Genomic DNA, 72,089 nt, shown 5'->3' with positions numbered 1-72,089 from the left:
TTTTTCTTCTTCTTTTTCTTTTTCTTGGTCATTCAATTCTTTTTTATTGACCATTATTTGTTTCTCTTTTTCCTGATTATTTTCACCTCTCACATCATTTTTCTTACCATCAGTACCTTTCTTTTCAATAGCTTTCTTCTTGAGCCCAACACTTTTCTCTTCCTCATCCTCCACAAACCTTTTACTCCTTGTCATCACAGCTTTGCATTCCTCCTTGGGATTCTTCTCTGTATTTGCTACAAAACTGTTGGATGACTTGTCAGCTATCTGCTTGGCCAGTTGTCCCACCTGGAGCACAAGATTCTTCAGTGCTGACTCAGTGCTTTTATGATTTGGCATTGTTACCTGCATAAACTGAGTCAAAGTCTCCTCCAGCTTAGTAGTCCTCTGAAAGATGTTAGGCCCTTGTTGGATTGGCCTATTCGAGGGTCCACCTTGGTCTTTATTGAACTAATTGCTAGGGTGTGACCTCCACTGTCCTTGTTGATTATAAGGACCCTACCGGAAGCCTGAAAATCCTCCTTGAGTGTACCCTTGTCGCTGTTGATTTCCCATATAATGAATTTCTTGAGTGTTTTCTTCAATGGGATTACATTGGCCTGTTTCATGAGCCTCACCACAGATGGTACAACATGTAACCTACAAAACAGAAGAATGTGTAGGTTGACCAATAGATAATTTAGTTAGCTACTTACCGAGTGTTTCTGTTAAAATCTCAAGTTGCTTAGAAAGCAACTTATTCGGTGCCAATAAAGCATCATGTGATGATAGTTCTAACAAGCTTTTCTTTGTGGGTTGATGGGTTCTGTCGCACAAAATGGCATGATCACTGGCTGACATATTCTCAATTAGTTCAGTTGCTTCTTCTGGGGTCTTTAGCTTTCTTTTCCTCCCTACAGAAGCATCTAGCAGTTGCTTGGTTTGTGATCTCATCCCATCTATGAACATATTCAATTGAATTGGCTCGGAAAACCCATGGGTGGGAGTTCTTCTCAATAAACCTCTGAACCGTTCCAATGTTTCACTCAAAGATTCATCCGGGAACTGATGAAATTAAGAGATTGCAGCTTTCCCTTCCACAGTCTTGGACTCTAGGAAATATTTCTTTAGAAATTTTGCAACAAATTCTTCCCAGGATTTAAGATTGTTCCCTTTAAACGAGTGAAGCTACCTCTTGGCCTCTCCTGCCAATGAGAATGAGAATAGACTTAGTCTAATAGCTTTATCTGGCACACTAGCAATCTTAACTGTGTTGCATATTTCAATGAACATTGCCAAATGTGCGTAGGGGTCTTCATTAGGTAATCCTTGGAATAAATTCCCTTGTATTAAATGAATTAAAGAATGCGGGTAGTTGATGTTGTGAGCTTCCACTTCAGGACATGCAATGCTAGTAAAGAATTGCGGTACTGAGCTGCTTGAATAATCCTCAAGGGTGATCCTCTAGTGCTGCTCGTCTACCATGATAGCGGCTTCAGGCAATTGAGTAGCAGACTCCCTTGATGATGGTGAATTAGGTGATAATGAATCAAAGAAATGAGTTTCTTCCTCAAGAATGGATGCAACTGTTCTGTCTTGCAGAAGTTTTCTTCTCCTCTTGGCCCTATTCCTTCTTAATGTAGCTTCAATTTCTAAATCCAGAGGAACTAAATTGCCTATGGGAGACCTATGCATGTAAAATACTAACAGAACGGTGATTATCCAATTCAATAAGAAAAGACAAATAAGAATTGAGAAAAATATTCACAGATAATCAAAGAATAACGAATAAAGAATAGGCACCTAAAAACGAACTAACTTTCCAAATAAAAAGAAGTTCCCCGGAAATGGTGCCAAAAACTTGTTCGCTTCCGGCAAGTGCACCAAATCATGCAAGTAGTATAAAACGGTAAGAACCGAGTATCGAACTCTGAGGAACTTGTGTTACTTGGTAAACCTGTTCATAGTAAACACATCCCTTTTCACATCAGACACCTATTCACTGAAATAGCTTTACCAAGTAACACAAGTTCCATGAGAGTTCGATACTCGGTTCTTACCGTTTTATACTACTTGCGCGATCCAGTGCACTTTCCAAAAGCGAACATTGCTCGTGTCAACACAAAGGAGAGTTGTGTTGATCCCTCAAGGAACGATCCATACATGGGTGACTCAGACAAATACGGGTTGTACATTGAAGAAAATCCTCCCCGCCTGGTTGCCCTAGGAAGACTTTATGAGGGATCTACAACCGTTCACAACATTTCTTTTATGCATGATCAAGTCAAGGTTGGTGTTGAGGAGGTTAGAGATGCAAATACTCTCATTCATGTACCCACTGAAGAGGTTAAGCTAGTGGGGCAGGCACTTAACACCTTCCTTGCTTGGCCGACACATCTTGTGAAGCGTTTATCATAATAGGTATTTTAGTGTCATTAAATTCTTCTTTTTTCAATTAAAGTGTTCACTGTAATTAAATTATGTTAATTAACTATTTTGGATAAACAGGGAGCTGTGGAACCCATGAAACTTGCAGATAGGCCGGATCATGATCTCGATGATCCCCTATATCTGATGACATTGACCATCCCACAACTTTTTCTAAAGCTATTGCAGGTTATGTGGGATGCTACCATGTTTGGGGTGTTTAATGACAACTTCCCCTTGTACATAAAGCATGAAGATCTGTCTGAAATAGCATACGGTGGTCAATGTCTCAGCATCTCTATTATACAGTTGTGGATTCTGTAAGTCAGTTTACATTGTTGTTTATTACCTAACTTATTGTTTTAAATTCATACATAATTTACTTTATGATAACAACAATAGGCATACGACTGAGACAAGTATGCGAGTGGGGAATGCCATGTGTATGGATTCCTCGAGCCATAGTCTATCCAGAGATTTGAGCAATTGCAATTTGAATCATAAAGTTACATTAAGAACTAGATGAAGAATTCAAAGCGAGATGTGTACCTAGGAGCCTACCTAAATGGGTAAGTTAAACTGAACAAATGAATTTAAATAATGCATAATAGTATAATAACCTATATTGGTCTCCACTGCAGTGCACATTGGCAAATGGTTGTCATTTTGCCTAAGGAAAATGTTGTGATCTGGTTTTGTTCGTTGCATAATAGGTCAGACAACTATCTGAAAGGAATAATTAACAGGTCAGTGTTGTTTTTCTATACATTTGCATTAGAATTAGTCAGGAATATCAATATTCTAATTGTACAATATGCATCCATGTTTGTATTCAACAGTGTTTTGAAAGGATTTGACGATACTCCACAAAGTAAATCCAAGGTTGTTGCTAGGTGAATTGTTGTTAAAGTAAGTCATTTAAACAATGCTTCTAGTTATATTTTAGTATTGTGTAGACTAATTTGTACTTAACATTGAATATCAAAATTTCATAATGTATTTAGTGTAATAAACAAAAAGGAAGCACTGAGTGTGTGTTGGACAAGGGGCCTCAAATATCATAAGAAGGGGGGGTGGTTGAATTAAGATATTACAAACTATTTCCCCAATTAAAATTCTACTTTGATTTCAATACAAGTTCCAAGTTCACTTAAAGATGAATTTCTAAATAATGATTCAAATTAAACAATCTAAATATAAATGTAAATTGATTACATCCTCTGGTAATCGATTACTAGAGAGTAAATCTCTTGAAAAAGACTTTTTAACTTAAATTTCTTGGCCAAACCTTTTGCTATCTCAATTTGGAATTCCCTTCCTAAAATACTAGAGATCTTCTTGATGTTGTATCTTGTATTCTTGGATTGTTGTCTTCAATTAAACTTGAGAAGAGCATTTTCATAAGACATCAAATCATCACGATCATATGGCATCATCAAAACATCAAAGGCAAAGTCTTTGCTTCTACAATCTCCCCTTTTTGATGATGACAATTTAATTCCTGAAATCAAGATACAAGCAATGTATATGCATGATATATTACGTTCACTCATTTCCAACTCCCCCTATGTTTTGGAATTGATGATTACTTGATTTCTAAGCTTCTATACCACCCCATTTCTCTCCCCCTTTGGCAACATCAAAAAGCCAAAGTGTGTGGCAATCAACACAAGATAATATAATAGAGTGGACATAATCAATCATAAGTCACAACCAAACATAAGCTAAGCATAAATAAGTCATAACCAAACATAATCCAAGCACTCAGAAGTGAAATATAATCCAAACAGTCATAATCCAAAACCACATAGAATCTAAGCAAAAAAGACTAAAGTCCAAATACCGAAGAAAAACTAAAGTTCAAAAAATGATAGCGTAAGGAGCATAGCCAAATACATGGCTTATAAGAAAAGATAATAATAATCTAAACACTAAGAAGGTGGTGGTGGTGGTGGTGGAAGATCGAAGCTCTGACGAATATAACCCACATCCTCTTCAAGCTGCGTGAGACGGATATCCATTCCTGCAAAGCGACCATCCAAAGAATCAAATTGTTCACCAACATAAGTGCGAAGACATCAAATCATCACGATCATATGGCATCATCAAAACATCAAAGGCAAAGTCTTTGCTTCTACAATCTCAAAGTCTTTGCTTCTACAGTGTAGGTATAACGTCATGCACTGGATGTCAATTATAATCTTAGGAAGTTTAAAAAATAATTGGGAAACGGTAATTGTTTAATTCAAACAATTTTCATTTTTTTATGATTGGTATTATATTATTAACTTATGTTTGATTATATCATGTCATATTTCAATGATGCTAGAGCATTGGAACTAGAGAGATTGAAGGTGCTTCACATCCAATGGGCAAAGTTTTATTTGAAAGTTAAAAATGAAACCTAGGATGTTTAGGCAATTTTGTAACTGTAGTTTACTTTACATTTTTTACAACTCATGTCTCTTTAACATTAAATATTTTTTATTCATAATAATTAATAAATTTGTCATGGAATTTTTGGTAAAAACTATTTCAAAACAAAATGAAAGTTATATGTTGTGTGATCTGCTTTTAAAATTTGCAAGTTAATTTTGGGGTTACTGAAAAAATAGACAGTATATTAAAAAAAATCTAAAAACAACATCAATTTTTTCAAAAACCGATGTTAACGTACACTGACAACACTTCAACAAACAAAATCGGTTTTTTAAAAGACCGATGTTAACATACACTAACAACATAGGTTTTTTAAAAAAACCGATGTTGATATGAAGATATATAACTTTTTTTATAATTCTTATTATATAACATCGGTTATTTAAATAACCAATGTTGTAATTTTACATTAACATCGATTTTACGATAATAGTTTCAACGTTGGTACTTTCAACATTGATTAATAACTGATGTTGAAAGTCCTTAATAATCGATGTTAAAAGCTTATTTTCTAGTAATGATGGCTGGACGACGACAACGATGACACAAGGTAGCGTAGAAATGACCCATGGAGAACGCGAAAAATGTGGCGTGTGTGTTACCTCAACGCGTTGTGGACAAGAAAGAAAAAATCATTTGGGAGGTTCGTGAAGACAAGCCTTGACTTCATCGGAGGCGATAGAGGAGAGTAAAAAATTGAGTACCTCCGGCCAGTTTTGGTGCGCTTTGAAGATAACGGAAACAATTTGGGCGAGGTGAAGGCATATGGATTGTTAACTCCTTTGGGGTTAAAATTGAGGGACAAAATCTTCATGAGTCTTCTTACTAGGGACCTCAGACATAGGACATGGTTTTCCAAATGCAACAGTCCTCTCAACACTAGTTCCATGCATTAGCACTTGTTGTTGTGAATTATTAATGGGTAGAAGTAGAACCAGAATCTTCTGTCCATTTCAATAAGTACAGTGCTTGAGTTGAGCTTTTTCCCCAACTTCTTATGTGAATATCCTGTATTGTTGGTTAGTTTTTATGAACTTGAAGGAAGGTACATACATTTGTTTCTTCAACAAATAAGAACTTCTTGAAAGGAGTGGCAGACAACCAATTCCCCAACATTGGTTTTGGTTGGTTTTTCTAAGTTGTCAAAGAATAATGGATTTCAAGCCCCGTGTATAATTAATGAAATGTTTCAACTTAGAGGAAAAGAGGCACTTCAAATAGTATAGGTTAGTAAATTTTAACTTATCATAAGGAAAATAGATTTGCCTTAGAGGGAATATGAAACGAAATGTATAATGTGGTGATAAAAGATAAAGTAAAAATCAAATATGGTGTTGAGGTTAAGATTTAATGATTCAGGTAGTATTCGAGAAGGGTGAGGAAAAAAAGATAATGAGAAAATAAATATTTTTATCCATAATTTTTTCAAATGTAAACGAATATATTTTTTGCTCGTAAATTATACCAATAATCTTATCCAACAAAATCTAAATTAATTTTTGCAAATGTAAAATATAATCTAGCTCATTATGCTTAATCAATTTAGTGGTAAGGTTAGAATAAATGCATGATTTCGCGGTTGTTTAAACAAAAAAGATTAAATATAATGCATTCTCAAGTTGTTTACTAGATATTAAAAAAATCTTATTTATTTCATAAGTTTAACAGACTTCGACTATTACCCTAACTACCTTGAAAGACACAATTGATTATCAAACCCTAATCATATATTAACATTGGATAAGATCCCCACAAGATCAATAAATAAATCTAAATCTCCTAATCTCAAACAAATTAAGTGTAGCAGAGGTGCCTTTTATTTTGTTCTGTTTACAATTCTTATTATCCCACAACAAACCATAAATCCTAATTCATCAAACAACTCTTTTTCAGTTTAACCAACACAATCACACACCCTCAGCCTCTCTGTTTCTCTCTCTATGCCACTACTTATTTTATTTTATCTCTTTGTGTGAAAATTCACTCAAATCCATGAAACCATTCGTGTCCACTGTGAACAAAAACTACAGCAATCTCAAATATTCAGAAAACTTCCACCACTCTTCATGTACCATAACAAAACTAATGACATCCTTCTTCCTCTTAATCTGCATCTCCTACCTCTTCTACACCCTCAGATTCATCACACATTCATATGATTGCCCTCAAAAAAAGCCTTACCCTCTTCCCACCACCACCCACTTTTTCTGACAACACTGCTTCATCCCCATCTCAACACACCAATAAAACAACACCCTTTGAGGAAAAAAACCAACATTTCCCTCATAGTGTTCGGCATGGCAGCCTCATCAAGGCTATGGAACCATAGAAAAGAGTACATCAAACTATGATGAAGGCCAAATGTGACAAGGGGCAACTTTTGGCTAGATCAAGAAGTGACAAATGAACCTAGTGAGGAATACCTTTTACCAACATTGAGAATATCAAGTGATGTCTCAAAGTTCAAGGTCGAGAATCTACGTGGGAAGAGGTTGGGAGTTAGAATATCTCGCATAGTCTCGGAGACAATGAGGCTAGGGATGTAGAATAATAACAATGAAAGGTGGTTTGTGATGGGGGATGATGACACTTTCTTTGTGACCGAGAATTTGGTGAGGGTGTTACAAAAATATGATCATAATCAATTCTATTACATTTGGACCAATTCAGAGAGCCACATGCAAAATATTCATTTTTGTTATAATATGGCTTATGGGGGTGGAGGGTTTGCAATTGGTTACCCTTTAGCTGTGGCATTGGAGAGAATGCAAGACAACTGCCTTCAGAGGTACCTGCATTGTTTGGCTCAAATGATAGGATCTAGGCTTGTATGGCAGAGCTTGGTGTCCCTCTCACTAAGGAGATTGGTTTTCACCAGGTTAGTGTATAAAGCAACTACTAAAATTATGAGGTGAATAAGTGATGATTCCAATTTATATAGAAGTTATTCATTTTTCCTTTCTATTTGAATCAGAAAGTTACATTACGAACTGGATGCAAAATTTAAAACGAGATGTGTACCTAGGAGCTTACCTGAATGGGTAACTTAAACTAAACAAATGAATTTAAATAATGTATAATAGTATAATAACCTATATTGATCTCCACTGCATTGCACATTGGCAAATGGTCGTCATTTTACCTAATGAAAATGTTGTCATCTGGTTTTGTTCAATGCATAATAGGCCAGACAACTACCTCAAAGGCATAATTAACAAGTCAGTGTTTTTTTTCAATACATTTGCTTCAGCATTAGGTTGGAAAATCAAAATTTTAATTGTACAACAAGCATCAATGTTTGTATTCAACAGTGCTTTGAAAGGACTTGATGGTACTCAACAAAGTAAATCCAAGCCTGCTGCTAGGTGGATTGTTGTTAAAGTAAGTCCTTTAAACAATATGATTCTACTTATATTTTAGTATTGTGTAGAGTATTTTTTTCTTAACGTTGAATGTCTAAATTTCATAATGTATTTAGTGTAATAGACAAAAAGGAAGCACTGAGTGTGGATATTACGTCATGCACTAGATGTCAACTATACTCTTTGGAAATTTCAAGAATAATTGGGAAATGGTAATTTTTAATTCACCAAATTTCCTTTTTTTATGATTGCTATTATATTATTAACTAATGTTTTATTATATCATGCTGTATTTCACCGATGCTAAACCATTGGAACCATAGAGATTGAAGGCGCTTCGCATCCAATGGGCAAAGTTTTATTTGAAAGTTAAAAATGAAACCTAGGATGTTTAGGCAATTTTGTAATTGTAGTTTACTTTACATTTTTTACAACTCATGTCTCTTTAACATTAAATATTTTTTATTCATAATAATTAATAAATTTGTCATGGAATTTTTGGTAAAAACTGTTTCAAAACAAAATGAAAATTATATGTTGTGTGATCTGCTTTTTAAAATTTGCAAGTTAATTTTGGGGTTACTGAAAAAATAGACAGTATATTAAAAAAAATCTAAAAACAACATCAATTTTTTAAAAAACCGATGTTAACGTACACTGACAACACTTCAACAAACAAAATCGGTTTTTTAAAAAACCGATGTTAACATACACTAACAACATAGGTTTTTTAAAAAAACCGATGTTGATATGAAGATATATAACTTTTTTTATAATTCTTATTATATAACATCGGTTATTTAAATAACCGATGTTGTAATTTTACATTAACATCGATTTTTGGAAAATCGATGTTAACGATAATAGTTTCAACGTTGGTACTTTCAACATTGATTAATAACCGATGTTAAAAGTCCTTAATAATTGATGTTAAAAGCTTATTTTCTAGTAGTGATGGCTGGACGACGACAACGATGACACAAGGTAGCGTAGAAATGACCCATGGAGAACGCGAAAAATGTGGCGTGTGTGTTACCTCAACGTGTTATGGACAAGAAAGAAAAAATCATTTGGGAGGTTCGTGAAGACAAGCCTTGACTTCATCGGAGGCGATAGAGGAGAGTAAAAAATTGAGTACCTCCGGCCAGTTTTGGTGCGCTTTGAAGATAACGGAAACAATTTGGGCGAGGTGAAGGCATATGGATTGTTAACTCCTTTGGGGTTAAAATTGAGGGACAAAATCTTCATGAGTCTTCTTACTAGGGACCTCAGACATAGGACATGGTTTTCCAAATGCAACAGTCCTCTCAACACTAGTTCCATGCATTAGCACTTGTTGTTGTGAATTATTAATGGGTAGAAGTAGAACCAGAATCTTCTGTCCATTTCAATAAGTACAGTGCTTGAGTTGAGCTTTTTCCCCAACTTCTTATGTGAATATCCTGTATTGTTGGTTAGTTTTTATGAACTTAAAGGAAGGTACATACATTTGTTTCTTCAACAAATAAGAACTTCTTGAAAGGAGTGGCAGACAACCAATTCCCCAACATTGGTTTTGGTTGGTTTTTCTAAGTTGTCAAAGAATAATGGATTTCAAGCCTCGTGTATAATTAATGAAATGTTTCAACTTAGAGGAAAAGAGGCACTTCAAATAGTATAGGTTAGTAAATTTTAACTTATCATAAGGAAAATAGATTGGCCTTAGAGGGAATATGAAACTAAATGTATAATGTGGTGATAAAAGATAAAGTAAAAATCAAATATGGTGTTGATTGAATTCTAGATACATTTGTTCATGTATTCTTGTCATTCTTATCCTATCTTTTGAATTTTGAGTCTAATTCATGCATGTTATTTAGTTCATAACATGTTCTAAATCAATTCCTAGAAGTATTTTTGTGGTTGAACTCCTTTTTTTTGTTTTCTAAGTTTCCTACATGATGCCTATGATGAAGTTGAGTTGTGGTGCTGAGTTGTGGCTGGATTTGTGAATCAAAATAAGTCTTAAGCTCTCTTGAATTTTGTTATTCAAGATAATTGAGCATAAGCAAACACAAATTGTAACTATCCAAGCCTTAAGCAACATAAACACTACTCTTGATTTCTAGGTTGAAATCGCTGGTGCTGGCAACTTGAACATACAAACTTGTATAAATTACTGGGAATTGGTCACTACGTATTTTGAGCTGAACTTTTTACTTAATTTTCTAGACATATGGACAAAAATTACGAAAAAAGAAACAAGTTGGCAGAAAAATCAATGTCCAGGAAAAAGAAAAAGTGAAAGGGAAGTGTGCTTGTTGTTTTGGCTCAAAATTTCTTCTACAATTGGTGCCTATTTTATACCAATCCTAGTTCTGAAATTTCTATTGAAAATTAGTGAGAAAAAAAAAGTTCCAAAACTAGAGGTTTCTTGAGTCTTTTTATTTTAGTTTTTTTTACTCTACTCTAGAGCCATTCTAAGTTTCTCTTTGAGTCCTAGCTTGCTTTTCTGTGTTTTTCATTGCTTTAATTGTTGAAAAATCCCTGAAAATTTGTCTTGTTAAAACTCTATTGGTTTAGCTTTCATTTCATTTTTTGGGTCTTTGGTTATTGCTTGTCTCTTTGTTTCCTTGTTTGTGAGTTGCCATATAGGGAATTGGAAAGGAGGATTGGTGCCATCCCTTGAAGAATTTGAGTCAAGAAGCAAGAGGAAAACTACCTTAAGAGCTATTGGACTAAGATGCACTCCAAATTGAGTGAATCACCAAAGAGATAACAACCACCAAAATTGAGGACCTTGTTGTAATTTTGTAATTGACAATTTACTTACTTTCATTGCTTTCAAATTTTGTAACAAAAAGGTCTTTCATTGGAAGTAAGTTGGGAGCCTCCAATAGGCCACCCTACTTCTATTTGTGTGTAATAATTTTAGGCAATTTTCCCTTAGGATAGTGAGTTTTTTGTTGGGAACCTTAAATGAGGTCATCCAAACACTCTTAGGATCCACCTAGTTTACATTTCTTGCACTTTAATTTCTTGCCTATTTTCATAGCTTATTTCCTTTACCTTCCATTGTCAAACCACCTAGATAGCTTTCCTTTTACCAATTAGTTTTTACCTTATCTTTCACACCTCTTTTAGTATTTATTTTGGCTATTTTCAACCATAGTTTCTTTTACCTTTTGTTTTCAAACCCCCAACAAGAAAGAACCACAACTTAGGAACCAACACGAGTCTTCATTCTTCATCTAGTGTTAATAGTGAGGGTTCTACTCCTAAGGACCCCTTGTATAAGATATTAGATGAGTTGAGATCCCTTAAGTTGTGGAAAGAAAAACAAGAGAGAAAAGAAAAATGAAAAAAAAGAGTGGAATAAATAAGTCAAGATGAAAGAGAGAAAATAAGAGAGGAAGAAAGAAGAAAAATAATGAAAGAAATGAAAAGAGAAAAACATGCCTCCTATAGTAGTCATAACTCTTGCAAGAGCCTAAGTGAAGAACTTCATGACTATTATGAAGGAAGGCATAGGCCACATCTTAGACCTCACTCCGATAGGAGAGAAAATGAAAGAAAGCCTCAAGAGGCTAACATTCTTATCCAAAGAAAGGGAAATAAGGGTAGAGCAAAAACTTAAAAGAAAGTCTACTTTAAAATCTTATGGCTCTCATTCTTATCCAAAGAAATACCAATGTCTAGGCATCTTAGGGGCAGCACCTTCTAAGCCCAAAGATGATAAGGGGAAGACAATAGAAAAATATCCCCCTAAGGCTAGTATGCAAGAAAAGACTAGCTCTATAAAGTGCTTTAAATGTCTTGGAAGAGGACACATTACTTCTCAATGCCCCACAAAGAAAATCATGATTATGAGGATCCAAGACATTTATAGTAGCCAAGATGAGGCTGCTACTTCACCTTCCTCTAATGAAAGTGAAGAAGCAAAAGGGGAAGAATCTAGTGAAGAAATCTACCCCCAAGAAGAAGGACAACTTTTAATGGTTAAGGAGGAGTGTAAGGAGGTAAGTGTCTCCTCCAAGAGGTTAACTAACAAGGAAAGGCATTTTGAAATAAAGACAAATATTAAAGAAATTTTTCCTCTTAGACAACCTCCACATTTTCTCCTTTTTAAAAAGACACTTGTTAGCATTGCCACACCTCTGAGGCTTGAGTTTATTCCTCAAGTAAAGGAGTTGTTGGATGAGGGTTTGATTATATTTGTTGTGTTATTTTATCCATGTTTTATTTTCAAGGAGGTGAGTTTAGTTATTAGAAGGGTGTTGGTAGTTAAAGCGTTAACTTCTCAAAGAAGCCTCTCAAGAAAGCTTCCCAAAGAAGCCTCACGAGGAAGCTTCTCGAGAAAGCCTCTTAATGAAGCTTCTCAAGGAAATTGTCTGAAACCTTCTTGGTAAACGTGCCTTCCTGAATTTGTTAACCGTTGGATCTTCTTGAAAATTGGTCTGGAGGTTCATGTGACAGATTTCCGGGATCTGACCATTGCGATCTGCAATATATCTTCTGGTGTGTGAGAAACGCTTCTTTGCCCCAGAGCAGAAGCACTTGAGTGTTTCAGCCTTTGTATTTCATGTAGCCTTGGAAAAATGTCATTTCCTACTCCTTCCTTCTTCCAAAACCATTTCCAACGTCCCAAGATTCTTCTCCATCACCCACAGCCACCAGTAGCTACCACAAACAGCCATAGCTCTCCACTGAAACCCCACACCGAGAGGAACCCTTCAATCAGAGTGGAATCTTCCAAGCTTGCCTTGTTGTTTCGGTTGAGAACGAATCCCATTCTAACCTTCACGGTTTTCTTCAAGGTAACTATGATTCTATGTTGGTTCCTTGTTAGTTTCAGCTTGTCTTTGCATCTTTTCTAATTTTGGAACCACCATTGTATGTTTTGCGCTTCCTTTGAAAAACCCTAGAGAAAGAGATTTTGTAAACGTTATCTTTTCTTGAAATGAGTGTTATTTTCGTGACCTTCACCAACCCCGGTCACATTGGCATGATCGGAATTTCAAAATGATGTTCCTTTTCCAAAATCCGAAACGTCCTTTAGCCCTTTACATTTTGACAAGGGTTTTGACTCAGAATAGTATCACTAGCTTTATTTCTGAAATCCACAGTAATTTCCTTTGTTTTGGCATAATAGAAACTTGCGTTGGACCAACAAACGTGAATGAGAAAGAGGTCTCTAAGTAGCGCAAAGAGGAAACCGACGAGAAGCTCACAATAGGTGAGGGGAGTTTATTATAAGATTTATCGTTTTGACACCATAGTTAGGGTCAAGGAACCTAGCTATGAGAATATCTGCATGTCCCTATTGCATGCTGATTTTCTTTCAAAAAAACTACGTTTTTAACTAATGGGATGCGATACATTTGATATTGATGTTGCATGTTGATTGTTCCTTTATAGAAAACAATGTTTTTAACTAATGGGATGTGATATAATTGTTATTGATATGCATGCTGGTTTTCAAGAAAAACTATGTTTTCACGAATGGGATGCGATATATTTACTGTTGATGAATGAAATTATTGTCTTTATTTGACTTGTGTTGTTTGAAGACCTGAGGAGAGTGAATCTCAAGCATGAGAGAAATATGTATATGTGGAATGCGACTTATTGTTGATGTGGCTATTAATGACTCTAATTGATATGTGGCGATGTTGATATTAATGATGATTATGTGAATATGAAATGAGGTTATTGTTGTTGTTGATAACGTCATTGAAATGAGATGATGTTTATGTTGAGAATGACATTGAAATGGAATGTTGATGATGTTGGAAATGCATTGACATGTGCATGTTGTGTATGATCATGGAGGTGCATTGACCTTGTCGGATGTCCCTGGTGTGAGAAACTAGAGTGGTTAAAGAATTTAAGCATTTCTGAGGGGATGCTTAGGCACTTTAATTCATCCATGGTCATGTACTTGAGACTCCCATGTTTCATGTGTTGGATGTTGTGTATGTTCATAGGTGAGGTGCATTGACCTTGTCGGATGTCCCTGGTGGGGGAAAATAGAGTGGTTAAAGAAATTAAGCATTTATGGGGGGATGCTTAGGCGCTTTAAGGATACGATGTTTATCTCTCCCAACCAAGTTGTGACATCTTTAAAAGAAGATGCTCAAGTGTACATGATCTTGTCTAGCCTGGAAGTAGAGACATAGGTTTCCATGTGTGAACTCCCTGTTGTCAAAGAGTTTCCTGAAGTGTTTCTTAAGGATATATCTGGTCTGCCACCCGAGAGAGAGATAGAGTTTTCCATAGACTTAGTACCTGGTGCTGGACCCATATCCATAGCCCCTTATAGGATGTCTCCTATAGAGTTAGTTGAGCTTAAGAAATAGTTAGAGGAGTTGTTGGATAAGAAGTTTGTTAGACCTAGTGTGTCTCCGTGGGGAGCCCCAGTGTTATTAGTAAAGAAGAAAGATGGGACCATGAGGTTGTGTATGGATTACCGCCAGTTGAATAAGGTGGCAATTAAGAATAAGTACCCTTTGCCTAGAATAGATGACCTTATGGACCAGCTGGTAGGAGCTTGTGTGTTTAGTAAGATAGACCTTAGGTTAGGTTGCCATCAGATTAGGGTGAAGTCTGTGGATATACCAAAGACTACTTTTAGGACCCGTTATGGTCACTATGAGTATTTGGTCATGCCTTTTGGTGTGACTAATGCTCCAGGAGTGTTTATGGACTATATGAATAGAGTTTTTCACCCTTACCTTGATAGTTTTGTGGTAGTGTTCATAGATGATATTTTGGTATACTCTAAGACTAGAGAGGAACATGAAGAACATTTGAGGATTGTGTTGCAAACCCTTAGGGACCGAAAACTTTATGCTAAGTTTTCCAAGTGTGATTTTTGGTTAGAGAAAGTTAGTTTCCTAGGGCATGTGATATCTCAAGGGGGTATAGTTGTAGATCCCTCTAAGATAGAAGTCGTTCTTGAGTGGGAGAGTCCTAAATCTGTTTTTGAGATTAAAAGTTTTCTAGGCTTAGCAAGATACTACCGGAGATTCATAGAAGGTTTCTCCAAGTTAGCTTTACCTTTGACTAAACTGACTCGTAAGGGTCAAGCTTTTGTGTGGGATACCCAATGTGAGCATAGTTTTCAGATCCTTAAGGAAAGATTGACGACCGCTTCAGTGCTAGTTTTGCCTAACCTGAGAGAACCCTTTGAGGTTTATTGTGATGCATCAAAGATGGGTTTAGAAGGAGTGTTGATGCAAAGTGGCCAAGTAATGGCCTATTGTCATACCCTAATTTCGTCCGGGGACCTTTGCTTGATGACATGCGACCTTTCTTTGGTCCTTGTAAGGTGCTTGGCACCCATCATTAGGCAATTTGTGAAATTCCAGGACATGCCGGAAAACCGAAAAAATATTGATGCACAATCCGTAAGTTTCCGTGACACACCGGAAATCAAATGGAAGCATTGTTGCATAATTAAGTGAGACTCCGTAACATTCCGTAAGTCAAAAAGGGGATGATTATGTAATCCGCAAGGTTCCGTAACATTACGGAAAGAAAACAAGTATCGTTACGAAATTCGTAAGTTTCCGTAACTTTACGAAAAAAGAATCACCAAAAAAAGGCAGAGGGAGGTGTACTTAGTAAAAATGGGGTGCAAATAGCACCCAGGCCCACTTGGGCCCTCCAAAATATTCCTCCAGAAGGCTGTTGCTTCTGGAGGAAGCAACCTGGCTCGCCTGGGCGAGCTGAGCTCGCCTGGGCGAGCTGGGCGGCAACCACCTCCCCTATTTTGCTATAAATAGGGGAGAAAGTGAAGAAGAAAAGGGTTCAGCCCCTTAGGCACTTCTCTCTCTTTCGAATTTGCTTGGAAAAATTGTTTCCGTGAAGAAAATCTAAGCCGAGGCGCTTCCGAAACGTTTCCGTAACGTTTTCCGTGAAGAATTTCGCAAAGGTTTCAACCATTCTTCGACGTTCTTCATTCGTTCTTCATCGTTCTTCGATCTTCAACGGGTAAGTACCTCGAACCAAGCTTTTCGATTCATTCTATGTACCCGTAGTGGTCCACATTGTGTTTCGTGCATTTTTATTCTCGTTTTGTTTACTTTTTATACCCCCTGTTGACGTGCTTAAGCCATTTTACTTAAGTCATTTCTCGCTTAACTTAAAAATAAAATCAATTTCCACCGAACGTTTGAATTGTATTATCCGTTAACTTCGGTTAAAATAAATTCCGACCGTTCGGTCGTGCCGTAACCACGTTGGAAATCAAAAAGAGGTAAAAAATAATATAATAAAAAAAACATCTTTTAGCAAAATAAAGCGGAAAATCAATCGGACGTTTTCTCTTTGGGATTTCTCATTCTTAATCGAATTGATTAATAACTAAAGTGAAACTAAGGCTAAAATCAACTCGCCTAGTCAATCTGTCAGTTCAATTTCTCACTAAGTAAAATGGATCATTTTTAAGGTCCAACGCCTTAAAATGATCACCACTTAAGTAAAAAAGAATCACTTGATAAGAAAGAACTACGTAGGTCTGATTTTCTCATCCCAAATTGAGGAATACGTAGGAGCAAAGGGAAACACCCTTGTCGACCACAAAAAGGGAAAAATATAAAAAGGGTATAAAGGATATAAGGACATAAAAGGGAACGTAAAAATCAAAGTCATGTTTGCACATTCGATTAAAGGCTGCCGTCCCTTGGGACGGACGTGTGGGGTGCTAATACCTTCCCCGTGCGTAAATACAACTCCCGAACCTTTCACTTAAAAGTTCGTAGATCGCGTCTTTTCCGGTTTTTCCGACGTTTTCCTCAAATAAACGTTGGTGGCGACTCCGCGCGTATTCCTTTCGTGGAACACGCATCCCGCGAGTCTCGCGTCGCCCTCCCGCCGAAGGGTAGGTTGCGACAGTTGGCGACTCCATTGGGGACTGTTTTTAGAGAGTTAGGCCATTTAATTTTGTGCAATGTTTTACCATGACTTATCCCTTTGTTAGTTTCCCTTCATTATGTTCTTGTGTGTATAAGCTCTTTATTGCTTTTAGTGCATTTTAAAATGTATGCATGAGGTAAATATTTATTCATTTGATGCACACAAACACCAACACTATTTGCACACACTGTGAGTGAAAAAGGGCCCTATACCCGGGTTCGTGGGAACATAAGGAGTGGAGGTGAATCTGTGATCATGCTAGGTCTCCGACTTGCTTGATTATAGTGAACCCTCATCTAGAGCTTTTCTCTTTGAAAACTTATTGTTGCTAGTAGTCCCTACTGCTACAATATGTTCTTCAAAGAGGATAATACCTCTAGAAACCATCAAAAGAGATATGACTACCTTGGGGGTTATCACTAAATGCCTAGTTAGTTCTCTCCCTTATAGGTCCCTTAAATAGGGGCACGAGCAAACACGCTGCATGCCATTTTTCACACTGCCATGCATAAGTATCATATACCCTTTTGCTTATGTTCAGTGAATATTGTCATACTGTGTACATTCCCGCATTGTGTCTTTTGCATAGGCATCGCATATGGGTTCTGTCTTGATCCCTTGTGTAAACAAACCAACGGAGGGTCCGTGTCGCCTTCTTAAAAACGTACGTTGGGGCACTTTGCTACCCCTAGACGTTGTGTCTAAGAAGGGGACGAATTCCCCGGACCCCCGCATTCCTAGATTGCATCTGTGTTATATGCATTCCTTCATGCATTCATCCATTCCACCCATGAGATATCGGAGTTTTGATTTGCACCAGCTTTTGTCTCACTTTAGCAAGCATGGGAACAAATCAAATCGGCAAGAGGTTCTACCAAGTCAAGGTTAAAAGCTTAGATACCACCAGCATCAAGGAATTAGGGCGGTTGATGGAACTTCTCCAAATGCAAGCTTTCCGCAAGACTTACGGAAAGATCTTAGAGTTGACCTTAGCAGAGGTATCCATAGAAGCCATTGCATCACTCACCCAATACTACGACCAGCCTTTGAGATGCTTCACATTCAGAGACTTCCAATTAGTACCAACCATTGAAGAATTTGAGGAAATTCTAGGATGTCCTCTCGGGGGAAGAAAACCATATCTTTCATCCGGGTGTCTCCCCTCTTTGAGCAGAATTGCAACTGTGGTCAAGGATTCAGCAAGAGGTTTGGACTGCATAAAACAGACTCGGAACGGTAACTGTCTTGGCAGATCTATTTGACACATTTGACCGAAGGTGCGAAAAGAGTAGCGCACGGATCATCTGTTGCTTGCCCGCCCTCTGTGTTTGGTTGGTTTCGCACTTGTTCCAACAAGACACAAGACATCCATGTCCGCTCCTGAGCCATCGCTCGTGTACTGAAAAGAGGAGAATAGATTGGGACCAGCTTTTGGCTGGGATAGGAGGTAGAACAATCAGTTGGTTCCCCCGATGGAAGGAAGGAAAAGAAGGAGTCCTTTTCTCATGTGGAGGATACCCACACATTCCGCTGGTAGGAACGGGGGGTTGTATTAACTACAATCCCGCACTCGCTATAAGACAACTAGGGTACCCCATGAGGGGAGCACCGACGGAAGAAAGCATGTCTCCTTTCCTTGTGAGGGATTTCGGCGCACAAAATTCCAAGACTATACAAAGAATCCATAAGGCATGGGAAACCCCGTTAAGGAAAGATCAAGAACTTAGAGGCATTCGTAATGGCATCATTGGTGGCTACCATGAATGGCTGAAAGTTCATATACGAGGTTTAGATTGGCTCGCCAAGTTAAAAGTCGTCAGCGAAGAGAGTTTTGAAGCACCGGAAGAGGACGAAGAAGTCCAAGCTCTCAAAAGTGAGTTAGGAAAGGCGAATTTTTCCAAGGAGAAGTTCAAGTTGGCCGCAACACACATTCGGAAGGAGTGTGCCGGGTTACGGGAAGAGAATGCAATTACCGCAAGAGCCCTTGAACAAGAGACCAAGAGGGCTCGCAAGGATGAGTATGGCCGGAATAAATTTCGCGGAGCTCTATGGGGTAGCAATAGTGAACTCAAGCTGCGAAGGGAAGAGAGGGACCAGTCGCGAGCACATAGCATGGTTCTAAAAGAGGAGTTAGTTGCTTGTTCAAGGTCCAAAAGAAGCTTGTCTCAGCGTTTATGCGAGACGGAGACCAACATGCTAGCTATCATCGCCAAGTACCAAGAAGAGTTAGGTCTAGCCACGGCCCACGAGCATAGAATCGCGGACGAGTATGCTCAAGTATACGTGGAAAAAGAGGCTAGAGGAAGGGTGATCGACTCTTTACACCAAGAGGCAACCATGTGGATGGATCGGTTTGCTCTTACCTTGAACGGGAGTCAAGAACTTCCCCGCTTGTTAGCCAAGGCCAAGGCGATGGCAGACACCTACTCCGCCCCCGAAGAGATTCATGGGCTTCTCGGCTATTGTCAGCATATGATAGACTTAATGGCCCACATAATTAGAAATCGTTAGGAAACTTGTATGGTCTCTCAGACCTTGACTAGATACGACTTTCTTTTTGAAATAAAATGAGTTGGTCCCATGTTTCTACTCCAAAAAGCTTGTGCAAATCAAATCACTCCTACATTTCATCTCTAGCATGCATTTTTTCTTTACCCACTCCTCACGTTTGGTTTTTTAGGGAAAACCACCATAACTAAACGCGCCACAAGGCATCCCTATCGCACCAGATCCAAATCTAGAACGATGGGTGATCAAGAGGAAACACAGGAACAGATGAAAGCCGACATGTCGGCTCTGAAAGAACAAATGGCCTCCATGATGGAGGCCATGTTAAGTATGAAGCAGCTCATAGAGAAGAACGCGGCCACCGTTGCCGCTGTCAGTTCGGCTGCCGAAGCAGACCCGACTCTCTTGGCAACTGCGCACCATCCTCCCTCAAACATAGTAGGATGGGGAAGGGACACACTGGGGCACGATGGCAGCCCTCACCTGGGATACAACCGAGCGGCTTACCCTTATGGATTGCCGCCCAACTACTCACCACCCGTCTTGCAAGAAGATGCGGGCCACATTGCTTCTCCCGTCCTTGAAAGAGAGCCTCCTCAATAGCCCGACGAAGTCCACAAAGACCCTCAAGACTATGCTCGAAGGGATGTTGAGTTCTATCCCCCGATCCCCGAAGGGCTGGCACCAGGCACGTTGCCTCAACCCAACATCGCGGCACCACCAATAGTTTTGTCCACGGAAGGACCGCCCCCAGCAACTGAAGAAAGGAGGAAGCTCGATCTCCTTGAGGAAAGATTGAGGGCCGTGGAAGGATTTGGGGACTATCCGTTCGCAGACATGACGGATCTTTGCTTAGTACCCGATGTTGTTATTCCCCCGAAGTTCAAAGTGTCGGACTTTGACAAGTATAAAGGGACGACTTGTCCCAAAAACCATCTCAAGATGTACTGCCGTAAGATGGGCGCCCACTCTAAGGATGAAAAGCTATTAATACACTTCTTTCAAGATAGCTTGGCCGGAGCCGCGGTAGTGTGGTACACTAATTTGGAAGCTTCCCGTATCCGTACTTGGAAGGATCTGATTACTGCCTTCCTAAGGCAGTATCAGTACAATTCTGATATGGCTCCCGACCGCACTCAACTGCAGAATATGTTCAAGAAAGAGGGTGAAACCTTTAAAGAATATGCGCAGCGGTGGAGGGATTTGGCGGCACAAGTAGCTCCTCCCATGGTTGAGAGAGAGATGATCACCATGATGGTAGACACTCTGCCAGTGTTCTACTATGAGAAGTTAGTAGGTTACATGCCGTTCAGCTTTGCGGATCTAGTATTTGCCGGGGAAAGAATCGAGGTAGGATTGAAAAGAGGAAAGTTTGATTACGTTTCCTCCACAAATGCGAATGCCAAAAGAATCGGGGCAACAGGGGCAAAAAGGAAGGAAGGAGATGCCCATGCCGTCTCTTCAACACCCGCGTGGGTCAAACCCCAGCAAACGCCTCATGGTACCCATCAGTACGCGCAACATCACCCGAGCTTCTCGGCTCATACCGGGAACGCCTCTAGTTCAACACCCGTGCAGCCTAAGGCACTCACCCAGAGGGAAGCTCCCCAAGTTCCAACTCCAAACACGACTCGCCCGGCCGGTAATTCCAACACGACAAGGAATTTCCCTCCGAGGCCATTTCCGGAATTCACCTCACTCCCAATGACGTACGAAGACCTTTTGCCATCCCTCATCGCCAATCATTTGGCCGTGGTAACTCCCGGAAGGGTCCTCGAACCCCCTTTCCCGAAGTGGTATGACCCTAACGCAACCTGCAAGTACCATGGGGGTGTCCCGGGGCATTCCATTGAAAAATGCTTGGCCCTTAAATACAAGGTCCAACATTTAATGGATGTTGGATGGCTGACTTTCCAAGAGGATCGGCCCAATGTGAGAACCAACCCGCTCGCCAATCATGGAAGGGGAGTGGTTAATGCCGTCGAGTCCGATAGGCCGCACAGGTCTAAACCTTTAAGGGATGTGGCAACCCCTAGGAGGTTTATCTTTGAGGCCCTACAAAAAGGAGGTGTGATTCCCCATAGTGGGTGTAAGGAGGATTCCTGTTTGCTACATTCCGGCGAGCTGCATGACATGGAGACGTGTTTGGGAGTAGAGGAGTTGTTACAGCGGATGATAGATCAAGGTCGACTAGAAGTCGGCAGTGAATGAAAAGAAGAGCAGCATATATGCATGCAGTCCACGGACGGGAACAGTGTTGCGAAGCCCAAACCCTTGGTGATATACTTCACCAAAAGCGCAGCTTCGCAAAAGCCCGGACACCCCTTAGTAGCCAAACCTGTTCCTTTCCCATACCAAAGTAGCCACGCAGTACCATGGAGATATACACCTCCGAGGGAGAAGGAAGAAGAAGCCACCAACGTCAGCTCGTTGTCAGCTAAAGTAATAAATATCACGGGACTGAGTGGTGTGACCCGTAGTGGTCGTGTGTTCGCACCTCCGGACCTACCAGTCCAACCCGCGGACGTCAAGGGAAAAGGAAAAGTGGTGGAGGAACAAGATGGCGAAGCACCCCACGCTTCGAATAAAGATATCCCGGCAAAGGGCCCCCCGGAGAAAAAGGATGGTAAAAAGGAGGTGTCGCTAGAGGAAGCCAGCGAGTTCCTCCGGATAATTCAGCAAAGCGAATTCAAGGTTATCGAACAGCTCAACAAAACCCCGGCCAGGGTCTCGCTGTTGGAGTTACTTATGAGCTCCGAGCCTCATCGGGCTCTGCTAGTAAAAGTTCTGAACGAGGCCCATGTGGCCCAAGATATCTCGGTAGAAGGTTTCGGAGGGCTGGTCAACAATATCACTGCCAACAACTATCTTGCCTTCGCCGAAGAAGAAATCCCCGCTGAGGGGAGAGGGCATAATAAGGCTTTACACGTATCAGTCAAGTGTATGGACCATATCGTAGCCAAGGTGCTCATCGATAATGGTTCCAGTTTAAAGGTGATGCCTAAAAGCACTTTGGAGAAGTTACCATTCAATGCTTCCCACTTAAAGCCGAGTTCAATGGTGGTTCGTGCCTTCGACGGCACTCGCCGAGAGGTTAGGGGAGAGATCGATCTCCCAGTACAAATAGGCCCTCACACCTGTCAAGTCACCTTCCAAATAATGAATATTAACCCCTCCTACAGCTGTCTGTTGGGGCACCCGTGGATCCACTCAGTGGGAGTTGTGCCCTCTACGCTCCACCAAAAGTTGAAATTCGTAGTGGAGGGGCACTTGGTCATCGTGTCAGGCGAGGAAGACATCTTGGTGAGCTGCCCATCCTCTATGCCTTATGTGGAAGCCGCAGAAGAATCGTTAGAAACCGCTTTCCAGTCTTTTGAGGTGGTCAGCATTTCCTCTGTGGACTCCCTCTCTGGGCAGCCTTGTCTGTCCGATGCAGCAGTAATGATGGCCCGAGTTATGTTGGGGAACGGTTATGAACCCGGAATGGGTTTAGGCAAAGACAACGGCGGCATAACTAGCCTGATAAATGCCCAAGGAAATCGTGGGAAGTATGGTTTAGGCTATAAGCCCACTCAGGCGGACATGAAAAGAAGCATCGCGGGAAGGAAGAGCAGTGGTCAAAGCTCGCGTTGGAGACAAGAAAGTGAAGGTAGCCCGCCCTGCCACATAAGCAGAAGCTTGATAAGCGCAGGTCTGGAAGACAAAGGTCAAGTGGTCGCAATATGCGAAGATGATGTTCCGAGTACATTGGATTTGGTACGACCATGCCCTCCTGATTTCCAGCTGGGAAATTGGCGAGTGGAGGAACGCCCCGGCATTTACGCAACGAGCATAATGTAAACCTTTATGGTTTTAAAAGCTCTATAGTTGGGCCTAGGCTTTAGAGTTTTTCCTTTTGTTAAGGCTTTGTGTCTTTTGTTTTTGAATTTATAATACAAGGATCTTTCTTCATCTGTTCCTACGTCTCTACCCATTTTCATTCATTTGCATGTTTACTTCTTTTTCTGAAACGGCAGATCCGATGACGAGTCCCCCGAAGGTACTAATACCTGGGACCCGCCTATCGACTTCGAGCAAGAAATGAATCAAACGAAAGATGAAGGAAACGAGGATGTGGGACTTCCCCCAGAATTAGAAAGAATGGTCGCCCATGAGGACCAAGAAATGGGGCCTCATCAAGAAGAAACAGAGCTGGTAGACTTAGGAATTGGCAGTGGAAAAAGGGAAGTAAAGATAGGTACAGGTATTACCGCACCTATCCGTGAAGAATTAATAATCCTGCTAAAAGACTACCAAGACATCTTTGCTTGGTCATACCAAGATATGCCCGGTTTGAGTTCTGACATTGTACAGCACCGATTACCTTTAAATCCCGAGTGTTCCCCGGTAAAACAGAAACTGAGAAGGATGAAGCCCGAAACATCCTTGAAGATAAAAGAAGAAGTGAAGAAGCAATTTGACGCTGGATTTCTGGTCGTCGCTCGGTATCCAGAATGGGTTGCCAACATCGTACCGGTTCCTAAGAAAGATGGGAAAGTACGAATGTGTGTGGATTATCGGGACCTGAATCGGGCCAGTCCCAAGGACAATTTTCCTTTACCACACATCGATATCCTCGTAGATAACACGGCCAATTTTGCTTTATTTTCCTTCGTGGACGGTTTCTCTGGTTACAATCAGATAAAGATGGCGCCCGAGGATATGGAAAAGACTACTTTCGTCACCCTGTGGGGGACGTTCTATTACAAGGTGATGTCCTTTGGACTCAAGAATGCCGGGGCAACTTATCAACGGGCCATGGTAGGTTTGTTCCATGATATGATGCATCAAGAGATCGAGGTCTACGTGGACGACATAATTGCTAAATCTAAATCCGAGGAAGAACACCTTGTCAACCTGCGGAAGTTGTTCGAAAGGCTTAAGAAATATCAATTAAGGTTGAACCCCGCTAAGTGTACCTTTGGGGTCAAATCAGGGAAATTGCTTGGTTTCGTTGTAAGCCAGAAAGGGATAGAGGTAGACCCCGAAAAGGTGAAGGCTATCCTTGAGATGCCAGAACCCCGTACAGAGAGGCAAGTCCGAGGTTTCCTGGGACGCTTGAATTATATTGCCAAATTCATATCACAGCTCACCGCCATTTGTGAGCCGTTGTTCAAACTCTTACGCAAAAACCAAACTGATCGCTGGAATAAGGATTGCCAAGAAGCTTTTGGAAGGATCAAAAAGTGCCTTATGAATCCTCCCGTGCTTATGCCACCAGTACCTGGAAGGCCTCTCATTTTGTACATGACAATCTTGGACGAGTCAATGGGGTGTATGCTGGGGCAACATGACGAATCTGGGAAGAAAGAGCGCGCTGTTTACTACCTAAGTAAGAAGTTCACGACCTGTGAGATGAATTACTCCTTGCTCGAAAGAACGTGTTGTGCTTTAGTATGGGCATCCCATCGCCTAAGGCAGTACATGCTGAGCCATACTACCTGGTTGATATCCAAAATGGACCCGGTTAAGTACATCTTTGAAAAGCCAGCTCTCACGGGACGAATCGCCCGGTGGCAAGTCTTGCTATCCGAGTTTGATATAGTCTACGTCACCCAAAAGGCGATAAAAGGAAGCGCCTTAGCAGATTATTTGGCTCAACAGCCTCTTAACGACTACCAGCCCATGCATCCTGAATTCCCGGATGAGGACATCATGGCCTTGTTTGAGGAAAAATTGGACGAAGATCGGGACAAATGGACCGTATGGTGTGACGGAGCGTCAAACATTTTAGGTCATGGTGTTGGGGCAGTGTTGGTCTCTCCAGACAATCAATGTGTACCTTTCACAGCCAGGCTAGGATTCGACTGCACCAACAACATGGCCGAATATGAAGCATGTGCCCTAGCCGTCCAGGCAACAATTGACTCCAATGCCAAACTACTCAAGGTGTACGGCGACTCAGCGTTGGTAATCCATCAGCTGAGAGGGGAATGGGAAACTAGAGATCCCAAGCTGATACCCTACAAAGCCTATATCAAGGAATTGGCTAAGACCTTCGATGAGATCTCCTTCCATCATGTTCCCCGCGAGGAAAATCAAATGGCGGATGCACTTGCTACGTTGGCGTCTATGTTCCAGCTAACACCGCACGGGGATCTACCCTACATTGAATTTTGGTGTCGTGGCAAACCCGCGCATTGTTGCCAAGTGGAAGAGGAACGGGACGGAAAGCCTTGGTATTTCGACATCAAGCGATATGTCATAAGCAAAGAATACCCGCCAGAGATTTCCGACAATGATAAAAGGACATTGAGAAGGTTGGCAGCCGGTTTCTTCATGAGCGGAAGCATACTGTATAAGAGAAATCACGACATGACACTCCTGCGGTGTGTGGATGCCAAGGAGGCAAATCACATGATCGAGGAAGTCCATGAGGGCTCGTTTGGAACACACGCCAACGGGCATGCTATGGCCAGGAAGATCCTAAGAGCAGGTTATTACTGGCTTACCATGGAAAGTGATTGTTATGTCCATGTGAGGAAATGCCACAAATGTCAAGCATTCGTAGATAATGTCAATGCTCCACCACATCCTCTGAATGTCCTGTCCGCCCCTTGGCCTTTCTCCATGTGGGGAATAGATGTCATCGGGGCCATTGAGCCCAAGGCCTCGAATGGTCATCGCTTCATCCTCGTAGCGATAGATTATTTCACCAAGTGGGTCAAGGCGGCTTCATATATCAATGTCACGAGGAATGTGGTGGTCAGGTTCATTAAGAAAGAGATCATCTGCCGATATGGTTTGCCAAGGAAGATTATCACGGACAACGGCACCAACCTGAATAACAAGATGATGGGGGAAATGTGCGAGGAGTTTAAAATCCAGCATCACAATTCCACACCCTACCGGCCAAAGATGAATGGAGCCGTGGAAGCGGCCAATAAGAATATCAAAAAGATTATCCAAAAGATGACCGTGTCATACAAGGATTGGCACGAAATGCTCCCATTCGCGTTACACGGTTACCGAACTTCAGTGCGAACGTCAACTGGGGCAACGCCGTTCTCATTGGTATATGGGATGGAGGCTGTGTTACCGTTTGAGGTAGAAGTCCCGTCATTAAGGATCTTGGCAGAATCCGGATTAAAGGAATCAGAGTGGGCTCAAACGCGCTATGACCAGCTCAACCTCATTGAGGGTAAGCGCTTAACAGCCATGAGTCATGGGCGCGTGTACCAGCAAAGAATGAAGAGTGCATTCGACAAGAAAGTACGCTTGCGCAAGTTCCATGAGGGAGACCTTGTGCTAAAGAAAATGTTCCATGCTGTCAAGGACAATCGAGGGAAATGGGCCCCGAACTACGAAGGGCCTTTTGTTGTGAAGAGGGCTTTTTCCGGAGGAGCCCTGGTGCTTACCAACATGGATGGCGAAGAGCTACCTTCACCCGGGAATTCTGATGTCGTCAAACGATATTATGCTTAGAAGCTGGGGCAATTAAGGATGTCGCTGCATGTTCTTTATCTTTATGCATTTTCTAGATTTCCCCCAGGGATTTCCTGTCTGTTGTATCTCTCGTTACAATCTTTCAAAGAAATGAACGTGGATTCGAGGCTTTAGTCCTCACGTTAGTTTCAAACCTTGCGTTGATTTGTGATCACCTGAGCCCTTCCGCTCAGTTCATGGGATGCCCCAAGCGCTTAATTAGAATTGAACCTGAACCAACTTTCCCTAAAATTTGCTGCGTTTGAAAACATTCATGCATACGCATACGTATACGCATGCATATTGTTGTGGTGAAACAGGGGCAGGATCATCTTGAGCTACCTTCTAGGGTAGAGACAAAACATGAACAGCAGAAACCAATCAAGGTAAGATAGCGATGCGGCCAAGATTGGCCACACCAGGTTGTTTCTTACTTGCAGGTACATAGGAACGGATGCAAGTGGGGATGGGGTCACGACCGACTGATCGTCGCCCCTTTCTCCATGCTAAGCAAGCGGAGAACGTCGCTGCAAGGCAGCCCCGTATCCTTTGTATTCGCAGTTTTCTTTTACTTTTTGTTTGTTTTAAAAATAAGTAATCAATGCCTAACTCTAACTTAAGTAAGTTCAAGTTAAGCAAGACGCTAAACCATAAGGAAGGAGGGGACATGGTTAATGTTCCTCTCAAAAAAAAAATGCAGGTTAGCTCGCCTGGGCGAGCCACCCCTGCACCAAATTATAAGAATGACGAAAGGGGGGACGTTTTTGCATTCAAAAACTTCTTTTCCCCCTTTCAAAAGCCATACCCACGGGATTGACGAGTTTGCAGCCCTAGGGTCATCATTTTTCGCATTTTTTGATTCCGTTTTTGCGCTTTTGTTCATCACCAACAAGTAAGTGTTCCATCCCTAAGCTTTCTAGCTTTTCATTGGTGTATTTTGATCTCCTTTTGGTGCTCTAAATTGTGGGAATGTGCTTAAATATGTGGGGCAATTTTGGTTTGTTTTCTTGCTTGATTAGGTTGAATTGGGGGTTTGTATGGGATGGCCCTAGGCCTATAATGCATTTTGAAACAATGGGACATGCCACATTGTCCCCGTTCTCTTGCTATTGATGCCTAAACGCGCGCCCACCAAGTGTTCGGTGAAATGCCTCAATGGCATTAGCGCGTGACTTTTGTAAGGAAACAACCCATGGGGCATTTTGGTTTGCACATATTTTCTATTTTTTTGGGACGTGCATTCATTCCCGTAAAAGGCTAGAGTGATTGCCCCACATATATCCTAGGCCTAGGAACCAAAGTTTTTATGCAAAAGAACACAAGAGGAGGTGCATGTTGGGTAAAGTTACCCTTTTTGGCCAGCAATCAGCTATAGGCCACGCTACAATATTTTCCCTATGCCTAGATGGTTAGGAATTTTGCTCATCATAAATGTGTAGGTTAGAATAGGTAGCAAAATACCTTTGGCAATTTACACTTTGGGTATGGTAGCAAAATACTTGGATGTATGTACATATAATTTTTGGTAGTCAAAATGTCTCACAAAAATCTATAAATATGTTGCATGTTATGTAAAGAAAATACATTACAAAAATACCTTTTAATTTGAATACAATTTTAGTGAGCAAAAGAAAATATACTTGAATTTGCATGCGGCTTTAGGTAGTAAAAAAACACTTGAAAAAAAAAGCATGAAATGTAGCACCTTATTGTGTAGATAGTCAAGATTCATCATGAAGTTTGTGTATGTATAGGTATTAGAAATACAAAGATGTGCACGTATGCAATTTTTGATAGCCAAAGTGCTTAGAGTATGCATGTATGTGAATTTAGCAAAGGAAATGTGTGTGATGTAGGTAACAAATACACCTTGGAAGTACATGTAAATAATCTAGGTAACGAAGGTGCCTTGATTGTATATGGGTGCATTTTTCTTAGTTATAAGAATGTCTTGTGCAAGTGAACGTTCGTGAAGAAGTATGCGCATAAGCTTGCTCTAAATTTACATTGATGTTTGTATTTATTGGAGGGGGTTGTATGCCATTTCTGTTTTAAGGGTAGCATTTCTTGGTAAAAACTAACTTTCCAAATGTTTGCCTTCGCAGGAATGGCCCCGAGGAAGCTTGCCTCAAAGAGGTCCAGGAAGGATAAGGCGGCCGAAGGAACTAGTTTCGCTCCGGAGTACGACAGTCACCGCTTTAGGAGCGCTGTACACCAGCAGCGCTTCGAGGCCATCAAGGGATGGTCGTTTCTCCGGGAGCGACGCGTCCAGCTCAGGGACGACGAGTATACTGATTTCCAGGAGGAAATAGGGCGCCGGCGGTGGGCATCACTGGTTACTCCCATGGCCAAGTTCGATCCAGAAATAGTCCTTGAGTTTTATGCCAATGCTTGGCCAACAGAGGAGGGCGTGCGTGACATGAGATCCTGGGTAAGGGGTCAGTGGATCCCGTTTGATGCCGACGCTATCGGCCAGCTCCTGGGATATCCGTTGGTGTTGGAAGAGGGCCAGGAATGTGAGTATGGCCAGAGGAGGAACCGGTCTGATGGGTTCGATGAGGAGGCCATCGCCCAGCTGCTATGTATACCGGGGCAGGATTTTGCCTGGACTGCTGCAGGGAGGCGAGTGCGAATCATGCGTACCAACATGACCACCCTGACCCAGATATGGATGACGTTGCTCCTCAGCAACATCCTGCCCAGCGATCATAATTCCGACCTCCCCCTGCCGAAGTGTCAGCTGGTGTACGCCATCCTGACGCGGATGAGTGTCCATGTGGCTCAGTTAATCACTGATGCCATTTATATTTTTGCAGGTATGGCGCCTACCAGGCATCCTTTGGATCCAGATAAGTCCAACAGGGCCCTGGGATTTCCCTCGCTGATCACAGGACTCTGCCAGTCATTCGGAGTCCCCGTTGCACCTACCAAGGTAATTCGGCCGCCCATCACCCGGGCTTTTATTGAGAAGTACTGTACCCAGAGACAGGCTCAGGGTGATGCTCCACAGGCCGCAGGCGCGCCACCACCACCTCATCAGGCTGGCCAGGCTGGGGCATTTGACATGGAGCAGTATTTACGGCATTTGGTTCGCCAGCAGGCGGCCAACCACCGAGCACATGTACAGACCCATGATTGTCTGTACCAGATGAGCCTCAGCATGCAGAGCCAGGGCTTCGCTTCTTTTTCATGCCCTACTCCAAACCAGTTCAGGGCAGAGGTCGCATGGCCCGGAGATTGGCCCGAGGCCCAAGCAGGAGAGGCACCCCCAGAAGCTCCCGGCGGTGGAGAAGAGGCCCACGAGGACGAGGAGATGGCCGATTTGCTTGACTTCTTGGGAGGGAGTGGAGATACGTGACTGGGAGATCCCCAGATTCATGTTTTCTTTCATATTTCTTTTTATCATTTTTATGCTATGTTATTGTTTTGACTTGAGAGACTAATGTTTGTTTTTGTTGTTTCGATTGTCATTTGTACAGCGCATACATTTTTGTTTGGATTGTTGCGTTACTGTTTATATATCATTACTATCAATGATGCTTGAAATTTTGGAACCGTGTAGAGTTCTTCGTTTAGGAACATCGTCAAAAAAAAATATATAATAAAACAAACAAAAATCATGATAAAAATAAAAATAAAAATTAAAAAAGGGAAAAAGAGAGAAAATAAGAAAAAGAGAGCAAATAAGGAAAAAAGAGCAATTAAGAAAAAAAGAGAGGAAAAAGAAAAGAAAAATAAGTTGTCTAGCTGAAAAACCGACATGCTTTTGAAAAGAGATGACTTCCAACTTTTCTTTGAAAAAATTCACTGATCATAACTAGTTTTTGAAAAAAATGTGTATACACCTAAAGGGTGAATGCTGTGAAGTTTTCCCGGACGCTCGAAATGGACTCGGATGAATGCACAAATTGATAAAAGAACATATTTTGGAAAACATTGGGTTGATTTAAAATAGAGGAAATAAATCCTGAGCCCTAGCATCACATGACCATAAAAGTTTGACACTTGAGTGTCCACATAGGTGCATGCATGACCAGTTTTGCAAGAAGTTTCCAAATCATCATTTTTGCATTTGTGTCATGGAAATAATGTGGGGCATCCCTTTTATCCTTGAACCAAACCAAACCCTGACATGTACCATGCCTAGCCATTCTACAAGTCTTGAGCCAAAATCCTGACTCACCATAAACCTTGACCCAGGGTGAGAATGTCAATCCTTACCCTCGGAAGCAAAAAAGAAGAGAAGGGAAATTTCCAATCAAAGAAAAAGAGAAGGAAAGTTTCCAATCAAAGGAAAAAAGGAAGCAAGGAAATTCCCAATCAAAGAGAGGGAGAAAGAAAAAAAGAAAAGAAAGAAAATTCCCAACCAAAGAATGGGAGAAAGTAAAGAAAGAAAAGAAGAAAGCTCCTGGTCAAAGAAACCAGAAGAAATGTGCAGAGAGGTCTTTAGACCAGACAATATCTGAACAATACAAAATTGTCACCAAATGAACAAAAAGAAGGAAAGGAAACCATGACCTAAAAGGGTCTTCTCCCTTTAATTGCCAACCAGAATCAGTGCGCTAGCGACTTTTTCGCCCCGCACTAAACAAAAACAGAAAAGGAAAAAGCCAACAAAAAATCAAAAGCCAAAAAAACACACAAAAGCCGAAAAACCCGCTAAAAGAACCCATTCCCAAGGGAAGTCCTATTGATCCATGATCACGCATGTAATTTTTGATTTGATAGGAAATAATTTGCAAAGTCAAGTCATGACATATCTATGGTTCGGAATTAGGATGAAACACTTACCTGTGCGAGATTGATACACTTTGAGTGGTTTCTTCTATTTTTGTCGAACCCAGTGTTTCCTCTAAATGGTCATTTAGAAACGAAATGCTAACATCCAAAATCTCATTTATGGTTATGGGGGATTTCATCAACATACTCTCCTTCCCCGGTAAACGCATTGTTCTTTTCACTCAAAAAAAAAAAAAGCATATGCTGCTCTAATCAGTTGGAATATTTGTCTCTTTACTAAAGCATGTTTGCATTTTTAGTGAAGAAAACACCAGGACTTTTTTAAGTCTCACAAGTTATCCAGAACTACGTAGGTCTGAGTTCCTCATTGGAGGATACGTAGGAGCAAAAGCCTCGCTTTTGTCGACCACACTGCTTTCTGTTACCATGACCCAAGAGCTGGTAGCCCGCGGAGACACCTTACGGTTATTCGCACCCTTTTGTCATCCAGAGGCGGCGGGCCCGATGACACGCAGAGAAAAGATTTGGTCATTCTGCACCCTTGTGTCATCCAGAGGCGGCGGGCCCGATGACACGCAGAGACAAAATTTGGTCATTCTGCACCCTTGTGTCATCCAGAGGCGGCGGGCCCGATGACACGCGGAGATACCTTATGGTTATCCGCACCCTTGTGTCATCCAGAGGCGGCGGGCCCGATGACACGCGGAGATACCTTACGGTTATCCGCACCCTTTTGTCATCCCGAGGCGGCGGGCCCGATGACACGCAGAGACAAAATTTGGTCATTCTGCACCCTTGTGTCATCCAGAGGCGGCGGGCCCGATGACACGCGGAGATACCTTACGGTTATCCGCACCCTTGTGTCATCCAGAGGCGGCGGGCCCGATGACACGCGGAGATACCTTACAGTTATCCGCACCCTTTTGTCATCCAGAGGCGGCGGGCCCGATGACACGCAGAGACAAAATTTGGTCATTCTGCACCCTTGTGTCATCCAGAGGCGGCGGGCCCGATGACACGCGGAGATACCTTACGATTATCCACACCCTTTTGTCATCCAGAGGTGGCGGGCCCGATGACAAGCAGCGGCCAATGTGGCCATTCTGCACCCTTCGTCAATCGCGGCCGACAAGCCCGTTGACATGCGGAGATTTACATCATCTTCCGCACTTACAAGATCTGTCACATTGACTTTTGAGTCATGCTGACGGGCAGAAATACCCGAGTGGTTATCCGTATAAACATTCTTTTGCTATCTGTAAGACAGAACGCTTGATAGCATGCAGAGACTGACATAGTCTTCTGCACCTTTTGTTCCTCCGGGAACAACAAGTCATTTACATGCGGAAATTTTATGGTCACCCGCGACTCTCGTCAACCGAGAGGAACGAAATTAGTGTCATACCCTAATTTCGTCCGGGGACCTTTGCTTGATGACATGCGACCTTTCTTTGGTCCTTGTGAGGTGCTTGGCACCCATCATTAGGCAATTTGTGAAATTTCGGGAACAGCAAGTCATTTACATGCGGAAATTTTATGGTCACCCGCGACTCTCGTCAACCGAGAGGAACGAAATTAGTGTCATACCCTAATTTCGTCCGGGGACCTTTGCTTGATGACATGCGACCTTTCTTTGGTCCTTGTGAGGTGCTTGGCACCCATCATTAGGCAATTTGTGAAATTCCGGGAACAACAAGTCATTTGCATGTGGAGATTTTATGGTCACCCGCGACTCTCGTCAAATCGAGAGGAACGAAATTAGTGTCTTATCTTTACTTTCCTTTTATCTCCAATAAAAGACAAGTAAAGAGGGGCAACTTTCATACCCTAATTTCGTCAAGGGACCTTTGCTTGATGACATGCGACCTTTCTTTGGTCCTTGTGAGGTGCTTGGCACCCATCATTAGGCAATTTGTGAAATTCCAGGACTTGCCGGAAAACCGAAAAAATATTGATGCACAATCCGTAAGTTTCCGTGACACACCGGAAATCAAATGGAAGCATCGTTGCATAATTAAGTGAGACTCCGTAACATTCCGTAAGTCAAAAAGGGGATGATTATGTAATCCGCAAGGTTCCGTAACATTACGGAAAGAAAACAAGTATCGTTACGAAATTCGTAAGTTTCCGTAACTTTACGAAAAAAGAATCACCAAAAAAAGGCAGAGGGAGGTGTACTTAGTAAAAATGGGGGTGCAAATAGCACCCAGGCCCACTTGGGCCCTCCAGAATATTCCTCCAGAAGGCTGTTGCTTCTGGAGGAAGCAACCTGGCTCGCCTGGGCGAGCTGGGCGGCAACCACCTCCCCTATTTTGCTATAAATAGGGGAGAAAGTGAAGAAGAAAAGGGTTCAGCCCCTTAGGCACTTCTCTCTCTTTCGAATTTGCTTGGAAAAATTGTTTCCGTGAAGAAAATCTAAGCCGAGGCGCTTCCGAAACGTTTCTATAACGTTTTCCGTGAAGAATTTCGCAAAGGTTTCAACCGTTCTTCGACGTTCTTCATTCGTTCTTCATCGTTCTTCGATCTTCAACGGGTAAGTACCTCGAACCAAGCTTTTTGATTCATTCTATGTACCCGTAGTGGTCCACATTGTGTTTCGTGCATTTTTATTCTCGTTTTGTTTACTTTTTATACCCCCTGTTGACGTGCTTAAGCCATTTTACTTAAGTCATTTCTCGCTTAACTTAAAAATAAAATCAATTTCCACCGAACATTTGAATTGTGTTATCCGTTAACTTCGGTTAAAATAAATTCCGACCGTTCGGTCGTGCCGTAACCACGTTGGAAATCAAAAAGAGGTAAAAAACAATATAATAATAAAAAAAAAACATCTTTTAGCAAAATAAAGCGGAAAATCAATTGGACGTTTTCTCTTTGGGATTTCTCATTCTTAATCGAATTGATTAATAACTAAAGTGAAACTAAGGCTAAAATCAACTCGCCTAGTCAAGCTCGTCCATAAAAAATAGGCTTTTGAAGTTTGTCATTTCAATTTCTCACTAAGTAAAATGGATCATTTTTAAGGTCCAACTGATGTGCCATCATTTTCTTCTATTTTCTAAACCCTTTTTGCACCATTTTAATTATTGATTGGTCTTAATTGTCAATTAATTAGGCAGTTTTATTATTTGGGCTCATTTAGCTAATTTGATGTTTTTAATCTAATTTCAGGAATTAATGAAACATTGGGCTTAATCCGGATTTTGGTTGTGGACTTGAAGAGGGCAAATAAAGCAGCGCTTACCTTAGTTAATTTCTAATTAGGAAATTTCGCAATTTTATTTTATGTTGTTCAGTGTTTATTTCGTTTTGGGCCAGAGTATTGAAATAGGGCCCAGTGACTTTGAGTGACTCTTTTTAAATAGCTGCCTTGGGATTCGTGCAGGGGATTCTATTCTGTTATGCTATTCATTATTCAGAGCTTTGTTTTAGGGTTTTTGTTTTTCTGTTTTGACGTTTCTGAGTTCGTAATGCAATTTTACGTTTTCTGCCTCTAATTACGAGTTCATTCTTGCTTCTTCTTCTACTTTCATTTACGTTTCTGTTTATTTACGTTTCTGTTCATTTACGTTCTTGTTCATTTACGTTTCTGCTTCATGTTTCATTTGCGTTTTCTGTTTGAATCCATGGAAGGCTAGATTTTCTGGTGTTGTTTCCTTTTGAGGACGAAGCCCAACTCTCTTTGAGGTTTCGTTTGTAATGTGGTTTCCTGGCAGTTTTCCCTTCACCAGTTATCCCAATTTCGTGAATATTAATCAGTGCACGCTTCGTGTTCGATTAATTGCCTCTGAGCCTAACTTGCGTTCATGCTTAATGGACGAAGGGCTAACTGGTGTATGTGGTGCCTAATCACGTATTGAAAACCCTAAGTTGATTTTCGCTTAGTAAATTGAAATAGGGTTGGATTAAGTGGTTGACTGTTAGGGACGAATTCTCCATAACCGAGGATAAGAGAGTGGCTTCTGAATCATAGGAAACAACCCGTTTTTAGTATTAGTAGTTTCGTATTCCATTTTATTTGTTCTGCTCTTTAATTACCAAACAACCAAACCCCCCCCCCCCCATCGTTACTGTTACTGCAAGTATATTATGAACATTTGGCTTGTCACTGCTCGTTGGGAAACGACCTAGGATCACTTCCTAGTTACTGCATTTTCATGTTTATTTGATTCGGGTACGGCCTCGATCAAATTTGGCGCCGTTGCCGGGGAGTAGTGTCCAAAGGTTCATAATAGCTAGCTAGTGTTGTGTGTTTAATCCTTTCGTGTTTTATGTTTAATTGTTAGTATTGTGTTAGTATGTGTGTTAGTGTTGATTAGTGTCCTGGTATTTTGTTTAATGTGTGTTCTGTTTCAGTTTTACCATTAAGCGTTTCCCCTGTTTCAGTCTTGGGTGTTTTGCTGTGAAGATTGTGCTTGAAAACAGAGTAGTAGTAGAAACCAGCTTGCGGAAAAACAGAGTAGTAGTAGAAATCAATTAGAGACGGATTTTAGCGACCACCCATGCTGAATTAATTGGGATTTTTTGTTTTTGTAGTTGGGGTTGTAATTTTTAGCTGAATTTTTTTGTGGTAACTTCTTTTAATCCATATTTTGTGGGAAAAATAGCTAGAGCCTTTAGTTTTGTCAGATTTGAAAGTTCCAAAAAACTAGCAAATTTTGTGTTTGTCAAAACTTCAAACGGCCATAACTTTTGCTCCGGTTATCAGAATCGCAATTATTATATATGCATTTGGGGTAGAAAAAAATTTCCTACGCCATGGTAGCCAGCTACGGCCGGCTGAGGTCTCCATCGTCCAAAAAAAAGCGATTCTGTCAAAAGTTTTTTATTTTTCAAGTTTTATTCACTTATTTTTCTTAACCTACCATTTTTAGCTTTCATAGTTAGACTTTGAAGTTTTGTCTGAAATTTTTTGTGCTATCTTCTCATCATTTTATAGGGTTGCTCACAAAAGTTCAAGTCATTTGGATATCATTTGAGGGTAGCTGTAGTTCAAACCTACACCTTTATTTACATGACAAGGCAACTAGTTGTGTGCATGCTGAATGTAGTGTATGACTAGAGGCAATCCATCTGACTTACAACCCTTTGATCCTAAGATAGATAGGACATTTCATAGATTAGTTAGGCATCATTTTATACCTTTTGATCATTCTGAGCATTCCATAACTGGTGAATCTGTGCATTTTGTTATTGGTGATTTTGAACATCCTGATCTTGAGCATTATAATTTTGAGCATTCTGATTCTGAGCATTCTGATTTTGCACATTCTGAGAACATGGCACAACCTCCACCTCGTGAGAGGACTCTAAGGGAAATGGCTACACCTGATTTCACCTACGAAAGCTTGTGCATCCAATACCCTGATGAGGATGTCCCATATGTTCTTAAGACTGGACTGATTCATTTGCTTCCAAAGTTTCATGGCCTTGCAGGTGAAGACCCGCACAAACATTTGAAAGAATTTCACATTGTCTGCTCCACCATGAAACCCCCAGATGTCCAAGAGGATCACATATTTCTGAAGGCTTTTCCTTATTCATTAGAGGGAGTGGCAAAGGACTGGCTGTATTACCTTGCTCCAAGGTCCATCACGAGCTGGGATGACCTTAAGAGAGTATTCTTAGAAAACTTTTTCCCTGCTTCCAGGACCACAGCCATCAGGAAGGATATCTCAGGTATTAGACAACTCAGTGGAGAGAGCCTGTATGAGTACTGGGAGAGATTTAAGAAACTATGTGCCAGTTGCCCCCACCATCAGATTTCAGAACAGCTTCTTCTCCAATATTTTTATGAAGGACTCAATAATATGGAGAGAAGTATGATAGATGCTGCCAGTGGTGGAGCCCTTGGAGACATGACTCCTGCTGAAGCCAGAAATTTAATTGAGAAGATGGCCTCCAACTCCCAGCAGTTTAGCGCCAGAAATGATGCCATAGTCATTAGAGGAGTGCATGAGGTAGCTACAAACCCATCTGCATCATCTGAAACTAAGAAGCTTGAAGGCAAACTGGATGCGTTGGTCAACTTGGTAACCCAGCTGGCCTTGAATCAGAAATTTGTACCTGTCGCAAGGGTTTGTGGTTTGTGCTCCTCTGCTGACCACCATACAGACCTTTGCCCTTCCATGCAGCAACCTGGAGCAATTGAGTAGCCTGAAGCTTATGCTGCAAATATTTACAATAGACCTCCTCAACCTCAGCAGCAAAATCAACCACAGCAGAACAATTATGACCTTTCCAGCAACAGATACAACCCTGGATGGAGGAATTACCCTAACCTCAGATGGTCCAGCCCTCAGCAACAACAGCAGCCTGCTCCTTCCTTCCAAAATGCTGCTGGCCCAAGCAGACCATACATTCCTCCACCAATCCAACAACAGCAACAACCCCAGAAACAGCCAACAGTTGAGGCCCCTCCACAACCTTCCCTCGAAGAACTTGTGAGGCAAATGACTATGCAGAACATGCAGTTTCAGCAAGAGACCAGAGCCTCCATTCAGAGCTTAACCAATCAGATAGGACAATTAGCTACCCAATTGAATCAACAACAGTCCCAGAATTCTGACAAGCTGCCTTCTCAAGCTGTCCAAAATCCCAAAAATGTCAGTGCCATTTCATTGAGGTCGGGAAAGCAATGTCAAGGACCTCAACCCGTAGCACCTTCCTCATCTACAAATGAACCTGCCAAACTTCACTCTATTCCAGAAAAAGGTGATGACAAAAATTTACCTAACAATTTCTGTGCAGGTGAATCTTCTTCCACAGGTAATTCTGATTTGCAGAAGCAGCACATTCCCCCTCTTCCATTCCCTCCAAGAGCAGTTTCCAACAAAAAAATGGAAGAGGCAGAGAAAGAGATCTTGGAAACGTTTAGAAAGGTAGAGGTAAACATACCTCTGTTGGATGCAATAAAGCAAATTCCAAGATATGCCAAATTCTTGAAGGAGCTGTGCACTAATAAGCGGAAGCTTAAAGGAAGTGAACGGATTAGCATGGGCAGAAATGTCTCCGCATTGATTGGTAAATTTGTTCCTCAAATTCCTGAAAAATGCAAAGATCCAGGTACATTCAGCATACCTTGTATCATAGGGAATAGTAAGTTTGACAATGCCATGCTAGATTTAGGAGCTTCTGTTAGTGTTATGCCTCTGTCTATTTTTAATTCTCTATCTCTAGGTCCCTTGCAGTCAACTGATGTGGTAATTCATTTAGCTAACAGAAGTGTTGCCTATCCTGTTGGTTTCATAGAAGATGTCTTAGTTAGAGTTGGTGAACTGATTTTCCCTGTTGATTTTTATATCTTGAATATGGAAGATGGATTTTCTCAAGGATCAGTTCCCATCATTCTAGGCAGACCCTTTATGAAAACTGCTAGAACTAAGATAGATGTTTATGCAGGCACACTGTCCATGGAGTTTGGTGATATAACTGTTCATTTTAATATTTTGGATGCTATGAAATACCCATCTGAAGATCTTTCTGTATTTCGTGCTGAAATAATTGACCATGTTGTTGATGAATACATGATTGATCTTTATTCTAATCTGCATGCCTCTCACTCTTCATGCATTGAGTCTGAAATTGTACTTGATCATATGTCTGAATTTGATGCTGAGAGTGAATCTGAGAGTGATATTGATTGCATGCCTGGTGGTGGTGTTTTACCTCTTGAGATTGATTTTATAGAGTCAGATAGGACTAACCATGTTTCAGGAAGTACACATACCTCTGACTTTCTTTATGAGGTAAAGGCTGAGAAACCATCTCCGTCTACCACTGTCCAGCCGACCACACCAGAATTGAAGCCTCTGCCATCAAATTTAAAATACGCTTACTTGGATGATAGCAAGAGTTTTCCAGTGATTATATCTGCCTCCCTTGCTGATGAGCAAGAGGAGAAGTTGTTGTCAGTTCTCAAGAAGCATAAGAAGGCTATAGGCTGGACCCTGGCGGACATTCCTGGTATTAGCCCATCCACATGTATGCATCGAATAAATTTAGAAGATGGAGCTAAACCAGTAAGACAGCCACAGAGAAGACTCAACCCGGTGATTATTGATGTAGTGAAGAAGGAGATAACCAAGCTTTTGCAAGCTGGAATCATTTATCCTATCTCCGACAGCCAATGGGTGAGTCCCGTCCAGGTAGTCCCGAAAAAGACTGGTCTCACAGTGATCAGAAATGAGAAGGAGGAGCTGATTCCTACTCGGGTGCAGAACAGTTGGAGAGTCTGCATTGACTATAGGAGGCTGAACCAGGTTACCAAAAAGGACCATTTTCCCCTGCCATTCATTGACCAGATGCTTGAACGCCTGGGAGGTAAATCCCACTACTGTTTCCTTGATGGATTTTCTGGTTATATGCAAATTACTATTGCTCCTGAGGATCAGGAAAAGACCACATTCACCTGCCCCTTCGGCACTTTTGCTTATAGGAGGATGCCTTTCGGCCTGTGCAATGCCCCTGGTACCTTCCAGCGGTGCATGATTAGTATTTTCAGTGATTTTTTAGAAAATTGCATAGAGGTGTTTATGGATGATTTCACTGTATATGGATCCTCTTTTGATGGTTGTTTGAATAGTTTGGAAAAAGTTTTGAATAGATGCATTGAAACTAACCTTGTTCTAAATTTTGAAAAATGTCATTTTATGGTTGAGAAAGGTATAGTTTTAGGCCACATTATTTCCAATAAGGGCATTGAAGTAGATCCTGCAAAAATTTCTGTTATTTCACAATTGCCTTACCCCTCTTGTGTGCGAGAGGTGCGATCTTTTCTTGGTCATGCAGGATTCTACAGGCGCTTTATAAGGGATTTTAGCAAAGTAGCCCTTCCACTGTCCAACTTGTTGCAAAAGGAGGTGGAGTTTGACTTTAATGACAGATGCAAAGAGGCTTTTGATTGCCTCAAAAGAGCGTTGACTACCATCCCCATCATCCAGGCACCCGATTGGACAGCCCCTTTTGAGCTTATGTGTGATGCATCAAATTATGCATTGGGGGCTGTCCTTGCTCAGAAAATTGATAATTTGCCCAGGGTGATATATTATGCTTCTAGGACTTTAGATGCTGCCCAAGCAAATTATACTACTACTGAGAAAGAGCTTCTAGCCATAGTTTTTGCTCTTGAAAAATTTCGATCTTATTTGCTTGGTACTCGCATTATTGTTTATACTGACCATGCAGCTCTAAGGTACTTGTTGAAGAAGGCTGATTCTAAGCCTAGGTTGATCCGATGGATGCTCTGGCTCCAAGAGTTTGACTTGGAGATCCGTGATAGGAGCGGAGCACAAAATCTAGTTGCTGATCATTTGAGCCGGATCGAACGTGTCTCTGATGCAGATTCACCTATTCGGGATGATTTCCCGGATGATCATTTGTATATATTGTATAGTATTTCTGACTCTCTTTCTACTCCCTGGTTTGCTAACATTGTCAATTATTTAGTTGCCTCTGTTTTTCCTCCCTTAGCATCTAAGGCCCAAAAAGATAAGATTAAAAGTGATGCTAAGCATTTTATTTGGGATGACCCCTACTTGTGGAAATTGTGCAGTGATCAGGTCATTAGACGATGCATTCCAGATCATGAGACTGACTCAGTCCTGCAGTTCTGTCATTCTTCCGCACCAGGAGGTCATCTGGGTGTTCAAAGGACAGCTCGCAAAGTGCTTGATTGTGGTTTTTATTGGCCCACCATCTTTAAAGATGCGTGGAAGATCTGCAGCACTTGTGAGCAGTGTCAGAGAGCAGGAAATACACTTACATGGCGACAACAAATGCCTCAGCAACCTATGCTATTCTGTGAGGTGTTTGATGTCTGGGGTATAGATTTCATGGGTCCTTTTCCTGTCTCTTTTGGTTATGTTTATATTCTCCTTGCAGTTGATTATGTTTCAAAATGGGTGGAAGCCAAGCCCACTAGAACTAATGATGCTAAAGTTGTCGCAGACTTTGTCAGGTCTAATCTGTTTTGCAGGTTTGGAGTACCTAAAGCAATTGTTAGTGATCAAGGAACCCATTTTTGCAACAGGACAATGCATGCCCTGCTTAAAAAGTATGGGGTGGTACACAAGGTATCCACACCATACCACCCCCAGACTAATGGACAGGCAGAAATTTCTAACAGGGAAATCAAGAGAATTCTAGAGAAGATTGTGCAGCCAAACAGGAAAGATTGGAGTACCAGGCTTGATGATGCTCTCTGGGCACATCGGACTGCCTACAAAGCACCCATAGGAATGTCTCCTTATCGGGTTGTCTTTGGAAAGGCATGTCATCTTCCAGTGGAAATTGAGCACAAAGCATACTGGGCAGTGAAGACTTGCAACTTCTCTATGGATCAAGCTGGCGAGGAAAGGAAGTTGCAACTGAGTGAGTTAGATGAAATCCGCCTAGAAGCCTACGAGAATGCCAAGTTCTACAAAGAAAAGACCAAGAAGTTCCATGATAGCATGATAGTTAAAAAAGACTTCGTGGTTGGGCAAAAAGTGTTATTGTATAATTCTAGACTTGGACTCATGAGTGGTAAGTTGAGGTCTAAGTGGATTGGTCCTTTTGTTGTTACTAATGTTTTTCCTTATGGTACAGTTGAGATCAAAAGCGACTCCACAAACAAGAGCTTCAAGGTCAATGGACATCGACTTAAGCCATTCCTCACGAACCCTTCTTTAGTGGACGTAGTGGTGGAAGAGACTTCCTTACTCCACCCTACTCTTCCTCCACCATGACTTAGGGAGTTTTTCTTTTCCTATCTCCTTCTTTGCTTTTATTACACTTGTCCGATTCTCTTTGATGATTTAATTTTTTTTAATCTTTTAATTGTGCTACATTGAGGACAATGTGTTGTTTAAGTATGGCGGGGAGTGTTCTTTGGTTTTGCTAGTTTTGTTGGTTTTGTTAATTTGTTAGTTGTGTTAATTTATTAATGTTGTTAGTTTCGTCGGATTTTCAGTTTAATATTTTGGGTCAATTTCGTGTGCACGTACGACTTTGCATGTTTTTCTTTGAATTATAGGATATGTTCAAGAAATGGGTAATTGTTTTGAAAATAAAAGTTCTTGACATTTTGTGACTTGAAATCCTTGATTCTTCTCTACATGTCATGATAGTTTTGAAAGCTCAATTTGAAAGTGATGATTTTACCTTTGTGAGAATTTGAGCCATCCATCATTATAATCATTTGGTGTGTTTTGCCCCATTGATTGCTTGCACAATAGCCTTGGCTTGATTCTTGTTGATGCGTCCTAATTCACATGCATATTTGGAAATGATTAAGGCAATTTTGTTCTTATAAGCTTCTAGCCAAATGGACTTACCTTGAATTAATTCCTTTGATAGCCCTTTTGAGCCTTGTTTCCCTTTCCTTGTTTTGAAGCTCACTACAAGCCTTAAGTGAAAAACCATGATATTACCATATCCTTAAGGAATTTTGGAGCTTTGGAATTGTTTTGGGAATAAGTGTGGGGGGTTTTTGTTTCATTGGACAACTTGTTTTGTTGGCTATGCTTCATGATGTATTTTGGGCCATACTTGATGTACATTGTATATTAGTTAAATGTTGGACATGCTGAATGAAATGTTGTTTCTCAAAGGCTAAAGAGTAAAAAAAAAAAAAAGAAAAAAAGAAAAGAAAAGCAATAAAGTTGAGTGAATAAGATCTTAAATGGCATAAGAATGATGAAACTCTTGGTTCTACTCTTCATGTTTAATTTTTATCTTTACTTCTTTTTATTTTTTTTCTTAATATGTACTTATTCCCCTTTGCTCCTCTATTCCTTTGGGATTTAGCCACTTATTCCATATTTCTCCATACCTTGTCCTTGGCCCCATTACAACCTTAAAAGACCTTTTGATCCTCATGTGCTCGTGTTTATGGGTTGATTGTCAATTTTAGAATCTTGCCAAGTTTATGTGGTGTTTTAGAATCTTGCCAAGTTTATGTGGTGTTTGCTTTCATGGGTGCTTTGAGGGTAAATAGTAGCCTAGACACTTGAGAGATAGAGTGTATATCTTGTGAGGCTTTATCACTTTTCATTCTTGAGCTGATTAACTATTTTGCCATGATTGGGTTGCTTGGATGATTTTCATGAATGTCTTGACTTTTTGGATCTCCTTATGTTAGATGTTACCCATTCCTTTCATTCCTTGATGTTCATTGAGAAATATGTGAATGTTTTTGTTTGTCTCCCTTTCATATCCTTGGATTTTGTTCTTTGTTTCATTTTGCCCAGGAGTGCAAAAGGCTAAGTATGGGGGGTTTTGATGTGCCATCATTTTCTTCTATTTTCTAAACCCTTTTTGCACCATTTTAATTATTGATTGGTCTTAATTGTCAATTAATTAGGCAGTTTTATTATTTGGGCTCATTTAGCTAATTTGATGTTTTTAATCTAATTTCAGGAATTAATGAAACATTGGGCTTAATCCGGATTTTGGTTGTGGACTTGAAGAGGGCAAATAAAGCAGCGCTTACCTTAGTTAATTTCTAATTAGGAAATTTCGCAATTTTATTTTATGTTGTTCAGTGTTTATTTCGTTTTGGGCCAGAGTATTGAAATAGGGCCCAGTGACTTTGAGTGACTCTTTTTAAATAGCTACCTTGGGATTCGTGCAGGGGATTCTATTCTGTTATGCTATTCATTATTCAGAGCTTTGTTTTAGGGTTTTCGTTTTTCTGTTTTGACGTTTCTGAGTTCGTAATGCAATTTTACGTTTTCTGCCTCTAATTACGAGTTCATTCTTGCTTCTTCTTCTACTTTCATTTATGTTTCTGTTCATTTACGTTTCTATTCATTTACGTTCTTGTTCATTTACGTTTCTGCTTCATGTTTCATTTGCGTTTTCTGTTTGAATACATGGAAGGCTAGATTTTCTGGTGTTGTTTCCTTTTGAGGACGAAGCCCAACTCTCTTTGAGGTTTCGTTTGTAATGTGGTTTCCTGGCAGTTTTCCCTTCACCAGTTATCCCAATTTCGTGAATATTAATCAGTGCACGCTTCGTGTTCGATTAATTGCCTCTAAGCCTAACTTGCGTTCATGCTTAATGGACGAAGGGCTAACTGGTGTATGTGGTGCCTAATCACGTATTGAAAACCCTAAGTTGATTTTCGCTTAGTAAATTGAAATAGGGTTGGATTAAGTGGTTGACTGTTAGGGACAAATTCTCCATAACCCAGGATAAGAGAGTGGCTTCTGAATCAGAGGAAACAACCCGTTTTTAGTATTAGTAGTTTCGTATTCCATTTTATTTGTTCTGCTCTTTAATTACCAAACAACCAAACCCCCCCCCCCCATCGTTACTGTTACTGCAAGTATATTATGAACATTTGGCTTGTCACTGCTCGTTGGGAAACGACCTAGGATCACTTCCTAGTTACTGCATTTTCATGTTTATTTGATTCGGGTACGGCCTCGATCACCAACGCCTTAAAATGATCACCACTTAAGTAAAAAAGAATCACTTGATAAGAAAGAACTACGTAGGTCTGATTTTCTCATCCCAAATTGAGGAATACGTAGGAGCAAAGGGAAACACCCTTGTCGACCACAAAAAGGGAAAAATATAAAAAGGGTATAAAGGATATAAGGACATAAAAGGGAACGTAAAAATCAAAAGTCATGTTTGCACATTCGATTAAAGGCTGTCGTCCCTTGGGACGGACGTGTGGGGTGCTAATACCTTCCCCGTGCGTAAATACAACTCCCGAACCTTTCACTTAAAAGTTCGTAGATCGCGTCTTTTCCGGTTTTTCCGATGTTTTCCTCAAATAAACGTTGGTGGCGACTCCGCACGTATTCCTTTCGTGGAACACGAATCCCGCGAGTCTCGCGTCGCCCTCCCGCCGAAGGGTAGGTTGCGACACCTATGCTTCTAGACAACTCGAGACTTACGAGAGGAATTATCCCACCCATGATCTGGAGTTGGCTATTGTAGTTTTTGCCCTTAAGATTTGGACGCATTACTTGTTTGGCTCAAAGTTTGAGGTGTTTAGCGATCATAAGAGCCTTAAGTACTTGTTTAGTCGGAAAGAGTTGAACATCCCGACAAAGCCAATGTAGTGGCTGATGCCCTGAGTAGGAAATCCCTACATATGTCTGCCTTGATGGTTAGAGAGATGGATCTCCTAGAACAGTTTAGAGACCTTAGCCTTGCATGTGAGATTACTCCTAATAGTGTAAGATTAGGAACTTTGAGGATGACTAGTGAGTTACTAGGTGATATCAGGGAAGGCCTGAAGATTGATCCTTTTCTAAGGACTTAGTTAAAAGCTATAGAGTCAGGAAGAGATAGTAGGTTCAATGTTGGATCAGAGGGAGTCTTGAGACTTCAAGATAGGATTTGTGTTCCCAATGTGCCTGAACTTAGGAAGATGATCCTAGAGGAAGGACATAGGAGTAATTTGAGCATCCATCCTGGTGCTACCAAGATGTATCAGGATTTGAAGATGATGTTTTAGTGGCCCAACATGAAGAGAGAGGTTAGTGAGTTTGTCTATGCATGCCTAGTATGTCAGAAGGCTAAGATAGAACATCAGAGACCATCAGGGAAGTTACAACCTTTAGAGATACCCTAGTTAAAGTGGGACAGTATTTCCATGGATTTTGTGGTAGGACTACCTAGAACCCCTAGATGTTTAGATTCTATCTGGGTTATTGTTGACAGACTGACCAAGTCTGCTCACTTTATTCCCATTAATATTAGATTCTCTTTGGAGAAGTTAACCTCCCTATATATTAGTGAGATTGTCAGATTACATGGTGTGCCATCTAGCATAGTGTCTGATGGAAGCTTGCTTGTGGGGCTTCTATGGAGACTGGATCTTTGAGCTTCAATGAGGTCCTTTAATGGTGATTTCCCACCATGGAGATGCAGCGGAAGACAAAGGAGAAGAGGTGAGAGGAGGCGCCATCCACTAGGGAATAAGCCATGGAAGAAGGAGCTTCACCACCAAGATGAGCCTTGGATAAGAAGCTTGGAGAGGATGCTTCAATGGAGGAAAAGAAAGAGGGAGAGAAAGAGAGAGGGGGGAGCATGAAATTGAAGGAAGAAAAAGGGAGAGAAGTTGAACTTTGAGTTGTGTCTCACAAGACTCTCATTCATCAAAGTTACAACAAGTGTTACACATGCTTCTATTTATAGACTAGGTAGCTTCCTTGAGAAGCTTTCTTAAGAAAACTTCCTTGAGAAGCTTCTTTGAGAAAACTTTCTTGAGAAGCTAGAGCTTAGCTACACACACCCATCTAAAAACTAAGCTCACCTCCTTGAGAAGCTTCCTTGAGAAGCTAGAGCTTAGCTACACACACCCATCTAAAAACTAAGCTCACCACCTTGACAAAATACATGAAAATACAAACAAAAAAAAAGTCTCTACTACAAAGACTACTCAAAATGCCCTGAAATACAAGGCTAAAACCCTATACTACTAGAATGGCCAAAATACAAGGCCCAAAAGAAGGAAAAACCTATTCTAATATTTACAAAGAAGAGTGGATCCAACCTTGACCCATGCACTCAAAAATCTACCCTAAGGTTCATGAGAACCCTAGGGCCTTCTTTAGTAGCTCTAGCCCAAGCCTCTTGGAGTCTTCTATCCAATACCATTGGGGGGTAGGATTGCATCATCCCCTCCACCTTGGAAAGGATTTGACCTCAAATTCTGAGGTTCTTCATACTCTGGGCTCCTTCCCTCGACACCTGTAAAAAGAATAAAAACATACGTATTAGTGGTGTTGGGTATGTTAGAGTAGGGTAAGGTCTGAAAACTCCTTTCATGGACATCTTCCCATGAGGGAACATGGTTCCTCACCAACTCAATGAATGGTGCTACAAGTATAGAAAAATATGGGATAAACCTTTTGTAAAAGTTTGTTAAGTCATGGCAGCCCCAGATTTCCCTTATACTTGGTGGAGTGGGCCAATCAGGAATGATCTTTATTCTCTTAGGGTCTGTGGGAACCCCTTGATCACTATTTAAAAAAATTAAGTAATGTAATGCAATAAAGCGTACCTTTTTCTGTATTTTTATGTTGATTATTCCTACAAAAAAAATACGACAAACCTAAGGTGTCCCATATGAGCACCTAAGTTTGTATTAAAACCAAAAATGAGAACAAACCTACCTAATGAGTCCCTATGTACATGAATCATGAAGACGTTGGGTGCATGACTGATTTTACAAAAGAGGGTTGCAACACTCAACAAATTCATCATATCACTTATTATAGGGATTTGGTGCCTAATAATACCTATTTTGGGCACCAACAAAGCACAAGGATTTAAGCTCTTAAGAACCAAACCCTCATCCAACAACTCCTTTACTTGAGGAATAACCTCAAGCCCAAGAGGTGTGGCAGTGCTAACAAGTGTCTTTTTACAAAGGAGAAGATGTGGAGGTTGTCTAAGAGGGGAAGTTTCTTTAATATTTGTCTTTATTTCGAAATGACTTTCCTTCTTAACTAACCTCTTGGAGGAGACACTTACCTCCTTACACTCCTCCTTAACCATTAAAGGTTGTCCTTCTTCTTGGGGGTAGATTTCTTCACTAGATTCTTCCCCTTTTGCTTCTTCGCTTTCACTAGAGGAAGGTGACGTAGTAGCCTCATCTTGGCTACTATAAATATCTTGGCTCCTCATCATCATGGTTTTTGTGGTGGGGCATTGAGAAGTAATGTGTCCTCTTCCAAGACATTTAAAGCACTTTATAGAGCTAGTCTTCTCTTGCATACTAGCCTTAGGGGCTAGCTTTTCTATTGTCTTCCCCTTATCATCTTTGGGCTTAGAAGGTGTCACCCCTAAGATGCCTTGACCTTGGTCTTTCTTTGGATAAGAGTGAGTGCCATAAGATTTTGATGTAGACTTCTTTTTAAGTTGTGGCTCTACCCTTATTTCCCAAACTAAGTTAGCCTCTACATTGTCCTTCCCATGGAAGTATGGGAGGTTAATGTTAGCCTCTTGAGGTTTTCTTTCCTTTTCTCTTCTATGGGAGTGAGGTCTAAGATGTGGCCTATGCCTTCCTTCATAATAGTCACGAAGTTCTTCACTTAGGCTCTTTCAAGAGTTATGACTACTTTAGGAGGCATGTTTTTCTCTTTTCATTTCTTTCATTATTTTTCTTCTTTCTTCCTCTCTTATTTTCTTTCTTTCATCTTGACTTATTTCTTCCACTCTTTTTTTTTTCCTTTTTCTTTTCTCTCTTGTTTTTCTTTCCATAACTTGAGGGAGCTCAACTCATCTAAGATTCTAGATAAAGGGTCTTTATGACTAGTACCCTCGCCATTAACACTAGATGAATGATGACTCATGTTGGTTCCTAAGTTGTGGTTCTTTCTTGTTGGAGGTTTGAAAACAAAAGGTAAAAGAGACTATGGTTGAAACTAGCCAAAATAAACACTAAAAGAGGTGTGAAAGATAAGGAAAAAAAACTAATTGGTAAAATGCAAGCTATCTAGGTGGTTTGACAATGGAAGGTAAAGGAAATAAGCTATGAAAGTAAGCAAGAAAAGTAAACTAGGTGAATCCTAAGAGTGTTTGGATGACCACATTCAAGGTTCCCAACAAAACATTCACTATCCTATGGAAAAATTGCCAAAAATTATTACACACAAATGGAAGTTTGGTAACCTATTGGAGGCTCCCAACACACTTCCAATGAAAGGTCTTTTTGTTACAAAACTTGTAAGCAATGAAGGTAAGTAAATTGCAAATTACAAAATTACAAAACGGTCCTCAATTTTGGTGGTTGTTCTCTCTTTGGTGATTCACTCAATTTAGAGTGCTTCTTAGTCCAATATCTCTTAAGGTGGTTGTCCCCTTTCTTCTTGACTCAAATTCTTCAAGGGATGGCACCAATCCTCCTTCCAATTCCCTATATGGCAACCCACAAACAAGGAAACAAAGAGACAAGCAATAACCAAAGACCAAAAAAAATGAAATGAAAGCTAAACCAATGGAATTTTAGCAAGACAATTTTTCAAGGATTACACAACAATTAAAGCAATGAAAAGGACATAGAAGCAAGCTAGGACTCAAAGAGAAACTTAGAATGGCTCTAGAGTAGAGTAAAAAAACTATATAAAAAAAAAAAGACTCAACAAACCTCTAGCTTTGGCACTTGTTTTCACAGTAATTTTCAATTGAAATTTCGGAACTAAGATTGGTATAACATAGCCACCAATTATAGAATAAATTTTGAGCCAAAACAACAAGCACACTTCCCTTTCACTTTTTTTTCCAGGATACTGATTTTTCTGCCAACTTGTGTGATTTTTAGTATTTTTTCCTTTTATCCAAATCACTTGGTTCTTTCTTTATAACTTTTTTCCAGATGTCTAGCAAATTCAGTAAACATTTCAGCTCAAAATTCGAAGTAACCAATTCTCAGTAATTTTTACAAGTTTGTATGTCCAAGCTGCCAGCACTAGCGATTTTTTTGTTAAGCATGGTATATTGATTTCCTTGGGCTTACTTTCAACCTTCCTATGTATGTTGAACTCACTAGGATTGTTTACCACAGTTTTAAGAGTTCAATATTCACTTAGGATCAACATTTCAGCCAGCAAGTCAATCACCAAAACTCAAATTCACAATAGACACAATCAAAAGGAAACCTAAAAGTTCAAGAAAAGGTTCACAATCAAAGACTCTCTAAGAATTTTGCATGAACATGTTAAGGACTAATTAACATGAAAGATTTGACTCAAATCAAATAATAGGCTAAATTAATTTCATACACTCGTGAACAAATGAGATAGATGTGACATCCTGGAAATTTCTACCCGGAATTTTTGTAAACGATGCATTTTGTATGATTATATATATATAAGTATTATTCAGTGTATATGCATATATGCTCCTGGTAGAAGTAGGAATAGTGGGGGCAAGATACGTGGGTTAGGCTGAATAAGGAAGAGAAATCCGTAACTGGAAGGTTATGGGTTAATTCCCAATTAATTAGTCTAAAAATCATTGTTTTGCGTGCGACTTAAAATTTACAAAACCAACCTCTGAACCACGCTCGGGGTTTTATTCTGAGCGTTTTGATATATATATTGCCTACTTTCGAAAACTGGCCCCGACGGGCGCAGAGAAACGTGAGGGACTAGAACCAGAGGAATGGCACACAAATCGAGGTAGGATTTTGGCATTTCAAAAGGTCAGATTTTTCTCTTCATGTGGCTAAGCATGAGTCACATCAAGAGAAAAAGTGGGCCCTTTTGCTCCACTCAAATGGAGACATGTGGCATAGCTTAAAATAAAATAATAGAAAAGAGAAAAGCCTTTTTAAACCAAAAAGCAACACTCTCTCTTTCCTCACTCAGCCCCAAATTTCAGAAGCTCTCTCCCTCTCTCTCACGCAGCCTTCTTCTTCTTTTCTTTCATCCACCATTGTTGCCCAACAAAGCTCCAACCTTTGGTCACCATTTCTGCTCCAAATCGCGAAAGGAAGGCATTTTCGGAGTCGTGAAGCACATCTCTACGTGTGGGACCTCGAAATTCCAGGTTTGGGTAGACTTCTTTCTCACTTGATTTTCGTGGGTATGGGGCTTTGGGAGATATGATGGGCAGTTTTGCTTGGTTAATGCTTTGTGATAGTTATTTGTGAAGAGATTTGACGAAAGCATGCTAAACTTGTTATGTTTGAGTGAGTTAAGCTTACCCATTCAGTTTTAGGGTTTTTATGATGATGCTTTTGATGTTGGTGTGCTGAAATTGCTTATGGAAAACTGCTAGGGATGAAGGGTAGAGTTAACCTAGGGTTAGAAAGTGAGAATATGGTGTTATGAGTGGAAAAAGAGTGAGTTTTTGAGAGTTGGAAGGCCAAATCTGGATTTAGTGGTATTTGGAGGTTAAAGTGAGTTAATCCTAGCTTGAAATGTCATTTAGGACTTATGAGAAAGTTTGGGCTGTGCTAGAGAGAAAGGCAAATGACCAAAGTGAACAAAGAGCCATTTCTAGGGTAAAATTGGGTGTTGAGGAGTAAAATTTTGATTCGGTGGAATTTTAGGTGTAAATCCAGTTTGAGCAAGTTTAAATTGATGTTATAGACTTGTGTGAGGTGAGAGTTTGCTCCAAATTTACCTCATTCTCAATTTCACTTCTCAAACCTTGAAAATCCATTAAATTGAGGGGTTTTGGATACCTAGATTTTGTGTTGCTTTGGTCTGAAGCTTGTCCTTGGTTTAGACATGATTGGTACATGATTTGGGACTTGTAGGATTCAATTTGGGCAAAATTGGATGAGGGAAAGAGTGGTTTTCGAATCTGCACTTTATGCAGAATTTTGCTGTTGAAATGTGCAACAGAATTTTGTATAAGTGCAGAAAAATGCTTGTGTATGGCTGGTTGTGAAAAGGGTAGTACATATGGGGTTCTGGACATTTTCTAGCATATCCCAACGGTCAAAATGTAGACTTATGTACTAGAGACTTCCAGTAAAAATTTTGAGTCGATCCAACGGTTAACGAATTGGAACGAAGAAAATGTTACTGGGGTATTTGTATGTGAAAAGCTGTGATTTTAAGTTGTGTTTTGGGCAGAGTTTTCTGCCTTTGCCCTATTTTGCTTGGTTTTGTTAGTCCATGATGATTGGATGTGGAATTACCTGGATGTTGTGGAAGCTTGGGAGGATTGATGGGGACCCGACGTTGAGAGGAACGAGGATAAGGGCTACGTGGGAGTGCGTGAGCTCAGTTGGAGGTGGGCAACAGGGGATGGTGGGTTATACGTGATTTGTGGATGTGGAGAATCGTTTTGCACCATCACCCGACCACCACCTAGTACCACATGTGATGGGTACCCCATAATCCTACAAGCTTGAAATGAGGAAGTGTAGAAGGGTGAAACTTCCTACTTTTATTCGTTGACCACAAAGTGGTACCTGGAGATATGTCGCGGGGGTCAGGAGACCTTGGGGACGACAGGTGGGGTGCTATTGCCCAAAACCAAGCTTGACCAATCCCAACCCAACCCGGGCATAGTCAGTCAGTGAGAACCTGTGATGTACCTAAGCAGGCAAGCTCCTGGCAGTCAACAGATAAAAGGAACTAAGACCACAAAACAAGGAGGCTTGTGTGGTGGCTGGCCAGCTGTGAACTTTGATTGATATATGGGATATGGCCTCTGGTAATCGATTACCAAGGGTGGGTAATCGATTACAAGGCTTAAAAATGAAGACAGGAGGCTAAGATGGTCTCTGGTAATCGATTACCAAGGGAGTGTAATCGATTACCAGGCTTGAAAATGAGGGCTTCTGGTAATCGATTACCAAGGGGTGTAATCGATTACCAGGCTTAGAAATGAAGGCAGCATGTTGTGGAGGCCTCTGGTAATCGATTACTAGGCTGTGTAATCGATTACACAGAGGAACATATGATTGGGACACCACTACCAGTTATGTGTAATCGATTACACAGTGCATTTTTGTAGGTTTCATGTCCTGAAGCTGTGTAATTCGAGTTTGGCCTCTGGTAATCGATTACCAAGGCTGTGTAATCGATTACCAGAGATGAAAAGCCTAGAGATACCCCTTTTACTTACATGTAGTGTTATGGGACGCATCGTGTTGCTACGTAGTTAGATATCGCGTGAAAGAGTCTACCCCTTTCTTTTCTTTCTTGTAGATCGTGATGGCAGCGCAGCTAATCCATGATCGAGTGGAGATGGAGTGCCTAGAGGGAGCTTGGGAGACCCTCGAAGGCAACACGAGGTGCCGATTTCGGGGCACAATTCGATTTACAGCTACTTCATTGGTGCATCCAGATGAACCCGCGCGCACGCTTCGGTGTACTGTGGAGTGGATACTACCCACGCCTACACCATACCGTCTAGTGGAGCCAGTCCAAGTGATTGAGGTAACGTCATCCGAGGAAGACCCTGAGGAGGATCCTGAGGAGCTACCTCCTGAGCCTGCTGTGGATGCTCTTGACTTTCTAGAGGGTGATGAGGACCCACTCCCTGAGGTGGATCCTCCCGAGGACGTCATGTCGGCATCTGAGGCAGACTCTACGGAGGATAGTGGCCCTGGAGAGATGGCGATCAGTGGAGGCTCTTCATCATAGTAGACAGCTCATTGGATTAGTTTTATATACTTTTGAGGGTGGGTGTATCTAGGACTGACTGTTAGGTTTACTCTTTTGTTTTTGTATGGGTAGACCTATTGTATAGGAATTTGATGATTGTATACATCTGGCTGAAGCCACCACTGTGGACACCTTTGCTCTAGATGACACTATGCATTTTGTAAAACTCCCATATTTTGGACAGCTATTAAATGATGAATGTACTTATGTTTAGCCTTGTTATTTGAAAAGAAAGCATTAGCAAACTTTATTTGCAAAAGAGTTTACCGACCGTATTTTATTATTTTCACGTGACGACCTAAAGTAATGGTTGGTATACTCTGCCTTTTGAAACAGCAAAATAGTTTAGAGATTACGAGTGGTAAGAAATAAATGACTCCGAATAGAGTTGTGAACTGGCCATTTAGGACTCTATAGTGAGGATTTTCCTTCTAAACCTAATTATTGTGAAAAGAGAAAGAAATGAAAAAGAAAAAGAAGAAAAAAAAATTTACCATGGTTTCTGTTATTTAAATCATTACTATTAAACCAATCATTATTTTGGAGACGCCACATTAGACAAAGAAACAAGAAAAAAAAATCAGCACAACATAAGAAATCGTATGTGACAAGTTTCATGACTAGACATGACTTCTATGACAAAACTACAATAGGTGAACAAGTCACTCTAGATTTTTGAGGTTTTCTTCTACTTTAATATTTTTGTAAGAATTTTATGGTTTAGGTTTCAGCCACAAAAAATAACAAGACAAAACTCAAAGGAACCTAAAATCAACACAATTCATGGTTCAAGAACAAGAACAAGAAATTTGAACCATAGAAAATCAAATCTAGCTTCTATAGCAAGTTTAATCGGTGGAAACTCTAAAGAATCATGTTAAAAACATTTATCACAAGACATGCGAGGAGATACATGGAGAAAAAATGAAGAGACAACAATGGAAGAGAAGGTAAAGCAAAAAATTAATGGAGGTTTAAGGAGCACTTACTTGAAGCTCTTGTGCTCTGATACCACTTGATGGAAGCTTGCTTGTGGGGCTTCTATGGAGGCTGGATCTTTGAGCTTCAATGAGGTCCTTTAATTTTGATTTTCCACCATGGAGATGCAGCGGAAGACAAATGAGAAGAGGTGAGAGGAGGCGCCATCCACTAGGGAATAAACCATGGAAGAAGGAGCTTCACCACCAAGATGAGCCTTGGATAAGAAGCTTGGATAGGATGCTTCAATGGAGGAAAAGAAAGAGGGAGAGAAAGAGAGAGGGGGGAGCACGAAATTGAAGGAAGAAAAAGGGAGAGAAGTTGAACTTTGAGTTGTGTCTCACAAGAATCTCATTCATCAAAGTTACAACAAGTGTTACACATGCTTCTATTTATAGACTAGGTAGCTTTCTTGAGAAGCTTTCTTAAGAAAACTTCCTTGAGAAGCTAGAGCTTAGCTACACACACTCATCTAAAAACTAAGCTCACCTCCTTGAGAAGCTTCCTTGAGAAGCTAGAGCTTAGCTACACACACCCATCTAAAAACTAAGCTCACCTCCTTGACAAAATACATGAAAATACAAACAAAAAAAAGTCTATACTACAAAGACTACTCAAAATGCCCTGAAATACAAGGCTAAAACCCTATACTACTAGAATGGCCAAAATACAAGGCCCAAAAGAAGGAAAAACCTATTCTAATATTTACAAAGAAGAGTGGATCCAACCTTGACCCATGGACTCAAAAATCTACCCTAAGGTTCATGAGAACCCTAGGGCCTTCTTTAGTAGCTCTAGCCCAAGCCTCTTGGAATCTTCTATCCAATACCCTTGGGGGGTAGGATTGCATCAGTGTCTGATAGAGATCCTAGGTTTACCTCTAGATTTTGGGAGAGCCTGAACAGAGCTTTGGGAACCAAGCTTAGACTAAGTTCATCCTACCATCCTCAGACTGATGTCTAGACTGAATGGACCATTCAGTCGCTGGAGGACCTTTTGAGGGTGTGTGTCTTAGAGCAAAAGGGAAGTTGGGAGAGTTTTCTTCCATTTATAGAGTTCACTTATAACAATAGTTTTCACTCTATGAATGGCATGGCTCCCTATGAGGCTTTGTATGTTAGAAGTTGTAGGACACTCTTATGTTGGCTAGAGCTCGGAGAAGACCTCACCTTAGGACCGGAAGTGGTACAACAAACCACAGAGAAGGTCAAGTTGATCCAAGAAAGGATGAGGGCTGTTCAGAGTAGGCAGAAATGTTATCATGATAAGAGGAGGAAAGATCTGGAATTCGAGGTTGGTGATCATGTATTCTTGAGAGTCACTTCATGGACTGGGGTTGGTCGAACATTGAAATCTTGAAAACTCACACCTTGCTTTATCGGTCCTTTCTAAATTCTTAAGAGAGTTGGCCCTGTGACATACCAAATTGCATTACCCCCGTCTCTTTCTAATCTTCACAGTGTCTTTCATATGTCTCAACTCCATAAGTATGTCCATGATCCATTCCATGTGATTGAATTGGATGACGTACAAGTGAGGGAGAATTTGACATATGAAACATTTCCTTTGAGGATAGAGGATAGGCGAACAAAACACCAAAGAGGGAAAGAGATTTGATTGGTCAAGGTGATCTGGGGAGGTGCATCAGGAGAAGATGCCACATGGGTATTAGAAAGTTAGATGCGAGAAACTCATCCATCTTTGTTTGAGTAAGGTAAATTTCGGGGACGAAATTTCTAAAAGGGTGGGAGAGTTGTAACACCCTGAAATATTATTAGTAATTATATTTGATGTTTAATTATATTTGTTGTGTTATTTTATCCGTGTTTTATTTTCAAGGAGGTGAGTTTAGTTATTAGAAGGGTGTTGGTAGTTAAAGCGTTAACTTCTCAAAGAAGCCTCTCAAGAAAGCTTCCCAAAGAAGCCTTACGAGGAAGCCTCTTAATGAAGCTTCTCAAGGAAGTTGTCCAAAACCATCTTGGTAAAAGCGCTCTCCTGCATTCGTTAATCGTTGGATCTTCTTGAAATGTGGTCTGGAGGTTCAAAGGACAGATGTCCAGAATCTGACAGTTGCGATCTGCGATATGTCATCTGGTGTGTGATAAACAATTCTTTTCCCAAGAGCAAAAGCACTTGAGTGTTTCAGCCTTTGTATTCTGTGTAGCCTTGGAAAAATGCCATTTCCTTCTTCCAAAACCATTTCCAATGTCCCAAGCTTCTTCTCCATCACCCACAGCCACCAGTAGCCACCACAAACCGTCGTAGTTCTCCATTGAAACCCCACACCGAGAGGAACCCTTCAATCGAAGTGGAATCTTCCAAGCTTGTCTCGTTGTTTCGGTTGAGAACAAAGCCCAATCTGACCTTCATGGTTTTCTTCGAGGTAACCATGATTCTATGTTGGTTCCTTGTTAGTTTCAGCTTGTCTTTGCATCTTTTCTGACTTTGGAACCACCATTGTATATTTTGCACTTCCTTTGAAAAACCCTAAACAAAGAGACTTTGTAAACGTTATCTTTTCATAAAATGAGTGTTATTTTCGGGACCTTCACCAAACCCCGGTCACATTGGCGTGATCGGAATTTCAAAATGATGTTCCTTTTCTAAAATTTGAAACGCCTTTTAGCCCTTTACGTTTTGACAAGGATTTTGACTCAGAATATTATCACTAGCTTTATTTCTGAAATCCATAGTAATTTCCTTCATTTTGGCCTAATAGAAACTTGCATTGGACCAACAAATGTGAACAAGAAAGAGGTCTCTAAGTGGTGCAAAGAGGAAACCGATGGGAAGCTCACAATAGGTAAAGGGAGTTTATTATAAGATTTACCGTTTTGACACCATAGTTAGGGTCAGGGAACCTAGCTATGAGAATATTTGCCTGTCCCTATTGCATGCTAATTTTCTTTCAAGAAAACTATATTTTTAATTAATAGGATGCGATATATTTGATATTGATGTTGCATGTTGATTGTTTCTTTATAGAAAACAATGTTTTTAACTAATGGGATGTGATATAATTGTTATTGATGTGCATGCTGGTTTTCAAGTAAAACTATGTTTTCACGAATGGGATGCGATATATTTACTGTTGATGAATGAAATTATTGTCTTTATTTGACTTGTGTTGTTTGAAGACCTGGGGAGTGTGAATCTCAAGCATGACAGAAATATGTATATGTGGAATGTGACTTACTGTTGATGTGGCTATTAATGACTCTAATTGATATGTGCCAATGTTGATATTTATGATGATTATGTGAATATGAAATGAGGTTGTTGTTGTTGTTGATGACGTCATTGAAATTAGATGATGTTTATGTTGAGAATGACATTGAAATGGAATGTTGATGATGTTGGAAATGCATTGACATGTGAATGTTGTGTATGATCATGGGGGGTGCATTGACCTTGTCGAATGTCCCTTGTGTTGGAAACCAGAGTGGTTAAAGAATTTAAGCATTTCGGAGGGGATGCTTAGGCGCTTTAATTCATCCATGGTCATGTACTTGAGACTCACATGTTTCATGCGTTGGATGTTGTGTATGTTCGTGGGTGGGGTGCATTACCTTGTCAGATGTCCCTGGTGGGGGAAAATAGAGTGGTTAAAGAATTTAAGCATTTCTGGGAGGATGCTTAGGCGCTTTAATTCATCCATTGTCATGTACTTGAGACGTCCATTTACATACGTCGTATGTTGTGTATGTCTATGGGGGGTGCATTGACCTTGTCGGATGTCCTTTGTGTGGGAAACTAGAGTGGTTAAAGAATTTAAGCATTTCTGGGGGGATGCTTAGGCGCTTTAATTCATCCATGGTGATGTACTTGAGACTCCCATGTTTCATGCCTCATATGACACGGGAAATAGTATAAACTTTGCCAGTAAGTACTTGTAGTTCCTTATATGGAGGAATACTTGTACTAGAGGGTGTGTCACTCGGTTTGGAACTCCCTTGAGACTCAGGCTGATCACCGTGGGGGGGGGGGGGGGGGAGTTGCCTTGCGCGACAGGGTGGCCTCGACACTTGCTGCCTAGTTTTCCTAAGTGAAAGTGTCATGCGGATACACTTAGACTATTTCCTTGGTATTAGTTGATGGTACGTACCACATTGCATCTGAGAGTTTAGGTCAGGTGCATGCATCATTTTGTGCAGTATTGATTATGTCCATGAATGGATGATGAGTAATTGTTTAATGTGGATGTTGAATAGTGAATGGTGTGTAAGCTCATAATGTTTGCCTATGTTTCTTGCTAATTACGGTTATTTGGATTTGATATTGGTTCTTTTTATAATGAACTCACCCTTACAATTTTGTATCGTGTGGTCGATACCTGTGATGATCATGAACCTTGTTCGTGGGAGCAGAATGACAGCAGCAGGGTGCAGGGAGTAAGATCCTGGTGAGGAGCCACCAAGCCAGCGTGATGACGTTGGTATTATTTTGGGAGAGAGAGTTGTGTTTTGTAATCAACTCCTCCGTAGTTGGTTTTCAAGTTTTATTTTATTGAGTTAAAGATATAAAATCTTAGATTTTAATTATAATGATGAATTGATTTAATTTCCGTTATGTGTATGATGGGTACCGAGTTATTATTCCTATATAATTATATATTCACTTAAGTAATGGCGTGTTTTTTGGTGAATGTATGTTAAGACAAAATTACTTTATTTTCATAAGCAAATTAAGAAATTTTTCATTTAAAAAAATAATTGAAATTATCACATATTAGAGTGGTGATATCGTAGCGACGAGGCGGGTCGTTACAGTTTGGTTCGCAAGAGCTTAAATCCTTGTGTTTTGTTGGTGCCCAAAATAGGTATTATTAGGCACCAAATCCCTAAAATAGGTGGTATGATGAATGTTTTGAGTGTTGCAACCCTCTTTTGTAAAATCACTCGTGCACCCAACATCTTCTTGATTTGTGTACATAAGGACTCATTAGGTAGGTTTGTTCTTATTTTTAGTTTCAATGCAAACTTAGGTACTCATACGGGACACCTTAGGTTTGTCATACTTTTTGGTAGGAATAATCAACATGAAAATACAGAAAAAGGTATGTTTTATTGTATTAATTTTCTTAATTTTTTAAATAGTGATCAAGGGGTTCCCATGAACCCTAAGAGAATAAAGGTCATTCCTGAATGGCCCACTCCACCAAGTATAAAGAAAATTTGGGGCTTCCATGACTTAACAAACTTTTGCAAAAGGTTTGTCCCATATTTTTCTATACTTGTAGCACCACTCATTGAGTTGGTGAGGAACCATGTTCCTTCATGGGAAGATGCCCAGGAAATGGGTTTTCAGACCATACCTTACTTCAACATATCAAACACCACTAATATATATGTTTTTGTTCTTTTTACAGGTGTTGATGAAAAAAGCCCAGAGTTTTAAGAACCTCGAGATTTGAGGTCAAATCCTTTTCAAGGGGGAGCGAATGATGCAATCCTATCCTGCAAGGACATTGGATAGAAGACTCCAAGTAGATTGAGCCAGAGATGCAAGAGAAGACCCTAGGGTTCTCATGAGCCTTAGGGCAGATTTTATGGCCATGGGCTAAGTATGAGCCCACTTATCATTGTACATATTAGATTAAGGTTTCATTATTTTTGGGTCGTGTATTTAGGGCTCCATAATGTAGGTATGGTACCCTAGAAATATAGGATTTTTCAGCCTTTGTATTTTAGGGCACCTAGACCAGTTTTTGTATTAGGGGTAGTTTTGTAATTTCACATGCATTAAGTGAATATTTGATGTGTGTTGGAAAATAATTTAATTGAATTGAGAGAAGCCCAATCCAATTAAATTTTAGAAGGGGGTGAGAATTTGTTTTACACCCCATTGCCACATCATATAGTCACACTTTGTACATGTCCTTCATGCTTTACATGTCTCATGACACCTAAGCAGACTTAGTGGAGAATCTTGGACTTGATCTTAGATTAGTGGGCTGAACCATAACTAAAATTCACTAATCATAATTAGTGAAATTTTGGCTCCACAAATTCAATTTCAAATCCAAGTGAAATTTGAATAGAAATTCAAATTTCCCACCAATTTTGTGTGACGCTTAGGCTATAAATAGAGGTCATGTGTGAGTATTTTTTTTTCAACTTTGATCATTTGAGAATGACACTTCAAAGTTCAGACCTCTTTTTAGGCACAAATTTCGTGCTCCTTCTCTCCTTCTCCCTCCATTCTTCTTCTCCTACCTCCAAGCTCTTATTCATGGCTTCCTATGGTGGTGAGCTTCTTCTTGACTCATCTTCTCCTTGAAGTGGCATCTCCTCTCAACTCTTCTTCTCCATTCCGCTGCCATTAAAATTCAAGAAGCAAAGGACTTCATTGATGAAGAAGATCCAAGGCCTACAAGCTCCAAATGAAGCTACATCATTTATAATTTTCTTTTTTCATAATTCTTATCATATAACATCAGCTATTCAAATAACTGATGTTGTATTTATTAGTTAACATCGGTTTTGAAAAACCGATGTTAACGATATTACTTTCAACATCTGTTACCGATGTTGAAAGTCTTAAATAACCGATGTAAAAACCTTATTTTCTAGTAGTGGTGGAAGGTACATACATTTGTTTCAACTTAGAAATTCCATGCAGCAGTATTGAGTTTAGAGCGTAACTTTAGTTGACTATAACTGCTGCCCTAAATTCGTACAAGAATTTCTTCATACCATCTTAAAGACCTAACATACCTAAACTAGGTTTGCTCATAAAAATATTTTCAATTGAAATAAACTGATAACTAAGTTCTACAAGGCAAAAACAAAGGCACACAAATAGGCGGACAGGGGTAGCATATGCATTACTAAATGCTGGGTTCAAGCATTGTTCAATCATGGAAGGAAAACAAACACTTGATGGACAAGGGTACTTACCTTTGACGGAGACTTCACAGATGAACTTCTCCGGCATTGCTTCACAGAGATTGAAGAGACACAGGGCCCAGTCAAAGCTTGAGTTCAAGGGTCACTCTAAACACAAAGTAAGCACAAAATCCATGAGGGTGAGAGAATTAAACTCGAAGACAAACAGAAAAGTAACGGGGTTTTGAGGGAGTGCACAACTAGCTTGGACAATGATGAACGGAAGAAGCATAGAAGAAGCTAGGTTACGTGTGCACGATTGAGACAAAGCTAGCTACGAAATTAGTAGTGATTCCACAAAAAAATTTAAAAGCTTATTCAAAGACGGTCAAAATGAAAAAACTATCTTTGTATTACCAATACAACTACGACAGTCTTTGTCAACCCGTCATTGTACTCCTTAATGTCATTATTGAAGGCGGTTATTAAATAACCGTCATTGTATACTTTCATGAAAATTACTACAATGCCATCGTGTATCCTTCAATGGCGTTTTCTTCTTAACCGTCGTAGTTAGTGTGTTGTTAAAAAGCTTTATTGTAGTAGTGTGTGTGTAGATGCGTTTAGAGATTGGAGGGGGCGACAAATATGCAACTTTGGATTATGGATCTACAATGTCAGTGTGACTGTGTGAGAACGAGAGCTGCGCGAGAGAAAGAGAGAGTACGAGCGAGTGAGCATAAATGGGAAGGGATTTCAAAAACATTTTTTTTCCAAACCGTTGTTGAACATTTGCTTTCAAAGACAGTTTTTCCAAAACCGTCTTTGAACACTTTCTTTCAAAGACGATTTTTATACAATCGTCATCAGTTATTTTCTTTTATTTATAAATTTGTCATTGCGTTTTATTCTAAGACGGTTTCAAAGCAACCGTCGTAAAAAATAATTTTTTTAGTAGTGATAAGAATTCGGATATGTTTGTTGCATTGGGGATCAAGTAACCAATTTGATAAATCATCTACTTAGCTTCATAATGATTTAGCTGGTTAAGAACCAGACATGGAAAACTAACCTGAAGTGGTTGAAAAATGAATTTACATAGAAGTTTATTCAAAACTGATTCAACTTTAAAAACCAATTCAAAACTAGTTCAATTTAAAATTGGTGTTAAAAAAAACAAATCATTTTGTCAAATTATAATATGGTTTGATTGAAAATCCAACCATTAATTTAGTTTGGCCTTTTTTTACACGCTAATTGCATTATATTTAATTGATTTGGATTAATTTATTTTTTATTTTGGGATATTATTGCAATAACTATTAACAATGATATATAGTTATCTACTGTATCACTAAGCCTATTTCTGGAAATCTCACGACTGAGTTGTATTACCACTTCATTTTTGTTAGCTAAATGTAACATGCAAAGGAGAAAAAGAAAAAGAAGAAGAAAAAAGAAACCATTTAACACACACCATGCTAAATATTCTAGATGGATTCTTACACGTAGATACCACATTTTTGTTACCTATATAATATTTTCCACAATATAACCACAAATCTAATAAAACCAAGACATGCATAAAGTTGGATCTAACCGGACAGTACTACTACAACACAAGTCATGTGGTGCAATAAGAATAACGTTAAGGCCACATGCTAGTCATAGAGCTCACAGCATTATTACTATTGATTCCACTATTGAAATCGCTGCAAGGAATATTATCCAAGTTTCCAAGCCCACCAAGAGGTGAATTTTGTCCACTAACTGTAATTCCACCTCCATATGAAGCATCATCATTCCCACGGACGGTGATGGTTGGCGAAACATGTGTCATGCGGTGTAGATTATTTGTGTTGAGTTGAGGTGGGGTGTTTAGTGAACTCTGATTTTGAAGAATCTGGTTGTTGATAGGGGTGAGTGTGCCACGAGTGACCATATCCTCAGCTAATTTCACCTAAATGAAAAATAAAATAAAACAGCGCTTCTTTAATTAGCATATAAATAACTCCATATATATATATATATGAAAATGTTTAATGAACGCCCACAATACTATTCAACACCTAATGGGAGAGAAAAATATATAAGAATGAACAATACATGAGTCATTTTTTTATTTAAAACATTTGACTAATACTTTTTATTTTTCTTTATTTCTTTCTTTCTTATCACATCATATTTATAAAACAAAATTCTTTTTAAGTGTTAGATAACATATTAGATGTCTATTAAATATTTTTCATATATGTATGATAGAATTTATGATACAATAAAAAGAAAGAAATAAGTATTGATATAATGTTTAAAATTAAAAAATGTCCTTATATCACTACTTATATATATATATATATATATATATATATATATATATATATATATATATATATATATATATATATATTATAAAATTCACCAGATGGAATAAAAAAATACTTGTGTTATCGTGCAATCATAAGTTGACATATACGATGAATTTGTCAACTTTCACATTAACCAACTTAAATGTCAAATCCATCATAATTTTTTACCGGCTAATAGTGTAATATTTTTTTTTTTTGTGCACTAGCTCTGCATAAAAATCAATCTCTAAAAATAACACAACATTCTCTCTTTTGGTTTTGATAGGAAATATAAATTAATAGTACTATGTGACATGACAGAAGTAAGTATAGTAAGTTATTAATATTTGACCAATTAAGATTAGTTTATTTACATTTATTTGTTAAAATAATTGTTTATTTTAATAAAATAAATAATTTTTTATGTTTTTAGTCTGTTTGGAAAAATTATTTATACTTAAAAAATATTTTTTTTACTTATTTTAATAGAAATTCTATTTATTTAAAAAAATACTTATATAAAAAACACATATTTTAAAATGTTTTTTTCATTTTAAATAAACTCACCCTAAATTTTTGCTGAACATAGGGAGAAAGTGGAATGTCTGGCTAATTTACACTAAAGAACGTATACCTTAGCTCTCAAAGCTTCGACATCTGATTTTAGGACTCGGTTATTCGTATCAGCGTCACGAAATTGTTGGCTGGCATCTGTAAGCTGCTTAAATAGGTTTGCATTTTCCAGTCTCAGCCGTTCAACCTGAGAAAGTAATTTTTCAAATTTTCATATTGGAAACGGAATTACAATAAAAAAAAAAATCTAGTGTCATATCAAAGACCTACACGATTAAATTTCTAAAATAACAAAACGGAAAAAAATTTGTATATAAACATAAATTATACATTGCTCCATTAATATATTATAAAATGATTATTTTTATTATAAGAAATTAGAGTTTAAGTATATAAGTTTGTAAAAAAAATCGAGAAAGAAGGGCAAGGACTACGCTTACCCCCCCTTCCACATCCGTTCTACCTGAAAAAGAGAGTGCAAGATTTAGATAAAGGAAAAAAAATGTTTGACATTTTCAGGTAAAGAAGTGCAAGTAACATTTTTCTAGGTAATACCTTCCTTCTAACATACTTTTTATTATTATATAATTAAAATATATTAAAAATTATAAAATTATCAGTGAATATCACTAAATAATCAAGAAGTGATACTTATAAGATTTTATGATTTCTAATCAAATTCAGTTAATAACAGTGTTTAAATAATGTAATCAGTGTGTTTAGCATTTCTCTCTTCTAGGTTATATATACATTCTAATGAAGAAAAGGCAAAAGGGGGGGGGGGGGGGGGGGGGGTGGGGTGAGAAGTGAGAAATGTGATGAATGATATGATGAAAAAAACTTGAAAAAGTTATAAGGCTGTAAATAGGTGTAAAAGAAGAAAATGTGAAACACAAAAAGAGTTAGATAAATTACTTGCCACTCCAGGTCAGCCAAATGGGCTTGTTTTCTTCTCCTGGACCTCCTTGCAGACTCTCTATTAGAAACCTTCCTGAAAAATCATGATAATCACTTAAGGATATGAATATGATGCTGATTATATATCTATATATACATATATATATATATATATATATATATATATATATATATATATATATATATATATATTATGTGTGTGTGTACCTTCTAAGGCGCTTCATATCAATAGCGTTTGTGCTTTGTTCACAAGGACCTGCTTCATCATCCTCATCAGATGGCTCACGTGAGGAACCACTTGTAGTGGTGGCGACCCCTTTTACTTGATTATCTCTCACGTTTGGTTTGTTAGCAGACACTGGGCTCCCAACTGCCAATATATTAAGCAATATATATATATATATATATATATATATATATATATATATATATATATATATATATATATATTCAATACAAATGTTCAACTATATATTCATAAACTATGTTTTCTATGACCTATATATATGTATATAGTAATGCTTCCATTATTTTGTAACAAAAACACTCCCCAAAAATACCGCACGTGTTCCATTATTTCAACTTCAAATAATTGATCATATACTGTAGGACAGGAGACAGATTTTATATGTGAAGTAGAAAAGGACACAATAATTATGTAACCCGCAAGCTATTTTACATGAATGCCTTTTAACAAAAAAAAGTTTTAGGAACGACTTTTTAGGTCCATATGTTAGATGTTTTTATTTAAGAATTATTCTTTTAGAAGAAATAATCAATTTTTAGTTTTTTATGTGTTTATTTCAAATTTTCAAAATATCTAGCAGCTGAAAAAAAATTAAAACTTTGGTTAAAATCATAAGCTATTTTAAATAGTTAATTTCTCAAAGTTTCTTTATAAAGTAATTTCATTATTATAAGTAAACATGAACTTATTAGCTTACATTTAAAAATAATCTCTAAATTATTTCATATCATAATACTTTTTTTTAATCTGTAACTTACTGACCCTCTCTACTTCTATGCAATCAAGAGAAAAAAAAAAATCAGTGAAAAATTAGTGTCATAGCTTAAATATGATTTTTTTTTAAATGTAATTATTATAAAAATCAATAAAACCTATTTTAATTTCATTCAGATATTTTTTCTCCTAATGACATGGTGTTGACACTACCAATATTTTGTACAAGAGATGAAAATTTTGTATGCATACTAATTAAATAGAGTATTACCGGTACCACAAAAGGAAGACTGAGAATCAATAGTTGCAGAAATGGTGGATTGAATGGGAGTGAGGTTTTGGGAACGAACAAGGGTATCATCTGTTACTCCACCACAAGTTGAAAATGCAGTTACTGCATCCTGCAATTATCAACGGCCACATATATAAGCTTCGACTTTTATTTAATTTTGATCATCAATTTAATTCTAAAGTTACTAGTAACCACTATATTGGCTTTTTTAAGACTTCCCTTCATTGCCATATCATCTTTTATCCTTTATGCTATCTTAACTCTAATTAATAGATTTTTCTTATAAAAATGTTATTTGTATAACATTTTACAATAAGTGAGAAAAAGAGAAAAGAAAGAAATGTGAAATAAATTATTATGTGCATTGGTATATGAATAACATTACTTTTATTGTTTGTTGTTTTGTATCCTGCGAAAGCTACAAACCAAAGCACATATAAAAGATAGCCTAAACCAGGAAGAAACAAAAACACTCCACCTCCACCAGCCAAAAAGCCTTTTCAAGGGACCCATTTAGATCGTGGGCAACAATATCAGCATGACTTTATAAAAAGTAATGTGTGATTCTCTCAGAAGCATTTGGCAAAGCACCTAGTGGATACAATTTGTAGGAGGAAATAAATATAAGTTTTTGGGTTTCTTAAAACACTTATTAAAAAATAAATTTTAAAATTTAGTAGATTTAGGATGAGAATTTAATTTTCTAGTAGTCTGAAATTATTTCAGAAAAAAAATTAAAAATAAAAAAGTGAGAGAAAATAAAAAAAAAAAGTCATAAGATATCTTATTTTTTACACTTAATTTACATTTATCTTTTTTTTCTTTCTTTTCAATCACATCACTCATATATTTATTATATTTTTCTTCTCTTTTTTCTTCAAATGGCGTATACATCCGTGTCAAAAATGGATATCTATATCTATCTAGTATTATCTATAATAGCAAGGCAGGTTTAATGCTTTCTATGTTGGATACTCATATCGCTTTGTTTTATTCTTTTCTTCTTTAGCGGATAGAGAAGGAGCAATCAAAATTTTCTGTATCTGAAATATACTGTTAACAGAGTGGATCAAAGTTAAGCTATACAACTTGTAGAGAAATTATCCTTAAAACATTCGTGATATATGTGCTCTTGTATTTAGTGAAATTAATTGGTAATATGACCATTAGTCAAATTCGGTCGTTCGTCATATTTGTCACCAGTATGTTTCAAGTTGATGAAAAATGTTTCTATGAATGTAACCCAATAAGGCAATAACAAGTTCTTTAATTATAATCTCTCCAGTTATTTTCTTGAAAATAATCATTAATAAATTTATAAAAATAGGTTGACTGAAGAAAACAGTAGAAAATACGTGAATAACATTAAATAGAACTCATCATAATTAATTTTGTACCTATCGTAGTTTTCTACCACCAAATCAAACACACTCAACACTCATCATTAATTAAAACTCAAGAGTGGACAGCCGTTTTAAAAACTGTACATAAATCATCCTTTTACTACTTTTATTTCCTTATATTTGTCTACTTAAAAGTATAATATATAATCTAGAAATTAAAATTAATATTTTTCATTTATGCTTAGATTAATTTTAATTTCATAATATAACTCTCTAGACAGAGAGATAGATAAAAGTACAGTTCTAGTAAAAGTGAATAAATAAAGAAAATAAAATCACACGGGAGTAACAGTTCTTCGTTTCAATTTTCAAATAACGAGTCCATATATACTACATCCATATTGATGCATGCCAAATTAAAATATTAAAAAAAATGTGTAGACCTAGATAGACCCTGAACTGAACTGAAGTACTGCGTTCCCACGAGTTCAGAAAGAAAAGCTAGTAATAATAATGAAGAAGCATGTCTTGTGTTCACAAAACAATTCCTGCTGACGTGGCCTTCACCTTTTTCATTTGCCTTTTTTTAGCTCAACCAATTTCCCCAACGTTATAAGTTCCTCTACCTAAGCCACGTACAGCTAGCATCTATAAATTTTCATTTTTTTTCCCTGTTAAATTTTGAGTCCACAAAGCTAATAATTCTACTCGTACCAGGTTCCACTTCCATGTCCTTTCAGCAACATCGTTTCTTTCCTAAAAAATTAAAGACTATTTTCTCAATTAGTTAGACAAATTTAAAGGAGGCCGGTTGAAAACAAGGGAAAATAATTACAGGTACAACTTAGATCCAGTTCTAATATATTTTTAATGTTATTCTCCTATTGCAATTCCAGTTTCATGAGAATTAACGTAACAAAAGTTTGTATCAAAGGTGAAAATATATAGATTATTAAGATGAGATTTCAATTTTATTGAAGAATTATGAATAAAGTTTGAGATTTTGATAGATAATTGAATTATATATGTTGCCTTTTTCTATTTTATATATATATATATATATATATATATATATATATATATATATATATATAAGACTTTATTAAAAGAGATTGATAATATTCATTTTAATATTTTTTACATCTAGGATAAACTAGTCTTGACGATTGATTTGAGAATATCTTGTGTAAAAAAAACAAAAAAAAACTCTATCTAAATTTTATCCTATAACTATGAATAATAATAGTTAATAATTATTGTTAGAATATATTTTTTATCTATTAAATTTTTTTACACCATCAAACAATAAAAAATTTACTTTAACTAATTAATATAAAAAAAACCATTTAGCTAGACTCATGCACGCACTATTTATTCTTTTTGTTTGTTATTTAAGGAAGCGTTGTGTACAAGCTGTGTTATTAACCATTAAGACGTTGATGCTTTGAACAACAGTTATAACAAAGTGCTTAACCAAATAAACTACAATATTGGAAGAAGAACAAAGGTTACAACAACAACGTGAGCGAAGAAGAAGAATATTAGTTTTTCTAAGTGTTGGTGTGTGAGAGTGAGATGAGAGCATGCACTAACTAACCTGGTTTTGGAAAGCTGCGTCGGAGAAGGGCTTGACGTCGTCGTTTCCGGGATCGAACATGGAGGCGATCCACTTGAAGTCGTCGAAATTCGCCGCCATGATGCTGGCGGGGGCGCCACCCCACTTGGACTCCATGTCACCGGAAAATGAGAAAGAGGGGGAGAGTAGAAGGAGAGAGAAAAGGGAATAAGAGAAGCTGTTTGATGGGTATAAATAGAAAAAATAAAAAAGTTCACAAGCATGACAAGTTCATTTCGCCTTTGGCAACTCATAAGATTTTCTTGATTAAAAAAATTAGTAGTGTCTTTCAATATTATATTATAATAAATTTGTTAACTTTATGATAATAATTTTAAAATTATATATTAAATTATTTTTCACTCATTAATAGTATGAAAGTTTTTCTTACCATACAGGAAAATTAAATTCGTAATATTTAGACTTGTATTTTTCTTACTCAGATCCTTTACAACATAATTTTATAACTTGTATTTGAATTTAATTCCTTAAAATATATAGCTAATGTAAACAATTTTATATGGTCAATTATTGAAAAATTATTGTTGATATAATTTTAAAATTGGTTATTCTAAAAAAATTTATCTTTCATGATTGAATAACAGTTAAAAATCTCTGACGTTATTAATGTATACATCATTTATTCTTTATATTGTTATATTTTCCACCAACTTATTTTTTATTTTATATATTTATTCTTTTTCTCTATTACTTATAAAAAATTGTGTAAAAGATTTTATAAATAGAATTTTTATTATGAATTTGTTTATGATTTTTATTTCTTTATTTTTTTTAAATTAAAAATAATATTTCAATAATAAAGAATTCAATCCTCATACACTAAACTAATGTAAAATATATTATTTTATAATTTCAACTAATGATAAATAATTTTAAGTGATTATCAACATATTTACATACACGACAATATATATGTAATTAGATAATAATATAAAAGATTATATTTTAATTAAATTCAAAAGAAAAATAGTAAAAGACACATCGCAACTTAAGAAAGCATAACTTTTTAGTTTTTTATTTTGTAAATGTGTTTGTTTTTATTTCTATAAACAGTAGAAGAACAGAGAGAAAGGAGAAATAATTTGATTCCAGACATCCAGTATTAATTTTTTTAAAAGAAAAAGGAGTAAAGCAATAAAATTGGACGGCACATGATGTCAAGACGTAGTACCATGAAATTCGCAAAATGGTCCAGATTTGTCACGTGTGATTACTTGTTGAGCCCTTGAGAAAGTGGAAGGAGTGCAGATTCCAGTTTACTGTGAATCATGTGCTTTTGCATCTTTATTATGTACAAAAATATATTCTAATTTATGTAAATGTATGAGTTCAAGATTTATGTGTAAAAACAAATTTCATGGACAAAAAGTATTTATCTTAAAATACTCAGAAACTAATTGCTTTATTTTATTTTTTTTTGTCTAAATAAACAAGTTCATATATAATAGTTAGAATTATGACTTAGGCAAACCTATGGAGAACCTGCCACGATAGTAATTCCCCAAATTTTCATACTATATAAAAATATGCTTAGGAGAAGACTTAGGTTACTTCTAGAGCAAGTACACCATGTTATGTTATATTTTTGGCATGATGAAATACATTGAGATCACATATATTTTCTTTTTATCAAAAGATAATTTTATTTAAATCAAAATTCTGAATAACATTATTACAAACAATAAAATTATTTCTTTAAATATTTTATATTATTGCATATTAGGACTTCAACTATATATTTACATTTGGAAATCAATAATTAAATTTTTGACAATACATTTTTTTGTGAGGTCACATATGTTAGAAATTTTTAATAAACCTTATAAAATACCAAATGAGCACCAAAATACATTACGTTAGATTATCAAGAGGTTTTAAGGAATACCTAGATCCATAGAGAGTTTGATCAACACGCAGTGGAATCTGATAGTGGTCACGAACAATTGGTTTAATGACCTTCCTCAACCAAATCACTTTCTTCTTTATGGGACCTTCGTTTTCTCTTCAGATGGGAAGATGAGAAACTGTTATTGATTTGGTGTATTGGGGACCATAATCATGCCTTAGGTTTTAAACCTATTAAGGTTCTCATTATCCCTTAATGGCTAAACTGGATTCTGCTCATTAAGTCCATATCAATTTTCTGGCAGTCTAATGGGTTCACTTAAATAGATCACTTTATATTGAACTCATTTAAATGTAAATAACTAATATAAATGTTATAATGTAATATGTAGCCCATATTAATTAATTAGGAATTATAAAATTTCTAATAATCTTCCACTTGGGCTTCATATTAACCTTCGACATTTATATCACAAAA

The 72,089-nt window shown here is 38.7% G+C and overlaps 1 protein-coding gene, 1 long non-coding RNA gene, 1 other non-coding gene and 2 pseudogenes across 4 annotated transcripts; 3 read left to right on the top strand and 2 right to left on the bottom strand.

Moving 5' to 3' along the window:
- The first annotated feature begins 2,142 nt into the window (after positions 1-2,142).
- On the top strand, positions 2,143-7,735 carry LOC100806888 (uncharacterized; annotated as a pseudogene).
- A 6,900-nt stretch (positions 7,736-14,635) lies between these two features.
- Positions 14,636-39,346, top strand: LOC112999342 (uncharacterized; annotated as a pseudogene).
- LOC112999482 (small nucleolar RNA R71) lies at positions 37,475-37,581 on the bottom strand. The gene has a single exon (XR_003264668.1). It is a non-coding gene; the product is annotated as a small nucleolar RNA R71 (small nucleolar RNA).
- A 23,812-nt stretch (positions 39,347-63,158) lies between the features above and the next one.
- On the bottom strand, positions 63,159-69,929 carry BZIP16 (bZIP transcription factor bZIP16). Of its 2 annotated transcripts, XM_041008818.1 has the most exons (7): positions 69,728-69,929; positions 66,767-66,896; positions 65,742-65,904; positions 65,532-65,607; positions 65,057-65,079; positions 64,678-64,804; positions 63,159-63,658 (listed from the first exon to the last, which is right to left on the bottom strand). In XM_041008818.1, the coding sequence occupies exons 1-7, from the start codon at positions 69,860-69,862 to the stop codon at positions 63,347-63,349; spliced, it is 966 nt and encodes a 321-aa protein (XP_040864752.1). In that variant the 5' UTR covers positions 69,863-69,929; the 3' UTR covers positions 63,159-63,346.
- Positions 68,470-69,892, top strand: LOC121173410 (uncharacterized). Its single transcript, XR_005888211.1, has 2 exons — positions 68,470-68,967; positions 69,586-69,892. It is a non-coding gene; the product is annotated as an uncharacterized lncRNA (long non-coding RNA).
- Positions 69,930-72,089: the final 2,160 nt, after the last annotated feature.

Source organism: Glycine max, chromosome 14 (assembly GCF_000004515.6).
Source record: "Glycine max cultivar Williams 82 chromosome 14, Glycine_max_v4.0, whole genome shotgun sequence".
In the NCBI taxonomy this organism is placed as follows: Eukaryota; Viridiplantae; Streptophyta; class Magnoliopsida; order Fabales; family Fabaceae; genus Glycine; species Glycine max.
Note: the sequence above shows the minus strand (reverse complement) of the source record. Positions and strands in the feature narration are given on the sequence as shown.

Excerpts from the sequence above, each read along its gene's own strand:
- BZIP16 (XM_041008818.1), bottom strand. The coding sequence starts at position 69,862 with ATGGAGTCCAAGTGGGGTGGCGCCCCCGCCAGCATCATGGCGGCGAAT. Across the intron at positions 66,897-69,727 it reads ACGCAGCTTTCCAAAACCAG|GATGCAGTAACTGCATTTTC; the intron begins GTTAGTTAGTGC and ends TGATAATTGCAG. Across the intron at positions 65,608-65,741 it reads GATATGAAGCGCCTTAGAAG|GAAGGTTTCTAATAGAGAGT; the intron begins GTACACACACAC and ends ATGATTTTTCAG.